Here is a 70,392-nt window from a genome sequence, read left to right on the forward strand (position 1 = left end):
GTTCCTTGGGCTGAAATGGTGGATTTCTCTTTTTGGCCATGCAAGGCGAGGTGTCGAAGGCATCGCTCACTTCAGAGAGGCCTGCCAAAGGCATCGCATGCGCCACATGATGACGAGGTGCCGAAAGTATCACTCACGCTGAATGACGACGAAGTGCCAAAGGCATCGCTCGCGTCGAATGATGATGAGGTGCAGAAAGGCATCGCTCGAGCAAAATGACGACGGGGTGCCGAAAGCATCGCTCGCGTCAAATGATGGCGGGGTACCGAAGGCAGCGCCGAATGATGAAGTTTGTAGAACAAGCTCAAGTCCCCATATTTTTACTCTTCAAAGACGTGCCGAACAGCACTTTGAATTGAGATGGTAGTTTGGCCATACAAGCTATGCAAGCCATGCAAAATGATAGCCATACTCTGACTGGCTTTTCCTTAAAATATCATATTTTGCAATTTGTTGCCTTATGCAATTTGTTGCTCTAGTAAGGTATTGCTGAACCACTTAGGTGATGTTGATTGTATGGGTGCCCAAGGGCACTGATGAATGGGAGAACGACATAAGCTTTTTGGGAGGGTCAACTTAGATAGAAGTGAAATGGTGGATGATGTGTGAAGATGTGGGCTTTTAGTATGTGTGTGAAGATTTGGGTAAGCGATAAATATAAAGAAGATGAGATATACGTGATTCACCCTTAATGAATGGGCTACGTCCATGGAGAAGTATGTTCTCATTATAATAATATATGATTACATTTGTATATGAGGTTGGACCCAAATATAAAGATAAGAAGGGGTAAGCCCATGATTAAAGATAAAGCCCAATCCAGGGATCCAGAAGAGAGTCCCTCTCTCAGGGAAGAGTAGTCTTCTTTTATAGGTGAAGGGGAGTCTCCATCTCTTGTAGTTTTTCGATGTGAGACTCCTCTTGCTTTGCTTAGAGTTGTAATTGTGGTAATGCTTCTTTGGATAAGGTGATGACCTCTCAAGGCATGACACGTGGATCATCTAGCCTAGCTAGTTGCTCAGTCAGTTACGGTACCAACAATATTAAAACAAACATAATTAATTTACATTGCATCCTGGGTCACAAAGAATCTCATATTATACTTAACCAAAATAATGTAATATGTAGGATAAACTAATAAACTTCTCATTTTGTTTACATATGTTATAAATTAAGTTAATTTTTTCAATAATTTCTAATCTTAATTTGGGATAGAAGTCATACATTTTGATAAGATTTTTTTTTTTTTTAAGACTTAGAAAAAAATATTAAAAAACATTTCTATAAAAAAATAAAAATAAAGCCTAGCATGTTAAGCCCATAGTAGTCCTCTCCGGCCAATTAGGCCTGTCTAGGCCTAACCGGCCTTTGAAACCTTGGTCCAGCCTGCCCCGTATCCAACTAGAACCCAAAAATTTCGGATCGGGCTGACGAACTATACCTCAGGATACTTAAAAATGTTTTTGGCACCCATTATATTCTTCTATGGTGTTTAATTAATTTCTTTTTAAAATTATGAGTACTTTTTGAACCCATTATTTCTCTATTTATTTCGATCTTCATAGGATCTAGAGGGCTAAATAGCTATTGTAAAGCAACAATTCCCTTTATTTTTTATTTTAAAAAAGATTCTCTATCAAATAAAATACTTATGATAAGAGAAAATCTGTTTCCAAGGACATAATCTAAAAGTTAAATATTGACAAACAAAAAAATCTAAAAATCTAAAAAGTTAAATGTTGAATTTGATATTTAATGTCAAGCTTCATTAATTTATTAGGAGGACATCTACATAAAAACGTGGCTTATAGATAAGAAAGGAGCCTCAAATACCGCATCAGCTCTTATTTTAGTGTAAGATATTTTACTACATTTTATTATGGCCTTGTTCAATTGCATGCTTGCAACGAGAGATTGCCATTACAAGATTACACAAACAGATATAGTACCGACATTGTTGTCCAAACATCCGGGCCTGATACGGCTGTACGTCCTACCATTCATTTTAGCTAAGCCCTTCAAGTAGTCAACGTCCTCTTCCGAAATCTTAGCTCTGATTTTAACGAGGCGTGGGTCGTTCTGATCAATTCTTTTGTTGGAGTTGACAAATCCCTTCAAGTAGTCAAAGTCCTCCACAGAGATCTTAGCTTGAATTTTAGCGATGCGCGATTCGTCCACATTAAATGTTTAACAAGGAATTCAAGGCTTGTTTTGTAAGTTCTGTATTTTTTTCCGATCAATGGAGAAGGAAAGGGAGCTCTTCTAACGGTGAGAAGAGCAATGCAACTTGGTTGATAGCTTGAAAGATGGATGGTGGGAAGTCTAAGTAGTAATTCCTATAACTTCAAAGACAATCCATTCTTGTGATATTGCATGTTTAAAAAAGTTGAAAGCACTATTAATTGAATTGGATAAGGATAATGAAGTTGACATAGCTTTTCAGAGACAGATTCTATATTGATCATAATATTCACATATTAAATTCGAATTCCATATATATATGTATAATGAAGTTGATAAATCTTTTGGAAAGGATAGATCCATATCTAATATATTCCTCATTGAAGTTACTACTATAGGTCCCCAATACTGATTAGAATCTTTCTATTATATCAAGAATTCACCACTTATTTCGTGAGTGTTGTCCTTATATGGATAGTGGGAAGGTTAATTAGCTTTGCGAGTAGTTTCAAAATTCCTTGTCACACTTCAGATCCGCAATAGAGTAAAATTTTGTGTCCCATGCCTGATGATAAAGTAAATAACAATTTAAAACCAAAAGATAAACTTTCTTATAGAATAACCAAAAACATCTATAAAAACGTCTTCCTCTTGACATCTCTGTTTTGAGATATCCAAGGATAGAGATTATAATATCGGTGAGCCCCTCAATGGAAATCCAATCCTTGTTAATAGAATTCTTTCGCATAACATTTTGCATTTGGCTAAAGGCATCTAACATGGATGTCTCAACACCTGATAACAACTTTGTCTTGGAAGATCTTATCTTGAGGCAGTAATTAAGTTCTCCCCACTCGTCTATTGATTGCCTCAATGGAAGGTTACCTCTCCATGAAGTATCTTCAAGAACCTTATGTGTTTCAACGACTAACTAATTTAATCCAACAGTTAAGAGATAGGACCTCACCTAAGATCCATATATAAGGCCCTCACTATAGAATTCTTGCCCTTAGCCAACTCCTCCTATATCAAAAGCTACTGGCCAGGCAAAGCCACCTCAGACTATTAGGAAAGATGCCTTTGGTTCATTGATAAACAAAGGCCACAATTCTTCTGGTGGGCGGGAGAGAGTCATCAACGATATAAAAGATCCTAATCTATATTTTTTCAGCTACAAATGTACACTAACTTTTTATTTTTAATGAAATGGCGAGGAAAATTCTATCTTGGGGTATGTCGAAATAATATTATTAAGACCTAGTTGGTATTGGCTGTTTGATGTCAGATATCAAATTATAAACGCAAAGTTACATTGTGTACTCTTATTAAGTACGTGGAATGTTCATTGTGACTTTATGCAACTTATCTTGGATAGTGGTGCAATTGAGCCTTAATATTTATGTAGTGTGTGTGAACTTAGTATATTATTGCTCCATCTCAATAGGAAAAGTTCACATCATGGTATTTACCAAAAAATAAGAAAGGTCCTTTAAAAAAAAAATTTCCTAACCAAAATCATTATTGCATCCAATATAAATGGTTTTTAATCAACCGATTAGGCACAGTAAAGCCAGATATTGAAATCCACCTTGCTACTTTTACATTCTCACTCAAACACAACTCAGATATTGTAACATACTAACATGTTTGGCCACTTTTCAAATACATCCACGCTTTTATGATATTAAAACAAACATAATTTACATTACATCCTGGGCCAAAAAAAATTTTATTTTATACTTAACCAAAATAATGTAATATGTAAAATAAACTAATAAATTTCTTATTTTGTGTATTTATCTTATAAATTAAGTTAATTTTTTTCAATAATCTCTAATCTTAATTTGTGATAGAAGTCATACATTTTGATTAAGAAAATTTTAAGACTTTAAAAAAAAAATTCTATAAATAAATAATAATAAAAAACTAGCATATTAGGCACATAGCAGTCTGCCCCGGCCAGTTAGGCACATCTAGACCCAGCCGGCCCTTTGAAACCTTGTTCCAGCCTGCCCCGAATCCAACTAGAACCCAAAAATTTCAGACCAGGCCGACGAACCCCACATCAGGATACTTGAAAATGTTTTTGGCACCCGCTATATTCTTCTATGGTGTTTAATTAATTTCTTTTTAAAATTAAGAATACTTGTATTTGAACCCATTATTTCTCTATTTATTTCCATATTTATAGGATCCAGAGGGCTAAATAGCTCTTGTAAAGCATGTAAATATATAGTGCGCACCCATTATTTCTCACAAACATAAACATTTGTGTTACGATTAAGCAACTATTTGAGAAAGAAAAAGAAAATCCATTAAATCTCTTGGTTTGCACTAGAGACAAAATCTGTTTCCATTGACATAATCTAGAAAGTTCTCCATTATTTTATTAGAAGTACACTTACATAAAAACGTGGCGTAGAGCCCCCCTAGCCAAGGAAGAAGCCACAGATACTGCATCGGCTCTTATTTTAGTGTAGATATTTTATTGTGGTACACACATATTAATTATTTATTATGGCCTTCTTCAGTTGCGTGCATGCAACGAGAGATTGCCATTACAGGAATACACAGCCACCGATAGTGACGTTATTGTCAAAACCTCCGGGAGGTGCCCGGAAACAGTTGGCCGTATGGCTATTTCCAAAACTTCCGGGACGGGCCCCAAAACAGCTGGCCGTCCTAACATTATTGTTAGCGAGGCCCGTGTTGTTTACACTAAATCTTTTGTTGGCAAGACCCTTCAAGTAGTCAACATCTTCCTTCGAGATCTTAGCTTTGATTTTAACGAGGCGTGGGTCGTTCTCATCAATTCTTTTGTTGGAGTTGGCAAATCCCTTCAAGTAGTCAAAGTCCTCTACAGAGATCTTAGCTTTGATTTTAGTGAGGCGTGATTCGCCCACATCAAATCTGTTGTTGGAGTTGGGGATGGGAAATCCCCTCAACTGATTACGGCCCGTAGCTTTGATTTGATCATTCCCACCCCAAATTCCAATAGATTTGGGGTTGATTTGATCGTCCCCACCCCTAAACCCTAAATAACCTTGGTTGTCGAAGTTGGTTTGATCTTGATTCGACTTTATTATCTCTGTCAGTCCCGTAAACCCTGAATAGCCTTGGTTGCCGAAGTTGGTTTGATCTTTATTTGACGTCATTGTCTCTCTCACTGATTAGTTTTTAGGTTATGGTGTGTGTTTGCTCTGATGACCAACTCATTGCCTCATGGTTGGTCTCCTTTTATAGTTGTTTGCATAGACAGATTCTATACATTTTATCTTCTTGGAATAATATTCTACAATGATAGACAGTACAGTCGTAGTGGCCTTTCTTGTTAGAGGATCTTTTTAACCCTTTTCACAAACACTTGGCAATACATCTCACTCAAGTTACTCATGACTCTATACAGTGGCGGATTGTTTAGGCTAAACTGTTAAGGCATTTTTGTAGAACAAATGAGTCATTTCCTATCCAATTATTATTTTTTAAATATAAAAATAATAATAATTTTAAAATAAAAACACACACACTAATACTCTACAATGAACCCCAACCTACCCTAGAAACTCTTTGTCTAATAAGCAGAACAAGAAGGTTTTTTATTTTTTTATTTATTTTTTTTGAGAACCCCTTTATAGATAAATTCATCACTAAAATTTAAGATTTTGAGCTATCTCTTCTTCCTTTTCTTTCTATGTCTTTTAAGATTTCCAGATAATTGTTTCCTACGTATCATTTTTAATTTCCAAATAAAAATCACAATAATCACATCAACACATAATAAAGCAAGAAACAATAATAATAAATCAACTTTTTAGAGCAATAATTTGATTAAAGGATCAATGAACAATAAAACCTGGATTTGTGTGCTTGCTTGCGTAATGAAATGAACATATTTTCAATTACCAAAAAAATAAATGAACATATTTTTGAGTTAGACGTAGACCAGCCTATTTGACCCAAAAAAAAAAAAAAAAAAAGACTTGGACATTGGCCTACTTTTCTTTATTTTATTTTGGCTTATTATCACAAAACGCCCTTAAGGTTTATGAAACTATCAGATTGCATTCTTAATGTTTTTTTTGTGTCATTTGTGGTTCTCAAGGTTAGTATGTATGATCACAAATGGTCCCTGCCGTTAGGTTATGCAAAAAACTCCATTAGTTTGCTGACGTGACATATATATATATCACAAAACATCCCTGAGGTTCACGCACCTATTACAAATGGTCCTTACGAATTTTTTTAATTTTTAAAATTTAAAATTCATAAAATTTTTGTTTTCTTTTTAAAATTTTATGAATTTAAATTATCTTCAAACATATATTATATTTTAAATACATGTGACACTATATTATTGTAGATGTGGGCTCCATATTTATGCCACATCAACAAACTAATGGAGTTTTTAAAAAATAATTTAAAATTTATAAAATTTAAAAATGAAAAAACTAAGGTTTTAGTGTTCATAAATGGTCCTCAAGATTAAAATCCTTCTATAAATGGTTTTTTCATTTATAAATAATTTTAACAAGAAAACCAAAATTTTATGAATTTAAATTAAAAAATAAAAAAAATCGTAGAGACCATTTGTGATAGGTGTGTGAACCTTAGGGATGTTTTGTGATATATATGTATGCCACGTCAGCAAACTAACGGAGTTTTTGACGGAATCTAACGGCAGAGACTATTTGTGATTGCACATACTAACCTTGAGGACTATGAGTGACACAAAAAAAGTTAAGGATGCAATCTAATAGTTTCGTAAACCTTAGAGGCGTTTTGTGATAATAAGCCTTTTATTTTTTTAGTTTTTTGTTGCTACAACTACATGCCCATCACTTTGCGCTTAGTGTTGCATCAGTATCTGGCCTACCACTTTTTGTTTTTTAAGTTTTTTGTTGCAGCAAAGGCTGCTTTCTCCACTGCCTTTCTAGCCTTTCGTCGAGCATCTTGTGTGCATTTGAGGTGCCCGAGCTTCTCGTCATGGGGTTGTCTCAGACCTCCATAGGCTGTCCACAGACACATTTTCGGCCATCTCATGGGATCATGTGACCCCTCTTGTCCCTGAATGGGTCTGCCCCTGACTCTATATGTACAGTCAGCAGGCTTCACATGTATTTAACATGTTAGTTGTTAGAAACTGTTAAGAGTTTGTTAGTTTGTTAATAGCTTACTTAAGCTTTAAGTAAGCATACTATAAGTATGCTAATGTATACTGTAATTCATTCTTAACAAATATGCAAATCAGAATATACTTCTTCTTCTTTGATTTCTCTCTGCCTTTTCTCTACTTTCTCTAGCTTCCTTCAATTCTAGTCTCTGTGAAATCTTTGATCCGTCATCAGTTACTACTGTGCGTAGATTGTCAATCCTCAGTAATGGATTAGCTAATGTTTAACAAGGAATTCAAGGCTTATTTTGTAAGTTTTTTTTTTTTTTTTTTTTTTTTCCGAACAATGGAGAAGGGAAGGGAGCTCTTCTAACAGTGAGAAGAGCAATGCAACTTGGTTGATAGCTTGAAAGATGGAAGGTGGGAAGTCGAACTAGTAATTCCTATAACTTCAAGGACAATCCATTCTTATGATATTGCATGTTTAAAAAAGTTGAAAGCAATATCAATTGAATTCGATAAGGATAATGAAGTTGACATAGCTTTTTAGAGACAGATTCTATATTGATCAAAATATTCACATATTAAATTCGAATTCCATATAATGTATAATGAAGTTGATTAATCTTTTGGAAAGGATAGATCCATATCTAATATATCCCTTATTAAAGTTACTACTATAGGTCCCCAATCTTGATTAGAATCTTTCTATCATATCAAGAATTCACCACTTATTTCGTGAGTTGTCCTTATATAGATGGTGGGAAGGTTAATTAGCTTTGCGAGTAGTTTCAAAATTCCTTGTCACACTCTAGACCCAGGATAGAGTAAAAATCTGTATCCCGTGCCTGATGATAAAGTAAATAACGAAGGTGTTTTAACGCTAGTTTACAGAGCTTTAGGTCCCGTCATACACAAGAAGTCTTAAACTACGTTTTCTTTTCGCCTACGTCGTTGTAGTTGATGGAGTTGCCTGTGCTAAAGAAGCCTGTCTTCACTGAGATTCTAAGAGATTCCTCACTCAACTTAAAACCAAAAGATCAACTTTCTTATAGAATAACCAAAACGTCTATAAAAACATGATATACACTTATGCTATAACTTCAGATCTCCTAACCCTCTATAGAAAATTTCCCATATTGAAAAACTAACAAACCTTGAAAGGATTTATAAGGAGTTGAATTACTCCCCATTGCCAGTTGATTTTGGGGTGAAAGAAGGATTGGACACTTGAAATTCTACAATTGTAAACAAATCCAGAGCTTTGTCCAACCATGCAATAATAGATTGTATACTCAACAAATTGGCCGCAATTTTATTATATAAAAAATAGTATAGCCGCACGGGGACTAAATTGGCCAAATACAAGGACTATTTTGACATTTAAGCCTACATAATATACACATAGGAGGAAGACATGCAACGATCAAGACCACTTGCGCCGCAAGTTCCTCTCTAATTGATCTTTCACTTTTTTATTGTCAATCTATACATAAATAACATTAGATGAGACCAAACTTAAACATATACTTTTAAATTTGCACTAATCAAATTTTAGCATAATTTGGGAACAGTATACTCACCTTCAATTTTGATAGTTTATCCTTTACTACCTGTCTACTTCAATTATCGGAAGAAAACTGTATCAAAAATAGTGTCATCTTCAAAATTCAAGAGACAAAAGGAAAATCCTTTCATTTCTATATAAGAAGCCAAGTTTAACAATAAAACAATTAATAAGAAATTGCTAGAGGATTAAAGGAACATTTTCATAATTTGCTACCTTAACACTATGATAAACACAATTTTGGGTCTAAAGGGGCCTTAACAATGTAAAATAGGAGGACTATATGCAATTGTGTGCTACCTTAACATTATGATAAACACAATTTTGGGCCTAAAGAGGCTTTAACAATGTAAAATAGGAGGACTATATGCAATTGTGTGGTAATGCAAAATGGTAATTTTTTTAATTTAAGTCTCGTCACAAATACTATGTCAAAGAAAGTAGAGGCATTTTCTATGTTCTACTACAATGCATACATCAACATTTGGTTTTGCATCTTTTTTTTTTTTTTTTGTCGCATGTATTTTTATTTTTAACATGCTAGCATCTCCATTTGCTACACTGTGGACCCATTCCTGTATTTTTATGTAAAATTAACCATATGAATTCGCCATTAAAAATACCTACAAATACCATGATCCTACATAAAACAGCAAATGTACTCATATCTCATTAACATATTTGAAACTGAAAATACCTGTAGGATATCTATATATGCCTGGAGAAGGTTAAGCAAGCTAATTCGAATTTTTGAAATAAATAATGATCAACCTTTGAAGCAGGATTGATATGAGTTATCAATCCTGAGATGTGCAAAGCTTAAAATAAAAGAACACGCAGAGAGTTATTTTACGTGGTAAAACCCCACCTCTGAGGAAAATCCACGGGACTTCTCAGTCCAACTCAAATCCACTATAGAACGATGATTACAAGAAGTATTCACACACTTATCCTAGACTCATTCTAGATAATGTTTACCAACTTCTTCATAACTCAACTTCTGTCACGGGATGATCTTCGACACTCCTTATGTTGAACGCAATACTGGCCACGATTGCTTCAAGCTCGTCGGAGGAAAACCGCCACCACGGTCTTGGTGCCCTCAACCGTATGAGTCACCGACATGCATATGAATGCAATATGAATGATTAAAGTGTTTGATAAATCACCAAGTTAAACATGGAACACTTGATGATTTAACTCAAATATATGCACAACAGCTTTTGCTTAAGAATTCTATATGCTTAACCCAATATCAAAAACTGTGCAAAACCAAAGAGATGCAAGCTGCTTTTATTCAAAGCTTCCTATATCAAGTCAGATGGCTGCACACGAGTACCAAACCCACTTCAATTATAACTATGAACTTTTAGCTTAATTTGGATTCTTATGAAGACCACAATTGGTTTTCCAACATGAATATTATTTCAATATGGATTCTTATTGAAAAACGCCAACCAACCAATTTTTAATAGAAAAACAATATCTATTAAAACAAATGAATTAGACCAATCAAGTAAGAGAAGATTTCAACCTACAAGTCATAATAGGAAAAGATAATATTTTATTTCAACCTACAAGTCATAATAGGAAAAAATAATATTTTAACTTAAATCAAAATAGAGTCCAACTAGAAAAGTAATCTTAAGAGATAAAGTCTAATCCTATTAAAAATAAGATTAACATAAAAATACTTGATTGAAAAAAAAACTCAAACTAGGAATCCTATAATGAATGCATGATTGTATCATGATTTACTTGAAATCAAGTTTCTCATATCGGTCAAGTCAAGCCTCGGATGTATGGGGTTGAATGAGTTGTGCCAAAACGTCCAGTAACAATTCTTTACACACTAATTTTCAACCTATGCTAGAGTCTAGGAAATGACAACACTATTTTCATACTAACAGAAACCTTCTCTTCATACAATTCTGGTTTACAGAGTGGGGTGATTTTGTTGAATATGAAGACTTAATGACCATATTCAGCTCCTGAATAATCAGATTTCCTCTGTTCTTTCAATTCTGTAGCAATCTTTGTTCCCACCTCCTTTATTTTGTTGTTGAAGTAGTGGAAGCATTTCATTGCATAAAATCCTATAACAACTCCCTGCTAATTGTTACATCAATCTTCCTTTGCTGCCATTGAATCAATCTCATAAAATTAAAGACTATTATTGATATGTCACATGATTGTAAGGAAGTATCAGCATCGTCATATAAACATAGTTAAAATTCTCAAATAGTTCAAAATGCTAAACGAAGAAACAATAGGTCACTACCAAGATAATCATATATAAAATGTTTACTTGACAATAAAGAATAAGAATCACAGAGACAGAGAAGTACCCAAAGAAATGTAGTAATTTAATGAAAACCACAAAGAGAATATGGATTTAAGGGTAAGAATACAATTCACTACGAAAAATGAATACAATCTTGTACTTCTTCATCCATTCCAAATGAAGGCAAATGGAAAAGGCAAAATCAAATTAAGAAAATCTCTAAGTTGCTTTTGTTCCAAAGAAAGAGTTCATACAATGTATGCATTATTTTGCAACTGATAATTTTAGGATATATTTATTGTTTAGATAATACTTGTGTTAACATTAGTTATTATTGTCAAGATGAGAATGATGACATTTTCCTAATGGTTATGTGATAAAGCAAACGATTAAACAAATCGATAGCAAAGAAGAGGACAGAGAAGAAACTGAGGGGAGAAAATTAATTGATATCCTGTATAAGAAATAGCAACGCAAGCAGGAGGACATAGAAATGATATCTTGTTAAATTCACTCTCTTGCATAACAATATTAACTGAGGAAGACAAAAGAATAAACATGAGTAAATGAATTTATGCAAGATTGCCCCAGATATTTAAATATCTGCAAAAATCAACTCTCTTACATAGTCTTTCAGCAAACCGTTAGAAAAACCAAAGACAAAAAAATTAAGCAAAAGAATAAACTGAAAACAAAAATTTTAAAGCTGAAAAGAGTGGCTTCGAGGCATTTGAAAACCACAATGTAAAAGCTGAAGGAAAAAACAAATATTTCAGAAATAAGTCAAACAAACACACAACCACAATGATACACACAAACATATTTCAGAAAAATGTATACTGTAATTCATTCTTAACAAATATGCAAATCAGAATATACTTCTTCTTCATTGATTTCTCTCTGCCTTTTCTCTACTTTCTCTAGCTTCCTTCAATTCTAGTCTCTGTGAAATCTTTGATCTGTCATTAGTTACTATTGTGCGTAGATTGTCAAAATCCGCAATAATGGGTTAGCTAATGTTTAACAAGGAATTCAAGGCTTGCTTTGTAAGTTTTGTTTTTTCTCCAATCAATGGAGAAGGAAAGGGAGCTCTTCCAACGGTGAGAAGAGCAATGCAACTTGGTTGATAGCTTGAAAGATGGATGGTGGGAAGTCTAACTAGTAATTCCTATAACTTCAAGGACAATCCATTCTTGTGATATTGCATGTTTCAAAAAGTTGAAAGCAATACTAATTGAATTCGATAAGGATAATGAAGTTGACATAGCTTTTCAGAGACAGATTCTATATTGATCATAATATTCACATATTAAATTCGAATTCCATATGTAAGTATAATGAAGTTGATAAATCTTTCGGAAAGGATATATATCTAATATATTCCTCATTAAAGTTACTACTATAGGTCTCCAACACTGATCAGAATCTTTCTATCATATCAAGAATTCACCACTTATTTCCTCGAGTTGTCCTTATATGGATGGTGGGAAGGTTAATTAGCTTTGCCCAAAAGATCAACTTTCTTATAGAATAACCAAAAACATCTCTTTGCTTCCTGCTGGCAGCGTCTTCTTTCTCCTTTCTTCTTTCTGAAATCTGCTAGCTCTTTGCTTATTATCTCCGCCGGCTCTAAAGGCACTCCAACTGCCATATCTATGTCTGTGAGCATGTCATTTGCAAAACACTGGTCAAGGGTCTGATCTTTAAGACCCTGGTTTAGCAAATTATAGATAATAATCTCATTCTTAGGGCATCACCAATGCGGGGGTCTATAAGGGGATGTATGTTAAATTTACATCCGTTGTGATCGGAATCACCCGCAATGGGGGATGTAAATGGACGTATAATTACATCACCACCATGAGATGAAAATATAGATGCAATTGTACATCTATTTTTACATCTCTTGCAGGTGGGACCCAGTTGGGAAAATAAAGAAAAAATAGAGAAAAGTCAGCATAAAAAGTGAGACCCACGGTTACAGTAATTTCTAGAAGAAAAAAAAATCACCTGTTGTTTGCTCATTTGTGGTTTTCATGCTCCCCCAATGTTTTTGGATGAAATCATATCTTCTCCGAATTTAAATATTTTTATATACAAAAAAAATTAATTTTATAAAGTAAACACAAAAACGAATTAAGACAAACAAAACAATTATACATCTTAGATTTACATCTTTTTGGAGCAAAAAAACGTATTACACCCCCCGAAGATTTAAAGAGAATGTAAAAGTGGCTTTACACCCCCCATTAGTTATGCTCTTACAGACACACAAATATTCATGTACATTGCTACAAATTTCGGGAGGGAAAAGTTAACAAATCTTTCATCTCTCTTGGGGAAAAAATTAACACACACACACACCCCAATTAGCATACTAATTGGCCAAGGACAGAAACTTACAGTTGAATCGTAGGAAACTAAAAGTAATACCTGTTCTCAAACAACTAAGAAAGCATAAACAAACAAAAGCTAGAAGTTCAATGATTTAGGAAATTAAAGTTAAAATTAATCATAGTTAGAAAACTACTATTTGATACGTGGAACGATTTTGTGTGCTACGAGTCAATGTTTGTAGAATTGGGCCTGGTTTGGTTCATCTCCTCTTTCTCTGGGCTTTGCTTTTTTTTTTTAAAAACATTAGTAATGAATCCCCAAAACCCCAAGCCTACAAGTAAAACTTAATTTGGAGAAAAAATTAGTTACAATGGGATAATATTATTTTACTATTATCGGCCATTAATGCTATGACACGTATAATAATTTTTTCATGTAGCAAAACGTTATTGCCCCCGGTTTGATGTAAGTGTTTCTCCCTCCAATTTGACATACAAATCAAGATCCCACATTTGAATATTCTTGGATTAGGCATGTATTAAACTTAATGTAGATTTGCAAATCTAATGCCCTCTTTGCTGTGGTCTAACGATGCACACAAGAATCCAATTATGCGAGGCTATTGGTCCAACTAATAAACAAAAACATCCAGCTAATTAATTTCTTTTTAAAATTAAGAGTACTTGTATTTGAACCCATTATTTCTCTATTTATTTCCATATTCATAGGATCCATAGGGCTAAATAGCTGTTGTAAAGGAACAAGTCCCTTTATTTTTTATTTTGAAAAAAAGATTCTCTATCAAATAAAATACTTATGATAAGAGAAAATCTTTTTCCACTGCCATAATCTAAAAGTTAAATATTGACAAACAAAAAAAATCTAAAAATCTAAAAAGTTAAATGTTGAATTTGATATTTAATGTCAAGCTCCATTTATTTATTAGATGAAAATTTACATAAAAACGTGGCCTGCAGATAAGAAAGGAGCCTCAAATACCGCATCAGCTCTTATTTTAGTGTAAGATATTTTACTACATACACACATATTATTATGGCCTTGTTCAATTGCATGCTTGCAACGACAGATTGCCATTACAGGATTACACAGATTTTAATATGGATAATATGTCCCTGCACAAGGCCGTCCTCATCAAATCTTTTGTTGAAGTTGGAGTTGGCAAGTTCCTTCAAGTAGTCAACGTCTTTCTCCGAGATCTTAGCTCTGATTTTAGCGAGCCGTGGGTCGTTCACATCAATTTTTTTGTTGGAGTTGGCAAATCCCTTCAAGTAGTCAAAGTCCTCCACAGAGATCTTAGCTTTGATTTTAGCGAGACGCGATTCGTCCACATGATCAAATCTGTTGTTGAAGTTGGAGTTGGAAAATCCCTTCACCAGAGGGCCGCCTTTAGCTTTGATTTCATCGTCCCCACCCCTAAACCCTAAGCTGGGTTGATTTGACGTCATTGTCTCTCTCACCGATTAGTTTTTAGGTTATGGTGTGTTTGCTCTGATGATCAACTCATTGCCTCATGGTTGGTCTCCTTTTATAGTTGTTTGCATGTGCAAAAGCAGAAGATATTTTATAACAGTCGATACCCTGAGCATAATACAGATTCTATACATTTTATCTTCTTGGAATAATATCTTATAACGGCCAATACCCTAAACCCTTAAGTCAGCATACTATATGCTAATGTATACTGTAATTTGCCAACGAGGGTTGGTTGAGTTGGTAAGGATCGTTCTCTTTACTATCAAGGCCTAGGTTTGAATCTTGTTACCGACAATCCTTCTTGATGGGTAATCTGTAAAAACCCAAAAAGGGGCTCAGACTCCCCTCCCCCTAAACTTTTTTTCACCAAGAAAAAAATGTATACTGTATTTCATTCTTAACAAATATAACTTGGTTGATAGCTTGAAAGATGGATGGTGGGAAGTCTAACTAGTAATTTCTATAACTTCAAGGACAATCCATTCTTATGATATTGCATGTTTAAAAAAGTTGAAAGCAAATTCATATTAATTGAATTCGATAAGGATAACGAAGTTGACATAGATTTTCAGAGACAGATTCAATATTGATCATAATATTCACATCTTAAATTCGAATTCGATATATATGTATAATGAAGTTGATAAATCTTTCAGAAAGGATAGATCCAAATATATACAAAGAGTGTTATAAAAAATATAGTTTTTTTTTTTCCGTAAAGCCAAATACAAAATATTTATATTATAAATAACATATAAACAAATTGGAAAGCTTTTAAAGTGCAATGAAAGTGAAGAAAACAAATTAATAGGTAAGTAAAATTAAAATAAATAATAAGTAAGAATATGAGTTTGGTACGATGAAACACGTCAAAGACGTTGTCCTAAAGCCTTTGTAACCTCTCTACTGGCGATTTACAAGACTCCAAGATACAACCCCTTGTACACAAACTCAAGATCCGCTATAAGCACGTTCATAGATGAATATAAGTATCCAAGTCATAAAATCGTTGCCAAAAATAATAATATGTGTAGAGAAAATATAAAGGGAGCTTTAGTTTTAAAACACAATATAGTTTACTAATTTGGAAGATAGTAATACAATTTCATCTAATTAGCATAAGGCAAAAGACCAAATTGTGGTACCTAATTTTACAAAAATATCATTAAAACATATCAAAATTACACACAATGCCACTCCTTCTAAGGCAAGCATACTATGCCACATGTCCATATCTAGCCAATCATATCTCGCCGCCGGCCACCACCGCCGGACTCCCGCTGCCGGCCACCACCGCCGGACTCCCGCTGCCGGCCACCTGCCACCACCACCGTTGGTCGCCACCGCCCGTCGCCGACCACCACCGTCGGACTCCAGCCGCCGGCCACCTGCCACCGTCTGTAGATGACCAACTCCGTTGCCCTTTATTCGCCTTTAAAAAAAAGATTGTGTCATTGAATGGACTCGAACCTTGACCCTCAAAGGAGGAAGGCTCACTCACAAACCACTACACCAAACTTGATTTTGTAATATTTATTCAATTATACAATATTTATATAAACAATCAATGGTTTATTAAAATAAAAATAAAAAGCATTTTAACACTTATTCACACAAAAACTGCAAATAAAAACAGAAACTGCAATAAAAATATAATGTAGATATCAATTATGTTAAAAAAAAAAAAAAAAACGAAAACAGCTACAAAAAACAATTGTAATTAAATGAAAACTGCAATGCAGTTTCCGGTTTCCAAAAGTCCAATTTTGAGTTCTCTTGCTCTTAGGTAGTTCTACTCTTCTCTTGCTCTTAGGTAGTTCTACTCTTCTCTTGCCCACCTAATTCCTCATCTAGGTAGCTTCTACTCTTTAAATTGGTGAGGTTGAAGACCAAGGAAAGAGCAAAAATCCAATTGTAATTAAATCCAAACGTCCAATTTTGAGTTCTCTTGCTCTTGAGTAGTTCTACTCTTCTATTTCCAACCCAATTCCTCATCTGGGTAGCCTCTACTCTTCAAATTGGTGAGATTGAAGGCCAAGAAAAGAGCAAAAATCCAATTGTAATTACAAAAACTGCAATGCAGTTTCCAAAACTGCAATGCAGTTTCTGAAACTGCAATGTAGTTTGTGCAAAACTATAATGCAGAACTTGTATAAAATTTTACTGAACCAAAGCTCTGCACAAGGGAAAAGAACAAGCTGCAATAGTGCACCACAAGCAAAACATAAGAAATGACCTAACACAGACATTCTTATGATACAAGAAATTCAACACACAACAACTTCAGACATAGGGAGAATGAAGTTGGCACTATGAAGGAGCTCTGGATTTTATTTTTTTTCAATGATCTAAACTACTCTTATCAGTGCCTAAGCTCCACACCATCAATTTCTCCATTGAAGTGTTCATGACAGGTTTTGGTAATTGCATCTATGCCTGAGTCTGACCAAAAGGAAAATGGTATTTGAATTTACTCATATGAATGGGATGGACCCATTGTGGGGATTGTAGTCTAGAATTACTATGATAAAAACCAACTTGATCGTTCTGTAAGAATACAAATCTAATTCTAATGCAAGAACTGTCAATTGGTGCAACAGAAAAAGGGAAAAGTTAGATGTCGTTAAAAAGGAAGAAAAGTTTGGATGTCTTCACATCTATTTCCACCAACTCTTCAAATTTTGTCAAGATCCAAGGTTGATAGTTATAACCTTCCAAAAACATTTAACGGAGAATTCTGACCAAAGAAAGCTCAAGCCCAGACAAAGAAAAGTGTTACACACACTCTGAAATTTCTGTTTAACTTGAATTTGGAATTACATGACAGGGAAGACTGGAATTAATTGAACCTTGGTTGTAAGTTATAACCAAACCAAAGAAGCTGAGGCAAGCAATTTATTGTATGTAATAGGTGGCCCAAAATTACAAATGCCAGCCTATATGCAATCTGACTGTAATTGAGCATATCAAATTAAAAAATGTAGAAGAAACACACAGGTCACCAATTCAAGGACAAACTATATCAATTAACACATAATAGCAGCACAGGGGAGCTAAGCAATCATACCAGTACAGGTTGTTCGACCCGATCTTCATGCTGATTACGGTGAACGACTAACAAAATCAGGACTGCAATCGAGAAGAGTCCAAAAGGAGCCCAGATTCAATACGAAAACCTCCTTTCAACCAGGCGCCGATACTCGACTCGCAACGATGATGATCTCATATACTTGCTTCTTGCTCGCCGTGCGATGTCGCTTTAAAGATCGCCACCTGAAGGTCCGGCGCTAGGTTGATCGATGTGGTCGCGATGCCGATGCTCGTCTAGTCTTTGCCGATCGCTAATTTTAATATCACGGTGGAAAAAAAAAAAAGAAAATGGCAAAAATGTAAATGTAACTCTTATATTAATCATGCTTTTAGCACGTGGGCTTACTAATTGGTCTTTAACAAAATAAAATTTAAAACTCATCCACCTTATCCAAACAAAAATAAGTAATGTATCAAATGCTAATTACTAAAGTTTTTTGTGGGTAAACACTAATTTTTCTAAATATAAAAAGTATAAGAGGAGAGAATCAGATTATGGTATATGATATTCTGATGGTGTATTGTGTGTTGTACAAAAGGGTTAAATTTTTAAAACCTTTTAAAATTCCAACCAAGAGTACCGAAGATGCTTACCTTGTTTCTTGCATGCCCTTCTACAATATCCTTGACATCTCTGTTGTGAGATTTCCAAGGATAGAGCAGTAATTAAGTTCTCTCCACTCTTCTATTGATTGCCTCAATGGAAGTATCTTCAAGAACCTCATGAGTTTCTGGGTCAGTTCTCTGAGCTCGTCTGTGGTGCATCGGCTGTACCGGTACGCCGATCACATGCTAGTCACGTGGGCTTTTTTTAAAAACAATTGAAACTGGTTGTTTTGGTTAACCAGTTAAAATGAGGAAAAAAAATCATGCTCCTTCAAAACCTAGGATGCGTACTCGATTTCGTCTATCTCCTCCTCCATAGCTTTGCACAGCCACAGCTCTATTTCGTTGAAGTCACAACTGCACAGCTTTCTACAGCCTGAAGAAGCTCCCCCCACTTCGTCTTCTCCATCTGAGGAGCAGATTTCAACCAAAACCCAGAAACCCACTTTGTCTTCTCCAGCTGCTTCCTCCATCTCGGTAAGTTCGTGTGTTGATTTTCGTTATGTGTAATTGATGGTTCTATTTAATTTATTCTTCTTTTGTGTGAATTTTGACCGGTGTGGCTGTAAATGAAATTTTGGGTTTTGCCATTTATTTGTTCCTTTTAAAATTTAATATGTGATTTACAATTTGGCTGTAAATGAGAATTTGGTAGATTATTGTGCAGTTGATTAAAGAATTTAGAAAATTAAAGTTATGTACTTAACGAACTGCTCTATTTTTGCTTTTCAGTAACTTGCTGCTCTAGGTAAACATCGATTTGTCTTCCCTTTTTGTGCCAAAAGATAGACAACTCCAATTTTATCGCATATATTTTTATGTTCTGTAATGATTGTTAGTAAGTAATCTCTATTAAGTCAGCCAACCAGCTTTCATTTTCTCTTTTTTGGTAATTAAATCAAGGATTTTGTTATCATGTTTATATGATGTGAGTGAGGTGATTTTTGGTGCTGTAAATTGCTAATCACTAGTGATTTTGAATTGTTGTTTCAGTTTTTTCACTGAACAATTCCAGAAATTAATTATTCAAATTTTGTATTTCTTTTCCCACTCTGCATTTCTGCTGGGTTGTTATAGTGCCTCTTGATCTGATTGTATATATAAATACCCATGAGGCCTCTGATTGTGTATGATTTAATTGTGGTGGGAACTTCACTTCACACAGGACTTGGCAAGCAAGTCGATGTTTCAGTAATTTGTTGGTTATCTAAAGCCTGTATTGCAAGCATTAGTGCCTGGTATGAAGCACTCGTTTCAGTCTCTTAAGATATGCCATGTAGAAACCCGGAGATCATTTATGTACCCTTTATGTTGGTATGTGTTTGCTTGAATTCCAAATACTTGGAGGGTGTTGATATGTTTAAACTCAACTTTAAGAACTTGAAAGGGAAGATGGGGGTCTGTTGTGTGAACAAAAATTTATTAGGTAGTCAAAATATAAAGCTTATGTTGGTCAGATTTTTGGTGTATTTGATTAGAGTCCTTCTGTACAGCCGAGCACGTGACTTTTTTTAAAATACAAGGGAAACCAGCTGACCTGGTCAACAAGTAAACGATTTCACGAGCTGCTGCTAAGGTGAACAGGTAAACGATTTCACATGCACACTCAGTTGATGTTCTTCTTCCGCAAAGTGGTATGCTTCAACTTCAAACTGATAATCTTCATCATCTTCAAAGTCATTTTCTTCAACTCCTCTTCTGTAGAAAGTTTCTTCCTCCTTTCTGCAACCTCTCTCTCTCTTTTTTGACATCATTGTCAAAAACCACCTATTCTAGGGTTTGAATTTTGGGGAAAATTTTAGGGGTTAGCATTTTGGGTTGATAATAGGAATTGGAATTCAGTTTTTCCAGTCACTGGTGGGTTATTGGCACTCCTCTCGTCTGCAATCGAGCCCTTGTGAAAGCATTTGGTATTAGTTCCTTGTGAAGGTAAGTTAACATTGTTTTATGGTATTGTTAATTGAAATTCTGTGGTGATGACTTGGGGCAAGAGGGGAAGTAGGTTTCTCACATTCATGAGATGAAGTGGGTTTGTCATTTTGAAAGTGTCGTGAAGTGAAGTGGGTATCTCACATTCATGGTTGTAATGTTCATGCAATTGCATATCTCTATATGCAATTACTAATAGCCTGTATGCAAATCCAAGTCATTGAATGCAATTAGAGTATATAGTTTTGTTTTCAAATTATGCAAGTGAGGTGATTTCGTGGTAGGTAGGTAGGTTTGACTGTGTTTTTGAATAATTTGTTATAGGGAGTAAAATGTTCCGAAAGTGTAATGTTAGGCTTCGTTAAGATTTGGATCGGGATTTGAAATGAGTAAGAATCTCGGCCCAATAGAGAAATGCATGTGTGGGTTGTGTGCATTATCTATGCAATGTTATAATCGAGGGCTGATGCACTTGTAAGTAGTATCGAGCAATTGCATATCAGTATATGCAATTACTAAGCAACTGTATGCAAATCCAGGTCGCCGTATTTTTTTAATTAAGCAATGTGATGTTGTGGTGTTTACGGGGTTTAGGGGGTATTAGGCTTTGGATTAGTATTCAAATTCTCGACGCTAGAGACAATTGCATGATAGTGTTTTGTACTTGATTTGTGCAAGTTATGGAAGCTCAAAAAAGGGGATCAACAAAAGGAAAGCGCAAAGTCGACAGTAATGTGCAACAATCAAGAGTTGGCCGAGATGCATTTTTTAATTTCATGTAAGTTACACGTACATCTAAAAATCGGAAATGTAGTTGCTTAATATTATGATGGTTTTTTGATTAAAAATAAATGATTTACAAAAAAAAAAAAAGAAAAAAAAAAGACATAAAATGGGGAAAGTGGCAAATGCAAAGTTGGACAATAAGGTGAGAGATGGCAATGGATTGGGTTAGTTTATTAATTGTTTTATTAAAAATGCTCTTTTAATGAGATTTTTTTTCCAGGTACAAGAAGAGATTGCTAATAAATGGAGGAAATTAAATCTTAAAGAGAAGGCTACATATGATTCTGCCTTGGAAGGTTCGAGTGGGCAAGTAAACGACTCAGTGAATGAGAAGGGTTTTATCACTAGATGCAGCCCGGACCGATTCCAAAAAACACGCGTCTAAAGGAAGTAAGGGAGTTCGTTCGAAGAGTTGTCGATGAACAACTTGACAAGTTGGCCGAACATGGTCCCTTCATCCCTCATCATCCCATCGCAAGGAAGCCAATAACACGCTCCCAAGCAAAGTAGAAAGTTTGACAGTAAGTCATAAGGGTTTACAGTTTACAAATTAGGTGTAATTGCATGTATATATCCCTATTTGCGCACAGTCAGGGTTCTTTTGTAGTATAGCAAGTGCAATTGCATGACACGACCGTCGCACGTCATGTAATTCCATTATTCGCTTACAAATGGTTTTTTGGTTTATTCACGACATCGAAACATTTCACGACCAGATTGAACCGCCTAGTTTCATTTGTTTGCTATGGTACATGTCTTGTTTCAATATTCATCCACTATAATTTTATTTTATTTCTATTACTTTGTATTTAGATATAATTTAGATATAATAAATATAAGTATATATTGATTTTAGACATACTGTAAATCTAAACTATTTATTCGAGACCTGAATCCAATTTCTTCACCTCGCAGAGATAAGGCCAAGGATTACAATATCAACCATGTAAATAATATAGGGCCTCCAATTTACGGATATTTCGTGGATATATTATTATCGTCTTAGGTATCGGAAAAAAAAAAGACAGATATAGGTATTGAAACACATAATTTTGGTATAAAACTTTCATAAATGTTATGTACATTATCAATGAATGTATTGAACAAATAAAACTCAAAATTTACTAATAATAAGATATACATATGATGAAATATAAGTGGTATGTAATGCGTGTTAATGAAAAGTTTGAAAATAAAATGTTGATTAGAATGAATAAACCATGCATAAATCCATAGTTTGTTTTAACATTGGATTACAATTTAGATAAGTGTCCATCTACATAAATGAAGAGCTCCAATGAGGTTCAAACAATGAGGAACAACCATCTAGATTCATACAATAGTCATCCCAAGTTACGTAACCCGAGCAGTTTGTAAGCCATGTTTGAACATGGTGCACATAGGTCTCTCTTGAGCTCTCTACTATTTTCCCATATATGAGATAGTTAAGATTAACCCAACTAGTAGAAAAGGGCGGCCCTGAAATAGTGCAAGTGGCGCCAATACACAGGGCCCCTGATTTTTGAGGACCCCCTAAATTTTTTTATTTTACATAATTTATATTAATATTATAACAACTGTATATATACTCCAACGTGCAACAAATTGACACAAAAATTTATTTAGTGGAGTTGGTTTCTAGTGCATATCCCTTGGTACAAGGCTTACATGAAAAATTTTAAGAACCACATTTTAAATAGTTTTAAAAAAGAAGCACCTGAAAAATATCAGGGGAAAGATCCAGTTAAATTAACAATACTATATATCACCCATACGCTTTTTCTTTAAAAAATAATAATAATAATTTCTTCGACTCAAAACAAAACAACATAAAAAATAAAAAATCATGTCTTCTTCTTTCTCATGAACTCTTATTTTTTTTCTTACCGAACACACCAACATTTAACTTTATCAAATGAACACAACGTACTCAACAAACGCAACCTTTGCGTTCGCGTGAAAAATAGTGTGTTTGTTTGAAAAAGAAGGTTAGTGGGGTCCATTTTCCTGAGGAACGGGCAACTTTACTCTATGAACGCACTCCTTGCATTCGCATGAATAAATATCCCGTTTGTTTGAAAAAGTAAGTTTATTTGGCCCATTTTTTCGGGGAATGGGCAACTTTACTCAACGAACGCAACCCCAGCATTCGCGTGAACAAATAGCCCGTTTGTTTGAAAAATTAAGTTAGTTGGACCCATTTTTCCGGGGAATGGGCAACTTAACTCAACAAACGCAACCTCTATAGCCCGTTTGTTTGAAAAATTAAGTTAGTTTGGCCTATTTTTTCGGGAAACGGGCAACTTTACTTAACAAACACAACCCCTGCGTTCGCATGAACAAATAGTCCGTTTGTTTGAAAAAGTAAGTTAATTAGGCCCTTTTTTTAGGAAACGGACAACTTTACTCCACGAACGCAACCCATTGCGTTCGCGTGAACAAAAAGCCTGTTTGTTTGAAAAAGTAAGTTATTGGGCCAATTTTTCCGAAGAACGAGCAACTTTACTCAATGAACGCAATCCCTGCGTTTACATGAACAAATAGCCTGTTTGTTTGAAAAAGTAAATTAGTTTGGCCATTTTTTCAGGGAACGGGGAACTTTACTCAACGAACGCAACCCCTGCATTCGCGTGAACAAATAGCTTGTTTTCTTGAAAAAGTAGGTTAGTTGGGCCCATTTTTCCGGAGAACGGACAACTTTACTCAATGAACGCAACCCATTGCGTTCGCGTGAACAAATAGCCCGTTTGTTTGAAAAAGTAAGTTAGTTGGGCTCATTTTTCCGGGGAACGAGCAACTTTACTCAACGAACGTAACCCCTGCGTTTATGTGAACAAATAACCCATTTGTTTGAAAAAGTAAGTTAGTTTGGCACATTTTTTCAGGGAACGGGCAACTTTACTCAACGAACGCAACCTCTGTGTTCGCATGAACAAATAGCCCGTTTGTTTGAAAAAGTAAGTTAGTTGAGCCCATTTTTCTAGGGAACGGACAACTTTACTCAACGAATGCAACCCCTGCGTTCGTATGAACAAATAGCCCGTTTGTTTGAAAAAGTAAGTTCGTTTAGCCCATTTTCTCGAGGAACGGGCAACTTTACTCAACGAACGCAACCCTTGCGTTTACGTGAACAAATAGCCCGTTTGTTTGAAAAAGTAAGTTAGTTGTGCCCATTTTTCGTGGACCATGCAAGTTTATTCAACAAATGCAACCCCTGCGTTTACGTGAACAAATAACTCGTTTGTTTGAAAAAGTAAGTTAGTTTGGCCAATTTTTCCGGGGAACGGACAACTTTACTCAACGAACGCAAACCCAACGTTCGTGTGAACAAATAGCCCGTTTGTTTGAAAAAGTAAGTTAGTTGTGCCCATTTTTCATGGAACATGCAAGTTTATTCAACAAACGCAACCCTTGCGTTTACGAGAACAAATAGCCCGTTTGTTTGAAAGTTTGGCCCATTTTTCCTGGGAATGGCCAACTTTACTCAACGAACGCAACCTCTGCGTTCGCGTGAACAAATAGCTCGTTTGTTTGAAAAAGTAAGTTAGTTGGGCCCATTTTTTCGGGAACGGACAACTTTACTCAACGTTGCGTTCGTGTGAACAAATAGCTCGTTTGTTTGAGAAAGTAAGTTAGTTGGGGCCATTTTTCCGCAAAATGGGCAACTTTACTCAACGAACGCAACCCTTGTATTTGCGTGAACAAATAGCTCATTTGTTTGAAAAAGTAAGTTAGTTATAGCTATTTTTCCGGATAATGTGTATTACAACGTAATTTCGATAATTGGTCGTTTTGTAATATAATATGTTCGCCTTATTGCCCATTACCGTTTCTCATGCTCCGTATTTCGGTTAATTTCGATTTTCGATTTATAGTTCAAAAAACAGGTGTAATTATGCCTGTACAAAAGAGTATGATTCAATTTTCTGAACAATTAAGGGTTTGCGCACAGAAGGACTTGCATTGCATCATCGGCATGCAATTGCATGTGTTAAATGCAAATACCAACCCCCTGTGTACAAACTGAACAAAGTTTAACAACGCTATGCTGGTTAATGAATGTATATACCAAAGAACAACAAAGCTTAACAACGGTATGCTGATTAATGCTGATTAATGAATGTATAATATTAATTGTTACATGTAAACCAAGTTCGAAAACTACAATTGTTTTGGGTTGAACCAGTACATAGGGAATTAGGTTCCCCATTGTCGAATGAGAAACCATCGTCACTGTTGGGGGTAGAACCAGTTGGGTCTGCAGTAGAAAAACTATCAGAACCAGGCAAATCAACCACATAGTTCCCATGGCATTGAGAAACTGTTTGACTAGGATAACTGTAGCTAATGTCCGGGAACGGCCGGATATCAGAAGTATACTGATATCCTTCACTACCTGATGAGATATTCACACCTGCATGTCTACTTGGATGCAAATTTCTTTTAGAGCAATTACGCGTTGTATGTCCATATCCGCGACACAAATGACATTGTCGACGCTTGCGCATTCCACCATGCCTTGCTTGAGTGCCTTTTGTCCTAACGATATTTAGATCTTTCACAATATTTGGAGGGCATTGCTCACCAGTACCCAATTTCAGACTTGTCTGTTCTTCCTTTTGCCGTAAGCCTTCACAAATTCCCTCCCATCTACTAAACTCATTCGTCAACATGGCATAACCATCTGCACTCTTCGATGCATAAAAACAAACTTTGTTTGACATAGCACTTAAATGTCCATACCTCGTCATTTCTACAACTTCGTTGGTCGTGTCTTCGCCTTTGCCGATAAATTCCCTACATGTATCAGTTTGGCCATTCTTTGTCCATCTCTTCATTATGAGTGCGGGAGGAATTTCCGTAAGGTGCTCGCACTTCATTACATAAAATAGGTGGCAACACGGGATCTCTTCACTTTCATATTTCCGGCATCCACACTCTATCCGCATATTTTCCCCACCGTGGTAAATACAAGTCCAATTATTATGCGGTTCATCATATTTTGACAATACGTATACACGACCTCCAAAATTATGCATCACATTATCATGGGTGAGTGCTGAACAAGCTTCGATCTCATGACGTACCAATACAAAACACCTATGCGTGTAAATCAGAGAAGCTTGTTGCTCGAGTTTTGTCAATCCGGTTTTAAGGACTGGTGTTGAGTACTTTGCATTGAAACCTTCCTTCGCCGTGGTATTCCTAAGACGTAATATAGCCCTATCAATTGCTGGAATACATTCAAACAACTTCACGCCTTTCCTCAAGTAATCTTTCACATACTTGTTCATGGACTCCACGCGTTGAGTGGTGCACATACCACCGAAAAACTGTCCTCTCAGACATGATTCAGCCCATGCGTCTCTTTTTGCATACATCATTTCCAACCATTCTTTTTGTTTCGGAGTACTCGCTCTTTCCCTCAGAACCTCCCATTTCTTCTCAAACTCGTCCAATGCAAATGGTTCCCAAATACATGCCTGAAAATTTCTAAGCAATTCATCATCCTTCAAGTTATTTTGTGCATTCCTTGACACATGCCATGAGCACAACCGATGGTTAGACATGGTGCAATAATGTCAACACCATTATCATCACTACTTTCACTAACCATATGTTCGACCGACATATGCCCACTCTCTGTTGCCGGTGCCCTGTGACTTGACCTTTCACAACCACCCAAATACCCTGAATCACTACAACCACCCTTTGATGTCTCTCCACCCCTGTCCATCTTACCAGACCTCTCCATGCCTGAGAAACATAATTTCAAACTGAAATTACATTATACTTTATGTGCTAACATACTTTCTCTTAAAAAAAAACTCAAATGAATAATGTCATGCTATTGCACATACTAAGGTCAATAATTGCACCACGTATAACTGTTTCGCAACAAAAAAACATGCAATTGCATCAACTCAGTACCCAAAATACATTCAAGTCCTAAACCAAAAAATAGGGTTCTTTGAAATCTTACTTGATGTTTCCATACTTTCAAAGCCTCCTCCTTTCACTTCCTTTTGCCACCACCTCAAATTTCGTCGTTAACACCCAAGGATCTTCAAAATCTTTACAAGCACGTTATTATTAAAAATCCATTCCCCTGCAACATTTTAATTATATATCAGACAATGCCAACAGCCCATACTAAATTACTTAAATCCCTCCAATTTGGTGACCATTTCATCATGGAGGTTGGACCCACCATCAATTTTGTATCTGCATATCAGTTTTGGGCAACTAGAGAGAAGAGTTGAGGACCTCAATTCTATTACCATTACCTTCTTGCAGATGCGTTTTGCCCAAGCACAGACAGGAGTTGCTAAGGATTGGATTTGGGCAAGCACAGAGAAGAGCTCCTGGAGGTGCTACGGATTGGATGGGCTTCATGTACAGTTTCCTCTGGTGCTGTGAAAATTCAGTATTCAATGAGGTAGACAGGAAATGGGGTCTCACAAAGTCCTCTAGTTCCCTATGTTGTGTTCGATTTGGGAAACCAGATGGAGCGGACTCGGCGCGTCTTCTTCTCCTCCAAACCTGCCTTTCTCTTTCCTCACATGCCACTCACATGCTGAATCACAAAGGCTGAACAGGTCATTAAGTCATTGAATCTCAGCCATCCTTTTTTAACATGGAACCTCAACTGTTGGATAGCCGGCTGTACCGGTACAGCTGAGGCACCACAGAATTTTCCCAGTTGTCTTTCCACTGTCAAACCAAGCTATGATGGCGACTCTCTCCCATGTAGTACCACTGTCAAATCAGCATACTAATTGGCCATGGACACACACCAAATCTTTCATCTCTCGTAGGAAACTAAAAGTAATACCTGTTCTCAAACAACTAAGAAAGCATAAACAAACAAAAGCTAGAAGTTCAATAATTTAGGAAATTAAAGTTAAAATTAATCGTAGTTAGAAAACTATTATTTGATACGTGGAACGATTTTGTGTACTACAAGTCAATGTTTGTAGAATTGGGCCGGGCTTTTTTCGTCTCCTCTTTCTCTGGGCTTTGCCTTTTTATATAAAAAAAAAACATTAATAATGAATCCCCCAAACCCAAGCCCGAAAGTCAAAACTTAATTTGAAGAAAAACTTAGTTACAACAGGATAACATTATTTTGTTATCACCGGCCATTAATGCTATAACACGCGTAATAATTTTTTCACGTGACAAAACGTTATTGGCCGCCAGTCTGATGCAAGTGTTTCTCCCTTCAATTTCACATACAAATCAAGATCCCACATTTGAATATTGTTGGAAAATAAAAATTAAAGAACTCAGAGAGAATATCGTACCACAAAAATGCGTTCTTAGAAGACTCACCTACGAGACAAAAGTAAAACACAATAAAATCAAGATTTTTTGTGTAAGATTATTAGTACATAGAGCCTCTTCTTTTGTAGTCGTTCTACACTCTTAAAATCTAAAAATCAACCTTGACTAGTGTTAGGTGACGATGTGGCCATCACGCTTGAAAGAAGACCGAGAAAAAAGAGTAGACTGATGGAGATTGGTAAGGAATGCAATGCAGATAGAGACTTAGGTCTACCTAATTATTTCTAGCCATGAATTTTTGTTTGCCCCAGGAACCCCACCAAAGTAGATACCATATTGATAATCAGCCACGGTTAGCATGTCTTTTCTTGTACTTAGAAATTGTAAATTTCATAAAATATATATATAAACAAATGAATAATAAGTCGTGGGTTTAAATTCCATGGCTTAAATTAAATCCAACACAGCTTAGTTTAAAACGTACGTGATATAGACTTGGATTAGGCATGTATTAACGATGCACACAAGAATCCAATTATGCGAGGCTATTGGTCCAACTAATAAACAAAAACATCCAAGCATTTCATTGTTAAAATTACCAACTTGTTTTCAAACAACAGTTTCTTAATTAAGATATTTTAACCATGGAAGGACCGAATAGGATTAGTTTTGAGAGGGACTTATTAATACTTCCAAACACATATATCCCTTGTTACTCTTTTGAGCGTACTCATAAAATAGAAATCCAAACAAGGGGCTTGTAGCTTTCAATTGGTTAAGAACAATTATTCATGCACCTGAACTCCTGTGTTAGAATTCTCCCTTCTTTAATATCACCTGTATCAAATAATAATAATAATAATAAAATAAAATGAGATCAAAATTTAATGAACAGAGAACAAGATTTTTTTTAAACATCTTTTTAACTTTACTTCGAAGTCACTCCCCAGGATACTCGAAAAGTTTTGGCAGGCACCGACTATATTCTTCTAAAGGCCATCTTGAATTTTGATTCATGATGAGAGAGCGCTTGTTTGATACTATTTAATTAATTAATTTTTAAAACTAAGGGCGCATCATTTCTCAATTATTTCCACACTCATAAGGTCAATTTGTCATTGTTATACTGTAAAAATAACAGTTTTTAAATTTAATATAAACAAAAAATAAGCTGTGAATGAAGGTAGTTCAATTTTTTTGCTTTTTTAATTATTGAAGTCAACTTTTGAGGAAAATATCTAAGCCGTTGTTTGAGGACAAAATTGGGTAGTTTAGGTTTTAATCTAATTGAATACGTATAATGCTCAGACAATGATATCGACATCCATCTAATTAAATGTAATTAGTGGAAGTAATTAGTGGAAGGATTGGCCCATTGTTTTATTTTTATATTTTGGTAATATTTGGACCCACACTCAATTTTTGTGACGTAATGTAAATGGCACTTTCAAAGTTACGTACAAGGAGACAATACTTATGTTCATTTAATAATATGATAACCAAACACAATTAATAAAATAAGATGAAGACTATCATAAAATACTATATGCTATATATTACTTGGACATTATTGAATGCAATCAAATGATTCAGTGCGTCTCTGGAGAATAGCATAGCATAAACAAACCCGATGTTTCTTGGACAATTAATTTTTTCTTCTTCTTCTTTTAACACTAATGTTAGGTTATCAAATTTTGTCACAAAATGGCATATTCTAGATATAAATCAAGTCAAGAATGAAACCATAATTGATTTTTTTAACTTGGCGATATTATATTACTATAAGAGGTTATAAAAGAAGACATCGGACAAGACATTAGGTGAGTTAATTTACATATAAGAATTCAGTTCTCGGACTAACCTGTAATTTATTTTTCTTCCCATGATGATTAGAAGGGACTAAAGCCCCCAATAAATGATCCCTGTTTCATAATTGATTTGAATAAATAAAAAAATACCTGTGACATTTAGTGAATAAATTCAATAAGTGTAATACTACTTTGTTAATAGCAATGCTGAAAGGAGAAGTCTAATGCAAAATATAACCATTGTTGTTGTTGAGCTAAATTTTGACTAGATTCATAATCAAAACTATTTACTCTATCTTTTTCACTTGTATGCATTCTTTCTCTTTCCAACGGCGGATTCAAGAATTTTGTTAGAGGTAGGCTAATATTTTTCTTAACTTTGGGGACTCCAAATAATTTTAAAAAAAATCATAACATTCTTTTAAAATATTTAAAAACCAAAAAATAACTTCTTCTTTTTTAAACAAAAACAAATAATCTTAAACAAACATTTTCTCCTTCTCTCTCTTCCCCATCCTGACCTTGAGAAGCAAAGAACCTCACCCTAATGTTTCGAGTGGAAGCTCAAGTAGAGAAGCAACTTCTCTTTCAAATAGCATAAGAAAAAAATCTTAACAACCAAACCCTAAATCTTAAAACCTAACGATAACCATTAAAATTTAACAACCAGAACCTAAATGTTATTACTGTGAGAAGCATTTCTGCCTTTGCTTCTCTTGCTTCTCAGAGAGAGAGAGAGAGAGAGAGAGGGTCGGGAGAGGGGTAATTCGGAGAGTCAGTGAGAGAAAGAGCGGTGAGAGAAAGAGAGAAATAGAGGCGGAGAAGCGGTGATTCACATAAACAAAGTAAGAGAACAAAGTAGAAGAGAAAATAAATTGTATACATAAAGAAAATAAATAAATAAATAAAGGTAAGAGAAACAAAATTTGGTTAGTTTATTAGATTAAAAAACAAAAAGCAACTGCAAGAGACAACATGTGGCAAAGAGGGGTAGGCTAATATTTGTGGGAGTAGGGACAGCTTTGTAAAATTTGAACCAAAGTCTAGTAACTTTAAATCTTGCACTAGGTTGGCACCCACTCCAGCCTATACATGTCTCTTTCTGTTTCCCTTTTCAATATATATGTCAATAAATTTCTTTTTTAAAGAAGAAAACTCATGGCCTATTAAGTATTTTCTAATGTAAATTCTAATTTGTAGCTCATAGAATATGCATTAATAATAAAATATATTTATACAATTCAGAAAAGAAACCAACCTAATAATATAATTGAATGAAAACTAATATAAAGTATAATTGGAAAAGGTTTAAAATGTCTTTTTATTTGTTTAATATTTTGGAGCGCATGCTACAGCATGCGTGATCAACCACCGTTTACTCTCTAGTGTCTCCGGCTATGCAGGCCCCTACTACACAAGCAAGTAGGTCAACAGTTGGCCGACGTGGCACTCCCATGGCCGTCAAACAGGGCCAATAGCAAAATGAGATCCACAGTCTTATGTGGACTTGATTTAAAATAAAATATTATATTTGAATTTGTTGTATTGTGATTCACAATATCATACTCTATTAAGTGGGGCTCATAATGCATAATTTCAAACTTATAAATAGTCTCATTCCACATGATTACAAGGCTCACACTCACTTAGTTAGGTAGAAATCGTAATATTCTTAAAGAATCATATGGGAATCATTCCATATTCCATGAGTAAAAAATAAACAAATGAAGGATAGCATGTCTCATATAAAAACTAAGAAAACAATGCGAATGTATGAATGAGATTTTTATTTTTATTTTATTTTTATAGCATCGACAATCTATATTATTTTAAATTAATAATTTATTAGGAGGAATTCAAACGTTAATGTAAGGGCTTGTTTGGTTCGTCGATTGAACTTCTTGGGAATTAACTTCCCATGTTTGAAAATGGAGAATGTTCATTCCCATGTTTGGGAGCGCTGGAAAATGAGGACTAGGAAATATAATTTGAAACTCATTCTCAAATTCCTAAATCTTTAATCAAACAAGCCCTAAGATGACGGACTCACTACTCTAGGGTGAATTGCTCAATTGGAGCTTTTAATATTATATTACATTGAAATAAATTGGTTGTAAATTAAAAGATATTAGTTTCGAATAAAATGAGTTAGGATTTAAATGAACAAACAAAATGTTGAATCTCATATATTTGAATTGTTATGACTTTGATTTTTTTCAAGCTTTATTGTTATAATCATTTATGACTAATAAATTTTTTAACTAAATTATAAATGCAATTCCATAATTTCTCAACAACATAAAAAGTCAAAGAAAATATACAAATCATAACATAACCCATCAAGTAGATAGAAAAGGAAAACATGAAAACAATATGGAAAAAATAATAATAATAATAAGTGTACATATATAGTTGAAATTTTTGCGAGGCAAAGACAATAATGCGGCAACAACCTCCTGCCATCCCAGTGGCCAGGAGCAGGAGATAAGTCGTTGGCAGATGCAGCCTAGGCAATCCTAACGTGCCCAAATAGTGTGCTCCTGTACCTGTTTAAATTACCTAAATACCCTTTTCCCTTTATACAATACATACATGTGAATTTGACCACGCAAGTTGAGAGCAGGCACTAGGAAGGCAGGCAGAAGTAAACCAACCACGTGACACTTTTGCAAGAAAACGACACAACGAAAGGTCGTATTACCTCCTAATTTGACTTATCAGATCAGAGGGGGCCAAGTTGCTCCCATATCATGTCGCTCCATTAATTAATTAATTAATAATTATGATTTGATTTGATCTAATCTTATGTATTATGCGTGTTTATTGTTGAAGCTGGTGCCTTTCATTTTACAGTCTGTCATATAATTACCCGTTACTATAGAATTTTTTTAAATTAAAAAAACACAAATAAAAGACGCTTTGCTTTGAAAAGAGAATGATATATAATTACACTTTTGTTCAAGGCTTTACGCATGGGGTCATCTCATTTGTCGGCACCCTAATTAGTTTATTAGCGTTATATTCTTAATTGGTAGTGGAAATACTTTTACCTTGATGCATTTGTTTATGTTTGTGACCTTCCACAACTTGGAACGATGGGAAGTTACAAAAGAAAGTTCCTTCTGCGTTCCCAATTGCCCACTTTGATATTTATCTAATGACAAATGATAATACCCATTTCTTCAATTGTTTTCGCGTATTAACATTGTAAGCACGTACATCATTGTTTATGGCAGCATTACGTGGTGGTTACCATAAAAAGGTTTTAATTTTGGTAAAGTTTTTTTTCGACAACCAATTGGATATTTACAAAGATATTTTTAAAATGAAGCACTCATAACAAAATTCACCAAATAGAACTAACCATAATTAGGTATTGACTTCATCATAAATATATATCGTCTTTGTATTTATGTGAGTTAAATATGAGATCTGAATTTAAACAAAGAGAAACAATAGATTAAAGGTTGGTTGGTGAGAAAAAAAAGTTCATCCTCATATAAGTATGATTTGGAAAGAATATCTATAACTACCTAGCTAAGCCTGACATGGAATTTAATAAACATGTATTTGCACATATATGGAATAAATGCCGACTCGGAATATATATCATATATGCTTTTGGGTGATGATATCAAAATACATATACAAATTATGTTGCACGGATATGAACATGGAAATACAAATATGCGACACATAAATACGAATATACAATACGGGAACACGGGAATATAGAAAATATCAAAAAATTAGAACACGGACACGACTAGGATACGATAATTAAAAAATAATTATATATATAATAAACAAAATGTTCATGTTCATAGGATACAAATTAAAGTGAGAAAAATAAACTCACACAGATGTGCAAAGTGTTAAATACACGAAAAAAATCTCAGATATCATATCTATCTGGTCAAATTTTACTTTTTTTATTTTTTATTTTTTGAGAAATTCTATGATTGCATTCATAATTCTGCCAAAAAAGCCACTAACCACAAATGGTCAATACAAACTAGTTACAAAAAGGTCATTACAATAACGGAGCGGTTTAATATCAAAATTAAGAAAATCAGGTATGTCTCCACTAACGATCAGGCAATATCGAAGAAACTCTGGTATAGGTGTCACATCCCGAGATCGGCTCCGTCGTAGCACGATATTGTCCGCTTTAGGCCTCTCCTCTCTGGCCCTCACGGTTTTGTTTCAGGGAGCTCATGACCAACTTCCCAGTGGGTCACCCATCCTTGAATTGCTCTAGCCCCCAACTCGCTTAACTTCGGAGTTCCTACGACGCCGAAGCCAGTGAGCTCCCAAAAGGCCTCGTGCTAGATGGATGCGGGTGCACATATAAGGCACATCGCCCCCTCTCCGTTGTTTGATGTGTGATCTTACAATCCACCCCCCTCAAGGGCCCGACGTCCTCGTCAGCACACTCGCACCACACGGCAGAGTGACTCTGATAATAGGCATCTCAACTAAGATTGCAAACTTAGAATAACAAAAAAGAGATAAAGCTTGAAAAAATCAAGTCATAACAATACAAATAAAACTCTCACCAAGGAGAGATGAAAAGCTCTCACGAAGGAGAGATGAAAAACTCTCAAAAAAATAGAAGTGAAAACTACACAGAGAACCCAAAGAGTCTCTGCAACTTATTCCAAATATAAAGAAATTGCAAAAAATATGATGGTGGAGATTCGACGCCGAAATACAGGTGAAGATCAGACGCTGAGCCGCAGCTGCCTATAATAGTTGGATGAAAATCATAACAAAATTAAGATAAATAGGAAAAACCCTTTGTCTTTGAAAGGAAGAGGGGGGAGAGGGGGAAAAACAATGGCTTCCTCCCCATCTAAGAGTGTTTTTTGGAAGAAAGGGGACTAGGATTATGGCTTATGGTCTTAGAATATTACTTCCAAACCTGGTCAAATTTTACTTACGCGAAAATTGAATTGACCCTTAAACACGTATTTTTTCCGATTAAAGTTGTAATCATTACAAGTACAAAAAACCAAAACAAAAAATACAAGGGTAGTATGGGAAACAAAAAATTTGACAGTAGAAGGCCAACTAGCAGGCTCAAAAACAATATGCTATAAAAGCCAACACCCAAACCACATCAGCCCTTGTCCTCAACAGTCTCTAGGTTGCTGCTGCTGCTTTTAGCTTTCTCCAACCTACGAGCCATGGACCAAGGGGTCCCACAAACCCCTCCACCTTCCACCGCCGCCACCACCACCACCCTCCTCGGCAAATACAAATTGGGCCGGATATTGGGCCGGGGAAGCTTCGCCAAGGTCTACAAGGCCCAATCCCTCGTGGACAATACCGCCGTCGCCATAAAAATCATCGACAAACCCCAAATCGACGCCGTCATGGAGCCTCGGATCCTCCGAGAAATCTCCGCCATGCGCCGCCTCCACCACCACCCCAACATCCTCAAAATCCACGAGGTCCTCGCCACCAAGTCCAAAATCTACCTCGTCGTCGAGCTTGCCACCGGCGGCGAGTTATTCGCCAAAATCTCGCGCCACGGTAAATTGCCGGAGTCCCTGTCCCGCCGGTACTTCCAGCAGCTCGTCTCGGCCCTGCACTTCTGCCACCAGAACGGCGTCGCTCACCGCGACGTGAAGCCCCAGAACCTTCTGCTCGACAAGAACGGGAACTTAAAAGTCTCGGATTTCGGGCTCTCGGCCTTGCCTGATCAGCTCAAAAACGGGCTGCTGCAGACGGCCTGCGGAACCCCCGCGTACACGGCGCCCGAGGTGGTTTACCGGCGCGGCTACGACGGCTCCAAAGCCGACGCGTGGTCCTGCGGTGTTATCCTCTTCGTCTTGCTCGCCGGGCGCCTACCGTTCGAAGACAGCAATTTGGCTGCCATGTACAAGAAGGTTCAGAGGCGAGAGTACGAGATTCCGGGTTGGATTTCGAAGCCGGCAGGTCGGATCATATACCAACTGCTCGACCCGAACCCGAACACGAGGTTGGGGATCGAGGCGCTGATGGAGAAGGCGTGGTTTAAAAAATCGATGGATTTGGGGCTGACGGGCGCTTTCGAACCGGAGGAGGAGAAGTCGAAATGCGACGCCGTACCGTGCGGGATGAATGCATTTGATATAATCTCGATGTCGTCGGGATTGGATCTGTCGGGGCTCTTCGAGGTGGAGAGCCGGATGGAGAGGCGGTTCACGGCTGAGGCGGCGGCGGAGACGGTGGTGGAAAAAGTGGCGGAAGTTGGGGAGAGGTTAGGGTATAAAGTGGAGAAAGGGAAGAGCGGTGTGAATGTAGGGTTGGGGAAACGAGGGAAGGGGGTGATGACGAAGGTGATAATGGCGGTTGAGGTGAAGGAGGTTGCGCTGAGTTTGGTGTTGGGGGAAGTGAAAATGGCGGAGGGTGGCGGTGTCGAGCTTGATCAGGAGGCTAGGCTTTGGGAGGAGTTGAGAGCTGGGTTGCAGGACTTTGTCGTTTCGTGGCATAACGTCGTCGTTTGATTTTGTGTGCATTATTTGGATCTAATTAAGGCTACGACATAAGTTTTACTTTTATTTAGGTTTAGTGGTATGTTAGTTGAGTTGGGTTTAAGAGTTTAGAATTTGTACATTGGATCAAAACTTCAGATGTTGCTTTGATTTGTGGTTACTGGTACTAATATATGATTAATCAAAATTAGTTTCATCTTTTTAAGGAGTTCATCAATGGTTGGAAGTCATATCGCATACGAAATAGATCCAATCCAACGAAAAAGAAGTGAATCGGTTAATCCAATGATTAAAAAGTTTTATGTAGCATATGAATTCCTTGAGATTGGATCTGTGGAGCTTATTTGAAGTGCTTACTAATGGAGCATAGGATCGTGTAGTTCCAGTAGTAGTTCTACAAATTGCATATGCATATGCAGTGATTAAGAGTAGTTACCCAATAATATCAATCAACTAAGAAATACTCAAACAAATCTTAAAATTATCGTTGAAAAGGTGGAGTGTTCCATGGCGCTCCTTTTTATTTTTTAGCAAACAAATTATTGTATTCGTCACAAAATATGAGGCTTGCTTTGGTGACCCTTGCCTTGCAAGAAAAGAAGAAGAAAAAGTTGTAGATTGTTGAGCAAACCCGCCTTTTTTTTTTGTCTGGAATTACATTTGTTGCTTGTGCATCCATAAAAATCTTCCACATACGACATGCAAATGAATCTGAACAAGAAAATATGAAAAGATACACACATACATGTTGATCGTTGCTGTCTTTTTACATACTACTGTATATAAAAAAGGGATCTGAAAACGCAAAAAGAAGTTGAAAAAAAAATCAAACTGTGCAATAAATAATTCACTAATTTGGCAGCTGGTTCTACTTTCTATCTTTCTTTGTTGCAAGTTGCCTGAACAGAACAGAAGAAGAGAAAAACAAGAGGCCGTTCACGGGCATTATTCTTCTCAGCGTCAGAAGATACTTACTGATGCTAACAGCTGCTGACTGTATACAAAAAGCACCTACACCAACTTGAGCTTTTGGAACACACCATATAAGAGCATTAAGCAAACGTTTGTTTCTGTCATGCTCCATGCTGTTTCTGTTTCAGTTTCTGTTGCTCTATGGACTAGTTTGGTATTGCTGTGCGAGCTGCTTCTATGGCGCTGTGAGAATAATTGTTAGATATTTTCAAAATGAACTATTATTATTTGGAGTGTCAGCCAAAATGTAAAGGTGGTTGGGTGTCAAGTTGTCAACCTGTCAACCCCCACCAAAACATGAATATGAATGGGTGTACAGAGAGAGACCTGTGATGTGTGAATAACATAAGAGACTCTGATAATCTGGCATCAAGTTTCAACAATTATTGTTGTCTTCTTCTCCATTTTACTGATTTGAAATCAATCATCCTATCGAGTATGTGAACCTACTGTCCTTGTTTTCGGAAGAAAAAAAGAGAGGAAAATGATCTGATCAAATCAAATCAGCTTCTGCATTAGCACAGCTGCATTTTTGTACTAAAGCGACCAGGCAAATAGATAATGAAATGAACTAATGAAGAATGGATTATAATTTCTAGTCCATTTGGTAATCTTTTCATTTTTGGTTTTTAGTTTTTATTTTTATTGTTTTGTTGCCTAACGATAGAGGGGAAATACATGGAGAAAAAGAGAGATGAAAAAAAAGTGGTGGGATGAAAATGAAGTGGTAATCAAATGGACCCTTAATTACATTATCCCGTTATACCATATGGAATATCCAATTTGGAAAGAACTGGTTTAATTCAAGCAACATTTAAAATACCGGGCTTGTAAATTTTGCCGAGGGTGAATTCAGAAACTAAAAGTACTGAAAAAGAGCAAAGTCCAGAATATGTTTTCCTAAACATATATGTTTTACAAAGGACCCACTAGTGTAGTAGTTTGGAGCAATTGATTCCCCATGCAAGATTCTAGGTTCAAGTCCTAACATCCGTATAGTGTATGTGAGTTTAGTATATTATCACTCCTCTCAATAGGAAAGGTCTTAAAAAAAAAAAACAGAAATGCTTTTGTAAGGAAATATGTATTCTATAAGCTTGAGAGGTGAACAAAAAAAACGTAGAGAAAGTTCTGCATTAAGCATGAGAGGAGACCTCAGTTAACTTACATAGTACTTGAACCTTGCTTGCATATTACAACCATATATTAAGAGATACAATTTGTCATACAAGGATTTTACAAAATATTCAATTTGGCTCAAGGACTTGTTCCTGTAAAGTTGGCTATACAATTCTTGTGCTGGGCAATAAGCTCTATACAGGTTCATCCACGTCCTGTTCCCGTCAAACGACAGACCATCTACGTTGTGTTCCTGTCAAAAAATTCCACCTCCTTTCTCAGTGCCTTTGAGTGGTATGTACTATGTAGGACGCAACTTTACATACAACACCACGCAAACTTCTACACTGAAGTTCCACAGCCCAGTTTCCTCATTGAATTTCATAAATCAGCAAGAAATTGGAGCACAGGATCTGATGGTCATTACTCAAAACGCTGGATGCAAAGATAGTATCTACACATAATTACTTCCACTCATTCTTACAACAGAATAGAGGGCTGACATCCATGCTTGCAAACCACTCTGGGCATCCTTCTTCACCGATACTTCCAGCTTCGCAACAGCCTGCTTTGAAATACCAGATTTCACCAAAACAAGTCCAAGTGATTTGAATGTACAATCATCAGGTTGAATGGCAGCTCTCATCATTTCCTTGAAAGTTTCCACAACCTCTTTGAATCTTCCATACATCACATACAACCCAAGCACATTATTATAACTCAACAGATCAGTTAAAAGTCGCAGTTCTCTCATCTGCTCTGCAATCTGAATGGCTTCCTCAAACCTCCCCATTTTTTTATACATGCACAACATCATTGCACATGAAAACTCATTGGCATTTCCCTTTCTCTTCAAGCCATCAAAGATTTCTTCTGCTGGTTTAACCATAGATTGCTCACTATAAAGATCAATCATACAATTTGAAGCATATATGGAAGGACCATCCTCTGATGATTGAATAAGTCTGTATGTTTCTTCTGCTTCTTTCAAAAAACCAACTTTAGTATAGAGCTTGATCAATGAGTTGTAAATCACCGTGTTCCCAGGCAAACCTGCCTTTTTCATTGCATCAGCATAACTGAGAGCTTCTTTAACACTTCCAACATCAGCAAAAGCATTTATCAGCACCCCAAAGACAATAACATCTGGTTGAACACTGAATCCAACCATCTCTTTATATAGTCCCTCTGCCATTTCCAATTGTCCTAATTTTGCAAAGCTTGAGATCACAGCACAATAAGGGATGCAATCACTTACCAATCTTGCCTCCTGCATCTTCCTGAGATAGGGTTTTGCTATATGTGGCATATTAGCACTAGACAAAATTTGTATGAGAGAACTATAGCTACATTTGTCTGGAACTACACCATGACTCTCCATGCTATTAAACAACTCACATGCTTTATCATAATGTTTCCCCACCCCATAAGCTTTAATCATCACGTTAAACTCAAGGACACTCAATTTCTTCACTTCTTGACAGCAAAAAAAAACTTTCTCAGCTTCCAAAATATGCCCACGCTCTCCATATGCATCAATATTAGCAGAACAGCACTCAGAACTCATTTTCCCTGAAAGATGAAACCTCATGAACCAAAACCATGACTTCTCAAGCATCCCAGATTCTATGTACATCCTAGTCAGAGCTGACTGAGTGAATTCATCAATCTCAAGGCCCCTTTCATCCATCTCTGATATGAGATCTTCGGCTTCGCTAACCATGTGTCTTAATGAGTATGCATACAAAAGGATGCGGTAACTCACATGGTCTGGCTCAAGGTGAGCCTCCTTCATCTTTGTGAAGTATTTTGTCGCCATGTCTATATTATCATGCTTTGCATGGAGCGAAATTAGAATATTATATGTTCTCGTGTCCGCTGGGCATCGAATCTCTTCCATCTTCTGCATGAGGGAAGCAACTTCTTCTAGCCGGCCATGGTTACCGCAAATGTGCATCATTGTATTGAAAGTCACTGTAGTCGGAGCAATCCCTTCCCTAAGCATCGTCGCAAATATTTCAGATGCTTCTTTAAGTTGGCCAGCCTTTCCATACGTGTCAATCAATGTATTATATGTATGTGAGCTCAAAGAAACATGAGAGTGCAAAGAGCTCCCCAATCCACCAGCAGCTGTTGTACTAGTGCCCTCTTGTCTAAAAGATAGGCTCAATGACCATTTGTCGAAAAAATCCTCAGCTTTTTGAAATTCTCCCGCTTTCTTATACAAATGAACGACAATCCCCATAGTAACCTCATCAGGTTTCATTCCTTGTTTGTTCATCTTCTCCAGCCAAAGAAGTGCTTCTTCTTTCAACCCACCTTTACTATAAACATCAATCAAAGTTCCATAAGTCGAATTGATAGGCGCTATTCCTTTAACCTTCATCTCATCCCAAAGATTCTCTACAAGGCTCCACTTCCTTGCCTTCCCAAGAATTCTAAGCAGTATATTATAGTGAATCACATTCAATTCATAAAAGTCCTTTCTCTTGAACCACTCAAAAATCTCCCAAGCCCTTTTCCAACTCACCTGCTCCTTCAAAATTATGCTCCTTTCCTTGTTAGTAAGCCTATCTTCCCATGGCTTCAAAGCCTTATCCAAATCCTCAACTTCATCCAATGCCTTCAAAATTGCAGGTAAGCAACCCCCATAAGTGACCCATTTCGTCGAACACTTGGAAGGCACTTTCTTCACCACTCCATTTCCATTCACCGCTCTCAATTCAAAATCAAAATCCCTGCTGTTCACATAAGCACCACTACCCTTAGTGATTTTCCTCTTTTCCCCACCTGGGTTGCACAGAAAACTATGTTTCTTCTGCTCAACCTCATGAACAACAGCACCATTTCCACATCTATCATGGATGGGTCTATGAACTTCACTTAAACCCTTCTTGGCCGTTCCTCCTCCATTGGGGCTCTGAACCACTCTGGGTTTCCTCTCCTTGTTTATTAGTTCAAGTTTGTCTAATGGAGAATGCCTTATGTTGGGTGAGGTTTTTATGGAACCCAAAATGGGGAAGCAACTGGTGTCCAACTGGAGCTTCACAAACATTGTTTTCACAGAAACTGAAACATACTATATTTTTCTTGGGTATTAGGAAAGTGATAATAACATGGTTAGAGTCCTCCAAACGTTGTTGGAGTAATTTGCAGAGACTCGGAGAGTATCAACTTTGGTAGGCTCAAATGGACAGGCAGAGAAATCAAATAGGAGAAAAGTTGAAGGCAGTCGGACGATTCGGATCATCCATATACTAAAATCGGGTCGACCCAACCCATCAAAACAAGATGCAGGTTCTATATCCACCCAAAGCATGTCTTTGCACACCTATTATTATTCTTATATTATTATTATTTTTTGTGAATGACAACTGTATATTCCTATGTGAAACTATCACACATCGGTTAATAGACCCTACAAAACTTGACAATTTAATAGAGCTAAATGAAGTCCAATTATAATTTAGCCCTCTAAAATATTATTTAGTCTAAGATTATTATATTTGAGTAATGTCATACTTATTATATTTTTATTTTACATTTCTATATCATATAATGTGGCATGTCCATATCATATATCACATCAATTAAATCAATGAAGTTTATCTATATATATAAAGCAAAAGGCAGAGAATGGTGAAACATTCAAAATACCAGAAAATGCCCTTAGTTAATGCAAACATTAAGAATTCAAATTATTAATTAAATGAGGATAATATGGTAAATTCACAATTTTTCGTATTAAAAAAAATAAAATTAAAAGAAAATTCAGATAATGGGTCCTATTTTTATGGAACACAAATATCCATTATCTTTTTTAATTCTAAAATAAATTTAAATTTTTTTTAAAAAAAACCTCTCGCATGCGCGGAAACGCGTGCAGAGAGGCTAGTTTTAATAAAGAAAGTTTAATTAATAGTTTTTTTTAAGTGTTAATAAATTATATAAGAAAAGAAAATATTAATTAATTTTAATTGATGCGGCGGTCTACCTCATCTGCCACATAAGGTAGACAACCACATCAATTAAAATAATATATTTCAGGCATATAACCGCTCGGCTATACTATATATATATATATATATATATATATATTTTCTCAAAAGAACCCGCTCCAGCGATCAGGTGATTTCCGAGTAGGCCAAAGTGACAGTTGGAGCTCGAACCTTCTCTTTTCCCTAGCAATTTTGAAATTTTGTGGCCCATTTCCATTAGTTTATATTTTATAGTTATTAATTTGCTAGCTTCAACATATGCAAAATAAATATTGAAGGGAAAGAAATTTCACATTAAATCAATATAACAGTTCTTTTTTTTTTTTTTGGGTAGGAAAACGCGTAGGAAAACGCCTTTGATCTACCTCATTCTCTTGAGTGCTACTAAATTCTATTTAACATATATTAATACGTGAATTTTGTATATATAATATGTGAAAATTATGTGTATAGTACTTGAATTTTGTTTATATTATTAAAAATTTTGTAAAAAAATAAGTATATTAAACATGAAAAATACGTATGTATGTGTATAACACGAGTATTAAAAGAGAAAATGTTAAATTCTTTATACGGGTAGTAACTTTGAAAAAGTAAAACATCAAAAGGGGACAACATAGATTCGGGTAATAGCCTAATAGTAATGGATAATGTTAATGCTCTAAACAACTCTTACAATAAATGAAAATAAAAAGACCCCAGTATAGCTGATCGGCTATACTCTTTTAATATAATAATATACTAGCCTCTTGACACATGCTCACGCATGTGCCAATTGGTTTTTTTTTTCTTTTTTATTTTATTTTTGAATTAATATAAAGATAACAAGGGTAGTATCTTCCATAAAAGTAGGACCTATTATCTTATTTTGTTTTTAATTTTAATTTTTTTAATATTAAAAAATGTGAATTTACCATATTATCCTCATTTAATTAATAATTTCAATTCTTAATGTTTGAATTAACAAAGGGCATTTTCTGGTATTTTAAATGTTTCACCATTCTCTGCCTTTTGCTTTATCTATACTAGCCTCTCCACACGCGCTTCCGCGCTTGCAAGAGGCTTTTTAAAAAAAATAAATAAATTTATTTTAGAATTAAAAAAGATAATGAGTAGTTGTGTTCCATAAAAATAGGATCCATTATCTATTTTTTCTTTTTTTTTTAATTTTTTTAAATATGAAAAAGTGTGAATTTACAATATTATCCTCATTTAATTAATAATTTGAATTCTTAATGTTTGCATTAACCAAGGGCATTTTCTGGTATTTTGAATGTTTCACCATTCTCTGTCTTTTGCTTTATATATATAGATTTAATGAGTATAGCCTCGTTACATATAATAATATATTTCACGCAGCCTCCCAAATATACTCTTTAAGTATACCAGAGTATAGCCGCGCTGCTATACTCTTTTTGTTTTGTTTTGTTTTGTTTTTTTGACTAAGGTGACTAGGATCTAACTAAGTAAACTTACCTAATCAAGCTTATGTGTAATATTTCATGGGTAATGCTAGGCTTACCACATTTTTATACCACACTGTGTACCACCTCTCTTATAGAGGTGGAGCCCACCAATACAATTGGGCCACCTCTATTAGAGAGGTGGTATAGAATGTGGTATAAAAATGTGGTAAATCTAGCATTTTTCATATTTTATATATTTGTCCCTAAGATACCCTGAACTAAGCCATTATTGCATTTTTTATATTAATGTAGGGGTCAATATACGGAAACAATTTTTATTCGATTGTAACTAATGAGACACGTTGAATTTGGAAAGATCTCCATGATATCTGATTGTAATGGACGTAAGAATTAATTTGGAAACCTTCTTGAATTTCAACAATAAATTCAGATTTAATGTACCTAGTCGTTTTATCAAGGTTATATATGGAACGTTGAGCGAACAACGATTTAGCGTTCGCTTGTTTACCTGCTTTTCCATTTATTCCCAGGAAATTGTTACCAGGTTGGTTCTACGTACCTCATCCGTTACCTTTTTAAAACTGCATGCATTCTAGACTATAAGAAAACCTGATGCATTGCATTCCAGTGTGTTTTCCAACTAAGATTAAACAAGCATGGCTTGGTTCATTCGAAATGCAATGCTGCTGCTAATTCTGTTTTCGTTGTATCGAATAAACATATGTGACACTGACGAAGGAACGCTGCTCATAAAACGAAGATTTGTTAGAGTCACAAATGATTTGGGTGGAAACTTGACCCTTACAGTTCACTGTAAATCAGCGGATGACGACATTGGTGTCCAAGTGCTTCCTCCTCATGCTTCCTTTGGATTCAATTTTCGACCTAGCTGGATATTCAGTACACAATTCTACTGCAGTTTTCAGTGGCCAAACACATTTAAATGGTTCGATATATACGATAACCGGAGAGACGCACCGCATTGCAGCAAATGTTGGTGGCGTATAGTACCAAATGGTCCATGTAGGTTTAACTGGTATGACAAAACGTATGAGGTTTGCTGTCAGTGGAATAAAGACTGAACTGATTTCATCATCTATTAATTTATTATGTCTTTATGAAATAATAAGAGTTCGATTGTTGTTATTTTGGTGAATGAGTATGATTGTTGTTGGAAAGGTTTAGGCCTTAGCTTTGAGTCTTGATGTAATCAAAGAAAAAAAAAATGTTGCAATGTTAAACTAAACGTTATGGAAACGGTGCAATTTAATCTCATACTAATCAACCAAATAATTCGTAATCAAGATATATAACAGTTTAACTTTCCACATTGATTTCGATAATGTTAGCTTCTAAAACATAAATATTTGCCATCCAGATTGCAGATTATACATGATGAACAAAGGCATGGCTAGCCACCTTCAACAAGTTCAAGGTGAAGAGTTCGGTTATAAGTGGATCAAACCTACAGAGTGGAACTTTAATAAACAGCAATATTGCATTAAAGATTTGTACAGTAAAAGCAGGGGAGAGAAATGCTGGCTCATGTAGGATAAATATTTCTTGAACCACACACCAATATTCAGAAAGCTCTCAAAGTCGGATTGTGGCCTGCAAACAGGATTTCAAATCAGATTGAAATGAAACCAAGTATGAACTTTTATGAGCTTGATTGTAGTAGTGACTGAGACACTACAAGTTTACAATGCAGAATCACGTTTGGATCATGTGCGTACTTTACCTCTCAATTGCATGAGTATCATTTGGAAACACAATGACTTTGACAGGAACTCCTTTTTCCTTCAATGCCCGAGCATACTACAAACAATAAACATCCATGTTAAGATTTCAAGAAACAGATCAGCGGCCCACTACTACTGCTGACACGTATACTATTGATAACTTAACCACTTGTAAAGTCCGTGTGTGAGGTTTTATCATAAAAGGCCTCGGTGCTAGATCACTTTTCTACTTACATCATTTTGATTAGGTAAATGTGGATGCATCAAAATTTTCAGGTAAATGTGGATGCATCAAAATTTTCCCACCCCTTTGGGGACAAAGGAAATCTTTAAAAGATGAAAAAGAGTAATTTTCTACTGCAATGCAGGGAAGAAGAATAATTATCCAAGCACTAGTTATTGTTTTCAAACCATTGAGATAGGATAAGTGTTCAGTTTGTAGTTCATTATGAGGGGAGCATATTAGCTTACTTGCAATCCAGTAAAAACGGGAAGACGAACATCCTGAGCACCCAAAAGAAAAAGGGTTGGTGTTTTGACCTGCAAAGAGCATCAAAAATAAAAAAGTTAGAAGTAGCAGACGACTCCTCTCAGTAAATAATATCTTTCTCAATATTAACTGTTTTTCGGTTTTAGTTCTTTTTGTAGATTTTCCTTCTATTCCAATATACTGCTAGTTTCATAGTCCAGAACAGGCTCAAAATTATAGTAACAGAAAAAGGAGACCAAACCTAAGCATATACCTTTGAGATATGTGAAATAGGAGATTTCCTGTGAAAGAGAGTCAGATGCTCAGCTGAAGGTGCTTCTGTGAATGTATTTTTACTCTCACTTCCATAGGCCTCCACATAGCACCAATCTGGGATGTCTGTCGTGCCCACCATCAATGCGAGGTTACAAGCAGGATTTCTTGTTGCTGCCGCAGCAAATTTATCTGGTGCCTGCAGCATTTCAGTTACAAGATTATTAAATTCTTAAATATGCCTAAAAGTACATGAAATATCACCTTCTAAAGCATCTACCAGAAGTGCATAAGTTATAGATGCCTAAAAACAAAAAACAAAAAACTCTATGCAAATGAAATCCCCAAACCACTAATGTTCATGAAGATACTTATAATACGAGAAGCTTTGCACCAGATGGTGATGGAACCATCACAGAGACTCCTGTCATCTCCACAGGAAATGGGGCCCATTGGAAATTTACAGAATTGTTACTTTCTCTTAAAACATGAGAGGACAGAATGAACTTCTTCCTTTTGTTTGCCAAAAGATTTGGTTGACTAATTGAAAACATTGCCTGGGATCCAATTCCTATAACAAAGTTTTGTGTGCAAGTATCTTCATCAGAAATGGGTCTTTGGCTTTCAACGGCTTGTATGTGAAATAAGGACATGCATGTTAGAAATATGAGAAATCGTACCGCTGTCAGATTTAAATATCCATGCCTTATCAATGCTGGAAATACCAGTAAATTCTTGAAGTAGTCTAGACTGGGAAGCATATTCTTCCTCAGGAAAATTGTAAATTCTGATTTCTGTATTTCTTAAAACTAATTCACCAGCACTGTTACACTTTATATCAGTTTATGCAAAGCTTACCCGTATAACAGATCTAACTGTCTAACTAATTCTACTAACAACCCACGTGCCTTGCACACCTGATTTACTAACTGTTTAATGTCACAGTTAACATTTTCCCTACCCTGTTACATCCCCTAATCGAAGATGACTACAATGTCTTGAGAATATAGGACTATGTAATCCCTTTGTGAATACATCTGCCACTTGTTCTTCTGTAGGGACATACTGTACCAGTAAGTCTTTCTTCTGAACTTTCTCTCTCACAAAATGATAGTCAATGTCCAGATGTTTGATCCTGGAATGGTAGACAGGATTGGAGCTAAGTGCTAAGGCAGATAGATTGTCACAATACATTACAGGAGGATTAGGTAGAAAGAATTTCACATCCTGCAACACCTGTCTGATCCAAGCAATATTTGCAGCAGTGTTTGCCAAGGCTCTATACTCTGCCTCTGTTGAGCTCCTGGAGACTAATCCCTGCTTTTTGGACTGCCAAGAGATGGGATTAGGTCCTAAAAACACTACAAAACCTGTGGTAGATCTCCTTGTGTTGATGTCCCCAGCCCAGTCAGCATCACTATATGCTGACAACTGCCAAGGATCACTTACTCTAGAACTGATACTCGTAAAATTGATGCCAAAACTCAGAGTACCTTGAACATATCTTAAGATTCTTTTGACTAGCAACCAATGAACATCAGTAGGATTATTCATATATTGACAGACTGTGTTTACTGCATAGGCCAAGTCAGGTCTTGTGAATGTCAAATACTGTAAAGCCCCAACAACAGTTCTAAACATGGTGGGATCAGATAACAGTTCACCACAATCTGTCAAAATTTGATTATGTGGTTTACACGGAGTTGAACAAGCTCTGCATGACTGCATTCCAGCTTTATGCAACAGGTCCTTAGCATATTTCGTTTGACTCACAAACAAACCTCCTGAGGCAGGATATGTAATTTGCAATCCTAAGAAATAAGCAAGGCGCCCCATATCTTTCATTTCAAATACTGAACTCAGGTTATCAACCACACTTTGTACCAAATCTGCATTAGAGCCAGTTAATATAATATCATCGACATATAGCAGCAACACGATCACATCTGAACCTTCGTGTTTCACAAACAGACTCGGATCAGAGTGGGATATTTTGAACCCCAGTGCTGGCAGATATCCTGTGAATTTAGCATTCCAAGCCCTTGGAGCTTGCTTTAGACCATATAATGATTTCTTGAGCTTACACATATACTGTGGATGAGCAGGATCTTCATACCCTTGTGGTTGACGCATAAACACCTCCTCCTCTAAATCTCCATGAAGGAAGGCATTTTTCACATCGAGTTGCCTTAGTGACCACTGATTCATAGCAGCAAGACTTAATACCAACCGAACTGTGGTATGTCTGACGACAGGGCTAAATGTTTCCCCAAAGTCTAAACCAGGTTGTTGACTAAATCCCTGAGCAACTAGCCTAGCTTTGTACCTTGCAACAGAACCATCTGAGTTCTTCTTTATTTTATACAGCCATTTACTTCCAACTATATTTTTGTTGCCAGGATTAGGCTCTAAACTCCAAGTACCTTGGGATTGAAGAGCCTCAATTTCCTCCTGCATAGCTTGCCGCCATTCAGCCGAGTACGAGGCCACCTTATAACTACACGGTTCATCTAACTCAACACCAGCAGTTAAACAGGTGAAATAGCCTTGATAATCTTGAAACTGTTTCGGCTTAACAATACCCAACTTGGATCTAGTCTGCATTGCATGAGTGTTTACTGGTTCTGGGTTAGGAGGAAGTGGAAGAGGGGAAGAGGCGTCATAAGGTATGATAGCCTGTAGTTGCTGGTCACTAAAGGCATGCTGATCATTCTCAAACTGTACAGAGGGAGATGCATCTGATATAGGTCCAATTCTAGGAATAGAATGGGCAGGTATAGAGCTGGAGCTTACGGAGACCATACCCTCAGATATATCAGGACCTGCAGAATCAGACTCTAACTGAGATGGGAGAGAAATTATAATTGGAGATGTGTTCATACCAGAAGATGAAGTGGAGGACTGCTGTGGAGTGATGGGAGGCACAAAAGGATACACAGACTCATCATGGATGACATCCCTAGAAATCACACATTTTGCAGTTGCACAATTATATCCAATAACCCCTTTATATCCAGTAGCATATCCTAGAAATACACACTTAGTTGTGCGAGGTTGTAGCTTGTGTACATTATAATGACGAAGATAAGGATATACAGCTGTACCAAAAACCCTCAATGAGTGAATACTAGGATCCTTTCCAAACAACCGAAAATATGAAGCTTGATTATCCAAGGTAGAACTTGGCATTCGATTTATTAAATAGGCAGCATGAGCAGTCGCATGAAACCAAAACTTTCCTGGTAATGAAGCTTCAGTCAACATAGTAATAGCAGTTTCGATAATATGCCTATTCTTTCGCTCGGCCATTCCATTTTGTTGAGGTGTGTATGGGCAGGACACTTGATGAAGAATACCTTTGGATGACAGAAACTTAGAAAACAAGTGGCTACTATATTCACCACCCCCATCACTCTGCAGACATTGAATAGTTGCCTTAAACTGATTCTGAACATATGCAGTGAAATGAAGAAACTTAGAAAACACCTCTGATTTATTGAATAGTGGAAAAAGCCACAAGTAACCGGTACACTCATCCAAAAACGATACAAAGTACCTATAGCCATCTAGAGACTTGAAATGGGAAGGTCCCCATACATCACTATGGATTCTAGAAAAAGGAATCCTAGTTTTAATATGAGTATCTGTAAATGGCAGCTTGTGTATTTTCCCATGAAGGCAAGAAGAGCAAATCACTTTTGAATCATCATTTAGAGACTCTAACTGTGAATTCTTAAGCATCAATTTGACGATGTCATTGGAGGGATGGCCAAGTCTTCGATGCCACAAAGAGGAACTGACTTTCTTTCCAAGAAATGCCACTGCCTTGGACTGTGATGGCAGCGTACATGGGATGGGGTAGATACCATTATGGCTCATTCCTCGAAGTAGAATTTTCCTGGTTCGTTTGTCCTGTATATAAAAACTAGAAGCATCAAAGCATATAAGACACTGATTGTCTTTGCACAACTGATGAACAGATAAGAGGTTTGAAGACAATTTAGGCACATGAAAAACAGATGGCATATGTAAAGAAGAAGAGCTGCAAGAGAGGGATGTAGTGCCAATATTCTGAATTTTCAAACCTTCACCATTTCCCACTGTAACATGTTCTGCAGATTCACAGGGAGTAACATGATGCAATGAGGATACGTCAGCAACCATGTGATGAGATGCACCACTATCTGCAATCCAGACTTGAGTAGGGGTATAAGCGCTCTGTGCAGTCATAGCGGAGATCTTAGGAGAAGGAGGTTGTCCCTGATAGGAGTAATTGGAACGCTGGTAGCAATCAAGAGCTCCATGCCCCCTTTTGCCACAGATCTGGCATTCAATCACTGGGGCAGAGCCCTGGGCTGTAGAGGTATCATGCCTAGAATAACAGTTTGCAGCAGTATGACCCCGCTTGCAACAAATCTGACATTCAGGGACAATATTGCTCCTATGAAACGAGTTAGACCCAAATTTGGAGCCCGACATCTGAGAGGATGCAGATGCTGGTTTGTCAAATCCTCCAGTAGAGAACTTTCCTCTACCAAAACCATTAGAACTATTGGACATCAGAGAACCACTCGGCCCAGACACACCACGTGAGCTATGAAACCGATTATGAGCATTAGATGCATAACATGCAACTGTTGAACTAGAAGGAATCGGCAGTAAACCTGTATTCGTAGACAAAGGAGGAGGAAATTGAGGCTCAAGCTATGCAGGAGGAAATTGAGGCTCTTCAATCCCAAGGTACTTGGAGTTTAGAGCCTAATCCTGGCAACAAAAATATAGTTGGAAGTAAATGGCTGTATAAAATAAAGAAGAACTCAGATGGTTCTGTTGCAAGGTACAAAGCTAGGCTAGTTGCTCAGGGATTTAGTCAACAACCTGGTTTAGACTTTGGGGAAACATTTAGCCCTGTCGTCAGACATCCCACAGTTCGGTTGGTATTAAGTCTTGCTGCTATGAATCAGTGGTCACTAAGGCAACTCGATGTGAAAAATGCCTTCCTTCATGGAGATTTAGAGGAGGAGGTGTTTATGCGTCAACCACAAGGGTATGAAGATCCTGCTCATCCACAGTATGTGTGTAAGCTCAAGAAATCATTATATGGTCTAAAGCAAGCTCCAAGGGCTTGGAATGCTAAATTCACAGGATATCTGCCAGCACTGGGGTTCAAAATATCCCACTCTGATCCGAGTTTGTTTGTGAAACACGAAGGTTCAGATGTGATCGTGTTGCTGCTATATGTCGATGATATTATATTAACTGGCTCTAATGCAGATTTGGTACAAAGTGTGGTTGATAACCTGAGTTCAGTATTTGAAATGAAAGATATGGGGCGCCTTGCTTATTTCTTAGGATTGCAAATTACATATCCTGCCTCAGGAGGTTTGTTTGTGAGTCAAACGAAATATGCTAAGGACCTGTTGCATAAAGCTGGAATGCAGTCATGCAGAGCCTGTTCAACTCCGTGTAAACCACATAATCAAATTTTGACAGATTGTGGTGAACTGTTATCTGATCCCACCATGTTTAGAACTGTTGTTGGGGCTTTACAGTATTTGACATTCACAAGACCTGACTTGGCCTATGCAGTAAACACAGTCTGTCAATATATGAATAATCCTACTGATGTTCATTGGTTGCTAGTCAAAAGAATCTTAAGATATGTTCAAGGTACTCTGAGTTTTGGCATCAATTTTACGAGTATCAGTTCTAGAGTAAGTGATCCTTGGCAGTTGTCAGCATATAGTGATGCTGACTGGGCTGGGGACATCAACACAAGGAGATCTACCACAGGTTTTGTAGTGTTTTTAGGACCTAATCCCATCTCTTGGCAGTCCAAAAAGCAGGGATCAGTCTCCAGGAGCTCAACAGAGGCAGAGTATAGAGCCTTGGCAAACACTGCTGCAGATATTGCTTGGATCAGACAGGTGTTGCAGGATGTGAAATTCTTTCTACCTAATCCTCCTGTAATGTATTGTGACAATCTATCTGCCTTAGCACTTAGCTTCAATCCTGTCTACCATTCCAGGATCAAACATCTGGACATTGACTATCATTTTGTGAGAGAGAAAGTTCAGAAGAAAGACTTACTGGTACAGTATGTCCCTACAGAAGAACAAGTGGCAGATGTATTCACAAAAGGATTACATAGTCCTATATTCTCAAGACATTGTAGTCATCTTCGATTAGGGGATGTAACAGGGTAGGGAAAATGTTAACTGTGATATTAAACAGTTAGTAAATCAGGTGTGCAAGGCACGTGGGTTGTTAGTAGAATTAGTTAGACAGTTAGATCTGTTATACGGGTAAGCTTTGCATAAACTGATATAAAGTGTAACAGTGCTGGTGAATTAGTTTTAAGAAATACAGAAATCAGAATTTACAATTTTCTCTCTGTTTCTATTTCCTTCCTCTTCTTCTTCTTTAGATATCGTCTTCACTCCTCTATGAAAATGTTTGTTCACAGTTGCATCTATCCCCAGAGGCATCTCCTTAAACGAACCAGCTTTTGAACCCTCCATGGCTAAAACTGTTGACAATCTTTTACTAGAGCGTAGATCGTAAGGAAGATCAACAAGAAGAAAACAACCAACAGAAAGTATGGGATAATGTTTTTCATTCGGGAGATAAATATATGATTTCAAAGGGGTAATGAAAGTATATAGCTGAAATGTGCAGTGGCAATTGTAACCAAAAGAATTCTGTAAGTAACTTGAAATATAGATACCATTGCCAACGAGGGAGGGTTGGTTGAGTTAGTAAAGATAGTTATCTTCACTACTAAGGCATAGGTTCGAGTTCCGCTGGTAATCTGTGAAAACCAAAAAAAGACTAATACCAAAGAGGCCTTGGTATGCCCTGATGAACCCAGAAAAACTAGATTCAGCGACTAAAAGTCAACAGAATGTAAGGAACAAGAACACACAGGAACTAAAAAGGAGGGAGAGAGAAAGAGAGAGCTCACGTAGAGAGAAAAGAGCAAGAGGGTCTCCATGTAAATTACAGCTTAATCATGCACTGCCCATTATTAGACATTTCTGTGTCTGCTGGTTAAGGTAGAGTTGGGTCATGCTCAAGCCAGCTAACTGGCTCAGCAACCGTCTTCTTCCCTGGTGACCACTGTCTTTTTCTATTGGGTTCAGCGAAATCTTTCATAGGATTCATTGTTTTCAATATATTCATGTTGGCATTTCATTTCACCAAAAAATAAAAATATGCAAGTTGGCAACTTGACTCTAGTTTTGTATTGTATATACCAAAAGAGAGATGTGAACAAAATAGGCATCTGCCCAGTTAAATATGATCAAAATGGGCAAATCGCTCGCTATTTAACTAACGAGTGAAATATGATTGTACACCTCATCTGCCACATAAGGTGTTATAGAAATGTGGTATATAAATGTGGTAAGAGTAGCATTATTCTTAACTAAATATTGACTCTCACATTCTTTCATAGTTAGTAAAGAGATTGTAAAATCACCATCTTGCATTTCTGTTACAACAAGTAAGCAATAATCTTAGCCTCTCACATTCTTTCACGGTTAATAAAATACGTAATGGAAAAAGTATGAATATTTGGCAAGTTACAATTGAAAAGTTCAGCCACAACATAATATTTTAATATAATTTATTTGAATATATAAATATATATTATTTCTATTCAATAATATGGGAAAATTATGTGTATAATATATGAATTTTGTCTGTATTATTGAAAATTTTGTAAAAAATATGTGTATTAAACATGAAAAATATGTACGTACATGTATAATACGAGTATTATACGGGAAAATGTTAAATTCTTTATATGAGTAATAACTTTGGAAAAGTAAAAAGTCAAAAAGGGACAGTAGAGACTAGGGTTATGGCCTAATAGTAATGGATAATACTATAAACTACTCTTATGATAAATGACCCCAATATAGCCGCACGGCTGTACTCCTCAAATATTATAATATATTTAAGGGTATAGCCGCACAGATATACTAATTATTATAAATTAAGAACTTATAAATAAAAAAGGACCCACCTAGCGATTAGCCGATTTACGAGTAGGCCAAAGTGACAATTGGAGCTCGAAGCTTCTCTTTTCCCTAGCAATTTTGAAATTTTGTGGCATACTTCCATTAGTTTATACTTTATAGTTATTAATTTCCTAGTTTCAACATATGCAAAGTAGATATTGAAGGGAGAGAAATGTCACAGTAAATCAATATGAGAGTTCAATTTTTAAAATTTTTTTTTTCGTGGGAATGTTTGCCTTTGATCTACCTCATTCTCTCGAGTGCTACTAAATTTTGTTTAATATATATTAATACGTGAATTTTTTCTATATAATACATGAAAATTATGTATATAATACGTGAATTTTGTCTCTATTATTGAAAATTTTGTATTAAAAAATACGTACGTGTGTGTATAACACAAGTATTAAAGGAGAAAATGCTAAATTCTTTATACGCGTAATAAGTATGGAAAAATAAAAAATCAAAAGGAGACAGCAGAGACTCGAGTAATAGTAATGGATAATGCTCTAAACTACTCTTACGATAAATGAAAATCAGGGAAAAAAAATTTAAAAAGGACCCCCTGTATAGCCGCACGGCTATACTAGTTCAATATAATAATATATTTCAGGCGTGTAGCCGGGCTGCTATACCATTTAAAATTAATATATTTAAGCAATATAGCCGCACAACGATACCCTTTAAATATAATAATATGTTTTAGGAGTATAGCCCGGTAGCTATACTATTTATTAATTTAAAAAACAAAAACAAAAACAAAAAAAGGAAAAAGGACCAGCCCAACGATTAGGCGATTTCCTAGTAGCCCAAAGTGACATTTGGAGCTCGAAGCTTCTCTTTTCTGTAGCAATTTTGAAATTTTGTGGCCTACTTCGACTCATTTATACTTTAAAGTCATTACTGCTTGAACATCTACAAAGTAGATATTGAAGGGAGAGAAATTTCATATTAAATCAATTTGAGAGTTCAATTTTTTCTTCTTTTTTTGGTGGAAATGTTTGCCTTTGATCTACCGAGTGCTACTAAATTATGTTTTATATATATACGTGAATTTTGTCTATACATATGTGAAAATTATGTGTATAATACGTGAATTTTGTCTGTATTATTAAAAAATTTGTAAAAAACCAAGTGTATTAAACATGAAATATATGTGCTTATGTGTATAACACAAGTATTAAAGGAGAAAATACTAAATTCTTTATACAGGTAATAAATTTGGAAAAATAAAAAATCAAAAGGGGAAAGCAGAGACTTAGGTAATGGTCTAATAGTAATGGATAATAATATAAACTACTTTTACGATAAATGAAAATCAGGGAAATTTTTTTTTTATATAAAAAAAACTATAAAAAAATAATAATAAAAAAAGACCCTAGTATGGCCGCGTGGTTATCCTGAGGTTGGCTATACTCATTAAATATAATAATATATTTCAGGAGGACAGCCGCTCGGCTATACTCTTTAAATATAATAATATATTTAACGAGTATAGTCGTGCGGCTATACTATTTAAAATTAATATATTTCAGGAGTATAGGTGCGCGACAATACTATTTTTTTATTTTTTTATTTATTAAAAAAAAGGACAGTTGGAGCTTGAAGCTTCTCTTTTCCCGAGCAATTTTGAAATTTTGTGGCCCACTTCCATTAGTTTATACTTTAAAGTTATTAATTTGCTAGCTTGAACATATACAAAGTAGATATTGAAGGGGGAGAAATTTCACGTTAAATCAATCTGAGAGTTCAATTTTTTCTTTTTTCTTTTTTCATGGGAATGTTTACCTTTGATCTACCTCATTCTCTTGAGTGCTACTAAATTATGTCTAATATATATTAATTTGATCTACCTCATTCTCTTGAGTGCTACTAAATTATGTCTAATATATATTAATACGTGAATTTTGTCTGTATAATATGTGAAAATTAGTGTGTATAATACATGAATTTTGTCTTCTTGTAAAAAAAACACGTGTGTTAAACATGAAAAATACATACGTGTGTGTATAACACAAGTATTAAAGGAGAAAATGCTAAATTCTTTATACAAGTAATAAGTCTGAAAAAATAAAAAAAAATCAAAAGAGGACATTAGAGACTCATGTAATGGCCTAATAGTAATGGATAATGCTCTAAACTACTCTTACGATAAATGAAAATCGGGGATTTTTTTTTAAGGACCCTAGTATAGCCTCGCGGCTATACGTTTTAAAATAATATATTTAAGGAGTATAACCGCACGTCTATACGCTTTAATAATAACATATTTCATGAATATAGTCATGTAGCTATACTGTTTATTTATTTATTTTATTTTTTTAAAGACCCACCTAGAGATTATGCGATTTCAAGTAGCCAAAGTGACACTTGGAGCTCAAAGCTTCTCTTTTCCATAGCATTTTCGAAATTTTTTGGTCTACTCCATTAGTTTATACTTTGTAGCCAAATTTACTAGCTCATCTTTCAACAGTTGGTGAAATGATCTGTGTATACTAACTAGGATGTTATATTTCTATTCAAAGGTTCTTAAAGGGAGCTTTAGGCATTGATCAACACTTCTACTCAACACCATTTGAGAAAAATATACCTGTAAGTGCCCAAAGTTGTTATCGTCATAATTATTGCTAGAGTGATTGTCTTGCATTTCCTACTGAAAATGGTAAGATGGTACCTGTAACACTGGTTACAGAAATATGTGTGCACAATGAACCTCATCAGAGTTCCACTTCATTCATATAATATTTTTGTAGAAGCTAATATGTCAGAACAATGCAAGCCAAAAGCTGATGATAGAAGGTAATATATAAAACAGGTTTTTCTTCTTCTTTTTTTTCAAGTAGGGGAATGCTAGAATCCCAAAGGATGTAAACAAATACAATGGTGTCATCACGTGCAGTAAGAACACAATCTTTACATCAAGTGAACAACTTTAAACATATGCTGGGAGGTAAATATTGGAACGATGTTGTGTTCTGCTGGTCAGGAAAAATTTCTTGAAGCAGGCCAAGGGAACATTTACACTTCAGGAATACTTTTATCTTTTCCGTTGACAATTTTGACAATTTTGACTTTATACCTATCCCAACTCCAGCAACAAATGCCTTAGGGCAGAAAAATGACTCAATTTTGACAATTTCCACAAATACCTGTACTCTTTTGATTCTCCAACTTTATAATCTTCCTTACAAGTCTTGTGCAATCACTATGACTGTCTGGAATAAATGGCACCCACCCATATTCAAGATTTGATAAATTTATTCTATCAAGGAACAGAAATTCATGTACATGGTTGGGCAGCCAAAACTGTTTGCTGCAAGAACCTACGAAAAAGCTTGATTGAATGAGTTTAATTTGACAGATTTCAGTTGCAAAGATCAAGCACATTTGGATCCCTGTGTGATAAGTCCATGTTATATAAGCGTTGGGTTACACAGCTCCAAGTATGAGGATTTCAAAAGAGCAACATTCAAGTCGCCATTCTCTTACGTGAGGTGATAAGTTAGACTTTCAGCTACCAGAATGCCTTCATGCATTGTTGAAACACATGAAATTGCGTCTGTAGGAGCGACGTCAAAGGCAGGGCCAACAGCTTGGTTCCTTAAGCACCAATAAGCTAGGAGTCACAACTAAAATTTGTCAATCAAACTCCGACTCCATAATGTAGACGTCAGGGAACATTGTCTGTCATCTGCATAAATTCCATGCATTGCATCAAGAGAGTTAGCAAGAAGCTCAGCCTTTTGAACTAATCCAACTGCAACCGCTTATCTTTTTAATTCCCTGCTCTTCCATTTTGTCCCTCACAGAAGAAACATCAAACCAGCAGTCCGCTGCCGCATAGATGTTGGACAATAGCACATAATTACCAGGATTTAGGGGTTCAATCTCAAAAAGTCGATTAGCAACCAATTCTCCTAACTCTATATTGCCATTTAGCTTACAGGCTCCAAGTAGTGCACCCCAAGCACCAGCATGAGGCTCCATAGGCATTGATTTTAGAAGATCATAAGCTGCATTTAACCGTCCCAACCGGCTAAGAAGATCAACCATACATGCATAATGATCAGGAGAGGGTGTCAAATGGTACTTACGTCTCATTGATTCAAAGAAGTGCCAACCCTCCTCAACGAGCCCTGCCCGGCTACAGGCTGTCAGGATGACTGTAAAAGCAACCTCATCCGGAGCCAAACCTTCATTTAACATCTTATTGAAGAGGGCAACAGCTTGATTCCCTCGACCATGAACCGACAACCCTTGTATCATAGAACAATATGAAATCATGTCCTGTTTAGGCATCGCTTCGAACAAACTTGTTGCTCTTTCGATATTACCACACTTTGCATTCATGTCAATTAGAGCCGCACGAACATGATCCTGACGAACGTCAATTGAGCTCTGGCTCAGGTAAGAATCAACCCATTTGGCCACTTGCAAGCAACCCACTTGGGAACAAGCTGACATCAAGCTCACCATTATAAACTCATCAGGCTTAACATTCCTCGTACTCATTTCAAGAAATATCTTCAAAGCCTCGTTGGGTTGACCATTTTGTGCATACCCAGATATCAATGCCGACCACGCAACAATATCTTTGTTAGGGGCTTGGTCAAACAAAAACCTTGCAGACGCCATATCTCCGTACTTGGCATATCCATCAATCATCGTAGTAAAAGAAACCACATTCTTCTCAGGCATCTGATCAAAGATCCTCCTAGCATTTGTCAAATCACCCAATTTCACAAACCCACTGATTATCACATTCCACGACACCACATTTCTCTGCGGCATCTGATCAAACAGCCTGCGGGCCTCGTCCAAGTCCCCAACACTGGCATACCCAACAACCATAGCTGTCCAAGAAACTACATTTCTCTCAGACATTCCATAAAACACCTTGCGAGCGCACAAAATCTCCCTACATTTTCCATACAAGTCAATCAAACTGGTGCTCACAAACACATCCCCATCAACCCCACACCTCACAGCAGACCCATGTATTGCCTTGCCTTCCCAGACCTTCGCCTCACTCGCGCAGGCCTTAACGAGAGACGGGTACGTATACCTATCGGGAACACCCTCCTCTCTCTTCATCCGAACAAAGAGGCCAACAGTATCGGCAAAACTCGACCTTTCGCAGTACCCTTTGATCAAAGTGTTCCAGAGAAAGGTACTGGGACTGTGAACGCTGTCGAAGATGGCGGTGGAGTAAGAGAGGGAAGAGAGAGTGTTGCAGAGGCAAATGAACTGGGTTATGAGGAAGCAGTCTTGCTCTAAACCCTTGTGTATAATCTGCGCATGAACTTGTTGTAGATGGTATTGGGTTTTACAGGCTTTGAGCAAAGTCGCGATTGAGGCTAAAAACGAACTGGGCAAGCTATTGGGTGAAGCTAACGATGAGCAGGAGCGGATGGTAGGCATGGGATTGAAAAAAGGTTCGTGCTTTGCTTTGCATGGCTTTGAAATCTATTCTTCTTCGTTTGGATTTTCATCGCACAGACACAGCTATCTCCGCTCTCTGTTAAGATCCTTGTGCCGACAAGCAAGCAAATAAATTCTTGAAAAATCAGAGAATGAAATTGCCAGCAGCTGCATGCTTCGTGGCTTTAGGGTTCAGGGTTTAGGGCTATGGTGGCAGCCTCGTGTGACGGCGTTCGTTTGCTTTTGGCGGTGATGAGAGGTTGGCACAGATTCAACAGTCGGGGACGGAGAGAATGATGAGCTCCAGCTATACTATTTTTTTTTTTAAATCAAAAATCAAAAAATCAAAAAAAACCTTGTATAGCCGAGCGGCTAGACTATTTATATTAAAAAATACCCTCCTCGCGATTAGGCGCCCACGTGTCAAAATACGTATAGCCGTGCGGCTATACTATTTTTTTAAAAATAAGAACAACCTGGTATAGCCGGGCGGCTATACTAATATATTAAAAAGCAACTCAAAATAGTATAGCCGCGCGGCTATACTATTGCCACGGTCGAAATCAGTATAGCCGCCCGGCTATACTACTTCTAAAAAAATCAAAAAGGAGTATAGCCGCGCGGCTATACTATGAGGATAGCGCGCCCACGTCGAAATTCGTATAGCCGCGCGGCTATACTATTTTTAAAACAAAAAAACAAGTACAGTCGCGCAGACACAGCCTTCTCTGCTGTATGTCAAGATCCTTGTGAAGACAATGTCGTTTTTCTCTCTTTTCCGTATTTTCTCACAAGCAAGCAAATAAATTCTTGAAAAATCAGAGAAGGAAATTACCAGCAGCGGCGTGCTTCGTGCCTATAGTGGCAGCCTCGTGTGACGGCGTTCGAATGTTTGCTTTTGGCGGTGATGAGAGGTTGGCACAGATTCAACAGTTGGGCACGGAGAGGATGATGAGCTCCATCTATTTCTCAGCAGAAATTATAAACCCAAATTCAGCGAGAGAGTTTGAGCTGTCTCTGAAGAACCCAAATCAAAATCAAGAGAAAGCAAAAGCCAATTCTCAGTAGTGAAGGGTTGATTTGAATTTGTTAAGAAGGATGATGGCCAGCGCTACGCTTGAGAAATCCAAACTGAGAGGAAACCCAAAAAATAAAAATAAAAAATAAACCCGAGAGAGAAAGGAAACGTTTGACTGAGAAGGTTTAGGGGGTTTGGGTGAAGTTAGGAAGGGGAAGGGTAACTCTCACACAGGCGTATATTTGGATCCGTGAAGACTTGGGAGCACGACTTTTATCCATGACGACTTTTAGGAGCACAACAAAAGTCGGGTCAATCCAAACCCCCATTGAATATAAGAGATTTAGAAGCAAGTACATTAGCTAGTGATTGGGGTCTATCCTCAATTAAAACACTAAAAATGTGTTGCCTGTTTACATTCACAATACGCATGATTAGCTATACCGACTCTGTTTTGTAGTTTTCAATTAAATTCTTTACATGAAATGCACAATTCTATATGGTACATAAACAAGCCAACGACAAGTATGATTCAAACAAACAATTACACAATTCTATAGTGATTTCAGTAACTGTAACTTTTAATATCTCATCCAGACTGAAGATTGTACATGATGGACAAATGCTTGGACAGTTCAAAAAGTTCAAAGTCAAGAGTTTGGTTATAAGTAGATCCAACCTACTGGGTGTAACTATTTTATTTTATTTTTGTGAAAGTGTAATTTTAATGGACAGCATTGCATTATAGATTTCTACTGCCCATAAAAACAGCAATATTAAGTAAGCTCTTGAAGTCGAATTGTGGCGGTAAAAGCAGGGGAGAAATGCCGGCTAATTTACGACAAATACTTCTTGAACCACACACCAATATTCAGAAAGCTCTCAAAGTCCGATTGTGGCCTGCAGACAGGAGTTGGAATCAGATGGAATTGAAACCCAAGTATCAAATTTTATGAACTTGATTGTACTAGTGACCGAGAGACTACTACAACGCAGAAGCAAGTTTGCCTCATGTGTTTACTTTACCTCTCAATGGCATGAGTATCATTAGGAAACACAATGACTTTGACAGGAACTCCTCTCTCTTTCAATGCCCGAGCATACTACAAACAATAAACATCTAGATCACTTTTCTAATTACATATCATTACAATTATGTAACTGTGTATGCATCAAATTCTTCCCACCCACTTGGGGGACAAAGGAAATCACTTTAAAAGAAAAAAATGAGTTTAAAAATAAATTTCTAGATTCCAATTGTTTGCGTATTTTATGTTTCATTCACTTTCTACTGCAATGCAGCCAAGAAGAATTATTATCCAAGCACTTGTTATTGTTGTAAAACCATTTAAATAGAATAAAGTGTTCAATGTGTAGTTCATTAGGAAGGGAACACATTAGCTTACTTGCAACCCAGTAGAAACTGGAACACGAAGATCCTGAGCACCCAAAAGAAAAAGGGTGGGTGTTTTGACCTGCAGAGAGCATCAAAAATCAAAAAGTTAGAAATAGCAAACTCCTAGATAATATCGTTATAAATATTAGCTGTTTTTGGAAAAGGAAAATTAATTTCATGTTTCACGTTTCTCGACAAAATGTTAATTTTATATATATATTACCGAAAACTTCAACCCAGTGGAGTAACATAAAAATCTCAGTACTGGTCCCAGTAAAGTGGTCATAGGAGGGAATATCTAGATACAATCTTAACCCTTGGATGGATTCGCTTGAATTAGCCACTCTCAAGAGTCAAGAATTGAACTTGCACACAGATGTATTTGACAACATGACATGTACCAACTCTTTCCCATTTCTTCACTCTTTTCTGTCTCTGTTTTTTACTTCAATTAATATTTTTCTTCACATCTTGCGGTGACAATACACATCTTGCCTGTGCAAATGGCAAATATCATGCTACTCTGCTTTTCCAAAGTCAATGCACGGTTGCAAATTGCAGCTATGATATCCCTGTAGTTGCTTAAAATGTGCAAGTGCATGCAGTTAATCAATGTTGGGAGCTCTGTTATCTTGAGATTGTTTGGTTTTAAATGTTTCTGTAGATTTTCCGTCTATTCCAATATACTTCTAGTAAAAGCTTCAAAATCCAGAGTACGATCATAAGATCGTAATATGAAAGAAGCCTAAACAAAGCATATACCTTCGAGACATGTGCAATAGGAGATTTGCTCTGGAAGAGAGTCAGATGCTCAGCAGAAGGTGCATCTGTGAAGCTATTTTTACCCTCACTTCCATAGGCCTCGACATAGATCCAATCAGGGATGTCTGTTGTACCCACCATTAATGCGAGGTTACAAACAGGATTCCTAGCTGCTGCCGCAACAAATTTATCTGGTGCCTGCAGCATTTCAGTTACAATATTATTGAATTCTTAAGCACGCCTAAAACTACATGTACTATCCACCGTTTAGAGCATTCATCTACCAACCTTGCATAAGTTAGATGCTTTAAAAATAAAAATGAAAACTTTACGCATGAAAGCCCCAAACCACCAGTCTATGTACACAAATAAGCAGCTGTCCAAAAGTTGAACCACCAACTAGTGGTATCCAGGACTTGGAATGCATAATAATAACAAGATAGAATACACATGAAGATAGTCTGCGTGTCTGTGCATTGTACATTAAAGGCACATAGTCAAGCTTTTTGATAAACTACCACACCTGGCCAATCAAGTGGGTTGTGAGAAAGCCACCATGAGAACCACCAAGAACTGCAAGTTTTGATGGACTGGCAAGGCCCAAGTCAATTACATGATCTATAGCCACCAGTACATCATTCACGTCCTGTAGAGAAGCAACTAAGAGATTAGGGTCCAGAAATACCATGTACACAAAGTAAATAATAGTTCTATAGGTGCATTATTAAAGTAAATGCTTAAATTACATAAGTATATACATATGTGTTTTGTGTATGATACTACATTAGTATAAAATGGCAGCGCATAGGGCACAAAGCCACACAAGCACACAGGTGGTATAGAGTATGTACCCCAAAGGCATAATACCAGCTAGTATAACAAAAGTAAGAATGCTAAAAAAACAAATTAGAAGTAAATATGTATAAGTAAGCACCTGGGACCCAACTTTCCCTAGAAGAGACTGAAGTGCTTCTTCACCAAAGCCCAGTGAACCTCTGAGATAAACTAATATGTCAGAACAATGCAAGCCAAAAGCTGATGATAGAAGCTAAATATAAAACAGGCTTCTTTTTTTCAAGTAGGGGATGCTAGAATCCCAAAGGATGAAAAACAAATTCAAAGGTGTTGTCATGTGCAGTAAGAATACAATCGATACATCAGGTTAACAACTTTAGTTTAAACAGATATGCTACGAGGTAAATATTGCAACACTGTTGTGTTATATCCTAAGAAAAATCAGAATTAACGGGAAAAGGGAGAATCATAACTTACCTATAATTTACAATGAACAAATTGAACCCAATTGAAGAGAGAAATGCTAAAGACTTTGAAAAGCTTGATAATGAAACAGAATGCGGGCCTCCATGAAGAATTACAATTAATGGATCAAATGGATCATTTCTTTTAGTTTTGGAAGACACGAATATAGCTTCAATTGGTTTGGCAGCACCTGAAAGGTTTTAAGCATATACAGGACGTCAAAATCAACTATCTTTTGAGACACAAGAAAGTGATTTTGTTTATAATACCTTTTGTTACGCTATCAGAAACATCCCTGAGGGGAATCTTCATTATACTGAATTGAAGAGATGAGAGCAAAGATTTAACCTGTAGCAAGGAGAAACTTGAGTAAACAGATGTAAAGTTTGAAGATAATCTTGATAGTAGAAATATTTGGCTTTGGAAAAGCGAATTGACAGACCTTCTCAGAACATTCATTTGTGGGGCTTGGTACATTTAGCCAACTCCATGCGGTACTTTTACTTTCCTTATCAACAAGATAACCATACTTGATATGAGGTACATCTACTGGACTGCTAGACACTTCAGAAATGAAACAAGAAGTGAATTTTTTTATATTTCAGTATAATTGTCTGAGAAGTTATCAGTAAAAAATGGTAGTTTATGTTACCAGCAACGATATTGTCCCCATCCAGTGTCAGAACACTCCATGATGAATTTGAATCAGTAGGGCTGATACGTATTACTTCTCCACTGTAATTTCATAAATCTCATTAGTAAATTATAAAAACAAGGTAACAAAGGTATTCAAATACAAGAGAGAATATGACAGATCATTACAGTTACCTCAACACATTCACAGAAAGTATTACTTGACAGCTGCCCCATATGGAAGTTATGATCATCGTGCATCCATCCGAAAGCCATGGATTACTAAGGAAACTTGACCAGTAAAGCCCAGGGAAGGAACCATCCTCAGCACACATTACAACGGGAACCTTCAAACAAGAAGTGTATTAAGTGTAGTTATACAGGGAGGGAGAGAGATAAAGAGAGAAACTCTCATACAAAATGTTCTAAATCTTCTATTATTATGTTGTGAAATATCAACTTCGTGACACTAATACCTTTTGTCAAATATAAATTAACCAAGAGTTCAATGTTTCCCCTCCCTTTTTTTTTTTTCAGAAAGGTACATTTTACATGATCATATAAAAATTTCACCAATGAAGCATCAATGGGAGACTATCCATGTACATACGTATCATGCACCAAAAAGAGAGAGAGAGAGAGAGAGAGAGAGAGAGAGAGAACAAGCCGAGGATAACAGCATCAAATTCCAAATACAACACAACATACCACTGGTATATAGTAGCAACGCAGAACATTCTTGTCTAAGCAAAAGCAAAAAAGATCAGAGCAAGACATAAACCGTGATTTTTAATTCTAATAATTCTGGAATGTGAGCTGTATAAGTTTTCATCTTTACAAGGAAAACACTTAATGCTCATATCCACATGCTAACAAATTAATCTTTGTTCACAATTTACTTTCACAAGGAATCAAGTCAAGAATAGAACGCGCATAAAAAGAAAGATTATTATACTCGAATAAAAAAGAGACAAGTTGAAGAGCTCACCACATCAACAATTTTTGCAGATGAGGATAGCAGTCCATCAATTGGCCAATCTATTCTGTGAAGAGAATCTGTTGCAGAATGTGCCCCAGAGTCCACAGAACTTCTTGCAGATAAAAACGAAAGGAATTTTCCATCTGGGCTGGCAAAATTACATTCATTTATGCTTCAGATACAATCAGCCATCTAGTAGATAATGTTTGAAACAATCAGCAATCTATTAAATAACGTATGAAAAATCAGCAAAATTTCAATTCTGCTGTTCATAAAACTCCTGTTGACATTAACATATCAATTTCAGTTTTGAAACTGAAAGAAAGGCAACGAGTTCCAAAAAATTAATTTCCAGTTCTATCTAGAGTAGCACTTCAAGCGGAAATGTCCTTGACATGAAGAAAACATAGAACAATTCTCTAAAATCTAAAAAAGCATTCCACGTAAGATATATCACAGACTAAATTTAAGTAACACATGAGGTTACAGACCCCTGTAAAGGGTACACAAAGACAGAACTAAGTGCCTATGGGGAAAAACACAATACCTGAACCGTGGATAGAAAGCACTACTTATGCTTTGAGTTAGATTTACCACAGGAACATCTTCAGTTGAATTATCTCTGGAACAGTTAAAGAAATTGATAGTTATATGATATAACTAAGCACAATGAATTCCCTAAACCATTGACATGAATGAGGGTCCAAAAAAAGAGACATAAGCATTGCACAAAGCAACTCACTTGAGTTCAGGTCCATCAGCTTCTGATTCAAAATTTGGTGCCCTAACCGCATACAAGGCACAGGGCCTATTAAAGCAGTACTTGATACCGAGCTTTCTGGTACCTTCTGACCACCCAACAAAAACCAAATATTGATGTGAACCTCTAACTGGTGGCGCCCACACAACTTGACCAACACTCAAAGACTTTTCAATTCCTTTAACAGCTTGTGCCTCTCCACTGTACATCATGGGATATTTTAATAAGTTTGACATCCTAAGAAAAAATCTCCTTAATTTTAATCCTGTATGATAAAAAGTAAACCAATTGTACAAGACCTGTTAATGTTGATGACAAAAAGTGCAGGCTGCCTTTTTCCAGCATAGGTTTCCCCCCATTCCTCCTTCCAATCCCCTTGACCTTTCCAGTTACCAAAGTCCTTTTCTGTGGAGCTACCTTTCTTGTAGCCCTGGCCTGTAAATGTGGGCTTGGAGGGAGATGGTTCCTCAGCAACATAAGCAACAAGAGTTTCATCAGAGTTCCAAGAAATTCCCTGAAACCTGTATAATTGAAAGTTTAATCTCTTCTATGTTTAAAGAAAATATAGATAATTGAAAGGAGTAACGCTCAAAATTGAGGTGCACCTCCACTACTAATCACTATAGACATAGGCAAGTGTCTAGCACACAATGCTAACATCAAATATCCTATAAAGCGATCATCAGAAATATTACATTCACATGATTTATTACCATCCATCAGCGTATACTGAGCCATGAACAGATTGGGGGATGTGGAATTCTTTTTCCACTTGAGCTCGGCCCCAAATTTCAAATTGACAGGGAGATTCATTTTCAGGATTGCGTACTACAAGAAGCTTTGCGCCAGACGGAGATGGAACAATTACAGAGACTCCCGTCATCTCAACAGGAAATGGGGCCCATTGGAAGTTTACAGAATTGTTACTTTCTCTTGAAATATGAGAGGATAGAATGAATTTCTTCCTCTTGTTTGCCAAAAGATTTGGTTGACTAATTGAAAACATTGCCTGGGAGCCAATTCCTATAACAAAGTTTAATGTACAAATATCTTCATCAGAAATGGGTTTTTGGCTTTCAATTGGAGGGAAGGAACATAAAATTTTATAAACACACACACACACACACACACACACACACACACACACACACATATATATATATTTGAAGGAATTTGTATTCATATATTGATATGTCCATACGTATGTATTATATGTATGTATAAGGACATGCATGTTCGAAAATGAGAAATCATACCACTGTCAGATTTAAAAATCCATGCCTTGTCAATGCTGGAAATGCTAGTGAATTCTTGAAGTAACTTAGACTGCGAAGCATATTCTTCCTCAGTTGTTGCATCTATCCCCAGAGGTAGCTCCTTTAATGGACCAGCTTTAGATCCGTCCATGGCTAAAAATGTTGACAATCTTTTACTACAGAGTAGATTGCGATGAAGATATTGTTAATACATGAAATCAAAAGGGGTAATGAAAGTACATAGATAATCAACAAGTTCTGGAAAAAGGGGGTTGGTGGGAGAGTCTAACACATAAGATGAAAAGAACTGAAAATGGCATCTAAAAGAAAATATGTTTTCTTGTTTTTCTTTAATGATGCAATGAGAATTAGCATGTCATTCTTTCTTCAACAGAATATAGAAGATCCACATTCCAACAACAGAAACAAGTACTTTTGCAGTTGATAACTTTAAGGTCGCCTTGTGCAAACAGTTAACCAGAATTCGAAAGCAGTATCAAGATTAAGGGCCCTCATGGTTCTCAAATAACTAAATATAATGGAAAGTAGAACAAATCGCTAAAATTTAATCCCACAAAAAAATTTCATATCCATCACCATGATTCCATTTAGTAAGGATTTAGTAGCAAATTTGAGCAATATGGTTTTATTGGAATTCTGTTACGAACTTGAAATTTAGAATTGCTCAGTTATGCCCAGAACCAATTATCCTTTTTGAGATGTTGGTATTGAGAATCTAATTCCAAATGTGCTAAAGGCGGCTCCTCCATCGATCTAGAGACAATATGCTACACATAATCTTGAAAAAGGGAAAATGGTAATCCAAAGTAACAATCAAAAACATTATACATTACTTCATGATTTCAAAGGAACGTGTAACTCAAAGATTTCCACACTACCCAACAAAAAAAAAATGAAGACCAGAACAAGCAATATGAATCAAAGTACTGAGCTGAGAGAGATAAAGAAGGAAAATAAGAAATAACAGCTACCATCTAAGCAGTTCAGCACAAAAACTAGATTCAATGACTAAAAGTCAACAGAATTGAAGTAAGATGAGCATAGAGGAAATAAAAAAAAAGGAGGGCGAAAGAGAGAGCTCACGTAGAGAAAAAATCGCGAAAGGGTCTCCAAGTGAGAAGAAGAGTGGGAGGGTGAGATAAAATAGGAGGGGGAGAAGGGTATCTGGGACAAAGCAAGTTGACGCACCAATCCGAGGTGGTTTTGCTCAACAATGCACTGGCCATTCGTAGGCATTATTCTACGGCTAAGGTAAGGTTGGGCTGTTTTAGGATGTCCATGCTCAAGCCTCAAGGCTAAGCCACTGTATTGTGATAATTTTTGTTGGGTTCACCCAATTCCAATCTTTTATTTGGGTTCACCATTTATTGAGAAATGTAGCTACATTTCCCTCTTACATTCTTCATTCATCTTGTGCTACGTATATTCTACTCATGCATAGATCTATGTATTTAGAAATTGTTTAGGATTGCTTTTTTGGGCCAAAAATTAGCTTTACTTATTTAAGGTGTTTGGTAAAAATAAAATATCATGATTATTTTAAAAGTAATAGTTTCTTGACAACAACCTTTCAAAACTCCTTCCACAAGAAGCAGATAAGAGTCTTTAATGAATATTTTTCAATTCTTATAATACCATCATTAATTTTTAAAAGTGACATCGTCTAACACCACCACCACCACCATCGGCTCCACCTCTATCACCACCACTACCACCTCACTTCCACCTTCATCACCACCACCCACAATCAACCCCTCCACCACCACCACTACCCTCCACTTCCATTTCCACCACCACATCCACATCCACCTCCACCTCTACCACCACCACCACCTCTACCACTACCACTACCACTACAACTACCACCACCCAAAAAAAACCACGACATCTATTTTCACCAC

The 70,392-nt window shown here is 36.4% G+C and overlaps 5 protein-coding genes and 1 long non-coding RNA gene across 6 annotated transcripts; 1 reads left to right on the top strand and 5 right to left on the bottom strand.

Annotated features, from left to right (window-relative positions):
- Positions 16,018 to 18,391, bottom strand: LOC109948640. Its single transcript, XR_002271250.1, has 2 exons — positions 18,041 to 18,391; positions 16,018 to 16,405 (listed from the first exon to the last, which is right to left on the bottom strand). It is a non-coding gene; the product is annotated as an uncharacterized LOC109948640 (long non-coding RNA).
- Positions 35,599 to 37,174, top strand: LOC18791345 (CBL-interacting serine/threonine-protein kinase 4). The gene has a single exon (XM_020554925.1). It carries the CDS (start codon positions 35,669 to 35,671, stop codon positions 36,971 to 36,973), a length of 1,305 nt encoding a protein of 434 aa, XP_020410514.1. The 5' UTR covers positions 35,599 to 35,668; the 3' UTR covers positions 36,974 to 37,174.
- On the bottom strand, positions 38,999 to 42,333 carry LOC18789074 (pentatricopeptide repeat-containing protein At3g23020). Its single transcript, XM_020555826.1, has one exon. It carries the CDS (start codon positions 42,105 to 42,107, stop codon positions 39,507 to 39,509), a length of 2,601 nt encoding a protein of 866 aa, XP_020411415.1. The 5' UTR covers positions 42,108 to 42,333; the 3' UTR covers positions 38,999 to 39,506.
- On the bottom strand, positions 45,812 to 47,734 carry LOC18793388 (acylamino-acid-releasing enzyme 1). Its single transcript, XM_020568547.1, has 5 exons — positions 47,642 to 47,734; positions 46,963 to 47,532; positions 46,691 to 46,759; positions 46,219 to 46,295; positions 45,812 to 46,088 (listed from the first exon to the last, which is right to left on the bottom strand). Exons 2-5 carry the CDS (start codon positions 47,167 to 47,169, stop codon positions 45,926 to 45,928), a joined length of 516 nt encoding a protein of 171 aa, XP_020424136.1. The 5' UTR covers positions 47,170 to 47,532; positions 47,642 to 47,734; the 3' UTR covers positions 45,812 to 45,925.
- LOC18792231 (putative pentatricopeptide repeat-containing protein At5g37570) lies at positions 57,880 to 60,697 on the bottom strand. The gene has a single exon (XM_007224648.2). The coding sequence runs from the start codon at positions 60,404 to 60,406 to the stop codon at positions 58,721 to 58,723; it is 1,686 nt and encodes a 561-aa protein (XP_007224710.1). The 5' UTR covers positions 60,407 to 60,697; the 3' UTR covers positions 57,880 to 58,720.
- Positions 61,932 to 69,825, bottom strand: LOC18791115 (acylamino-acid-releasing enzyme). Its single transcript, XM_007225182.2, has 18 exons — positions 69,575 to 69,825; positions 68,471 to 68,646; positions 67,928 to 68,237; positions 67,514 to 67,735; positions 67,197 to 67,415; positions 67,002 to 67,076; positions 66,464 to 66,602; positions 65,671 to 65,822; positions 65,495 to 65,577; positions 65,285 to 65,406; positions 65,112 to 65,190; positions 64,855 to 65,032; positions 64,517 to 64,577; positions 64,106 to 64,228; positions 63,583 to 63,780; positions 62,831 to 62,899; positions 62,451 to 62,527; positions 61,932 to 62,324 (listed from the first exon to the last, which is right to left on the bottom strand). Exons 1-18 carry the CDS (start codon positions 69,715 to 69,717, stop codon positions 62,261 to 62,263), a joined length of 2,490 nt encoding a protein of 829 aa, XP_007225244.2. The 5' UTR covers positions 69,718 to 69,825; the 3' UTR covers positions 61,932 to 62,260.

The sequence above is a fragment of the Prunus persica genome, chromosome G1, assembly GCF_000346465.2.
Source record: "Prunus persica cultivar Lovell chromosome G1, Prunus_persica_NCBIv2, whole genome shotgun sequence".
Lineage (NCBI taxonomy): Eukaryota > Viridiplantae > Streptophyta > Magnoliopsida > Rosales > Rosaceae > Prunus > Prunus persica.

Excerpts from the sequence above, each read along its gene's own strand:
- LOC18791345 (XM_020554925.1), top strand. The coding sequence starts at position 35,669 with ATGGACCAAGGGGTCCCACAAACCCCTCCACCTTCCACCGCCGCCACC.
- LOC18789074 (XM_020555826.1), bottom strand. The coding sequence starts at position 42,107 with ATGTTTGTGAAGCTCCAGTTGGACACCAGTTGCTTCCCCATTTTGGGT.
- LOC18793388 (XM_020568547.1), bottom strand. The coding sequence starts at position 47,169 with ATGCTGCAGGCACCAGATAAATTTGCTGCGGCAGCAACAAGAAATCCT. Across the intron at positions 46,760-46,962 it reads CTATTTCACATATCTCAAAG|GTCAAAACACCAACCCTTTT; the intron begins GTATATGCTTAG and ends TGCTCTTTGCAG. Across the intron at positions 46,089-46,218 it reads GATACTCATGCAATTGAGAG|GCCACAATCCGACTTTGAGA; the intron begins GTAAAGTACGCA and ends TCCTGTTTGCAG.
- LOC18792231 (XM_007224648.2), bottom strand. The coding sequence starts at position 60,406 with ATGCCTACCATCCGCTCCTGCTCATCGTTAGCTTCACCCAATAGCTTG.
- LOC18791115 (XM_007225182.2), bottom strand. The coding sequence starts at position 69,717 with ATGGCCAGTGCATTGTTGAGCAAAACCACCTCGGATTGGTGCGTCAAC. Across the intron at positions 67,416-67,513 it reads TTTGTCATCAACATTAACAG|TGGAGAGGCACAAGCTGTTA; the intron begins GTCTTGTACAAT and ends CATGATGTACAG. Across the intron at positions 64,229-64,516 it reads TAGGGAAAGTTGGGTCCCAG|GACGTGAATGATGTACTGGT; the intron begins GTGCTTACTTAT and ends GCTTCTCTACAG.